Source organism: Euphorbia lathyris, chromosome 4 (genome assembly GCF_963576675.1).
Source record: "Euphorbia lathyris chromosome 4, ddEupLath1.1, whole genome shotgun sequence".
NCBI lineage: Eukaryota > Viridiplantae > Streptophyta > Magnoliopsida > Malpighiales > Euphorbiaceae > Euphorbia > Euphorbia lathyris.
In genome coordinates, this window is record NC_088913.1 from 20,418,711 (window position 1) to 20,490,799 (window position 72,089).

Genomic DNA, 72,089 nt, shown 5'->3' on the forward strand with positions numbered 1-72,089 from the left:
ATTTAAGCAAAAATTAAGCGTGTTTAAGTTTAAAGTAACGATTGCCTCCACCCATGGCATGGTCGGTACCTCTTAAGCAAACACAAAGCAAATAAAAAGCATATAAAGTTACGATCGAGACCACCCTTATCTCGGGCGTAACTAGCAAAAGAAAATTAACCTAAGTACGTATTTAAATTTAATATATCTCATATATTAGTTTAGGTTTGGGAAAAGAAATTTGGTGCTTTGAAATGCCTTGAGACGAAAGACTCAACGCTTATATCGTCCTGAATACTTCAATTCAAAATTGAAAATACAAGACGAATGATGTATCGTATTTATACTAGTTAGTTTGATATTTTGCGTATAAATTTGCCATGCGAAGTTAGTCTTTTCGGCTTAACTAATTTAAAAGGTAATACCAAGATATATGTTTTATTTTGATAAAGAGATTAGTTAAAGAATAAATTCAGTGAAATTTTGCTCGGGACTAGCAAAAGATTAAGTGTGGAGATTTGTTAAGCCCAAAATATACCTAAAATATCATTAATATTTACATCAGTTTTGCTACGAATTCATACTGTTTATATCTGTTTAGCGCACTTTTACTTCCAAATATGGTTCTTTCTTGCAAGGTACCTAAATATTTGGTAAAATGCAAATAGGAGCGAAAAGAGCTTAAAACAGAAGAAAAACCCTACAAAAGGAGTCAAAGACGACGAAAATCAAACGCACCGAAACGAGGACAAGGACGAAGTCAATGTCGGTCCCTAGTAATTAGTTCCAAAGGGGGGGGGATAGGAACTAATGTAACTTTTTCGCTTTTAATTATGCTGACTTAATGTTATTTTAAGAGTTTGTTAACTCAGCGTGTTGGTCAGCACGGCCGATTGATTAGTCAGACAGTTTTAGTTCTATGCTGACTAAGACTGCTTGACTTGAGAGTTGAGAATTGACACTTGAGAGGTCAGCTTCCAACTCAGCACTCAGATTTACTCAGTTTCAGTTTTAACAATTTTTATATGCTGAGTAAATATCACAAACAACACATGCACATATATATATATATATTGAGAGAAAGAGTTTAGAAGTTACTCAGCACGACTTATCCTGGTTCGGCCTCTCTGCCTACGTCCAGTCCCCAGTTCCTCCTGGGATTTTCAATCCAATACTGAGCTCTTTCAAGGTAGAGCACAAACCCTTTACAAGGCAGTGAGTATGCAAGAGTACGTCCTCTATTCGTCTACTCAGCTCCTACTAAGTACTACAACCCAACACTTAGATTTTTCTACCACTGAATGCTTACAACCAAGCACTCAGCATACACTCTCAATATTACAATTGATAAACACTTGTTCTCTTTTCAGTAAAGAAAACTTTAGAAGATTACACAGAATCACTCTAGCATTTACACAAAGAATAGAACATTTGGTGTAAGATCTTTATATTTGAGTGCTTTGAAGATTTCTCTCTTGGATTTTTCTTCTTTGTAATTCGGCAAATGTCCAAGTGAAATCCTTGTCCATTTTATAGATGAATTCTGGAGATTAGACCGTTTGAATTTGGTGTGTTCGTTGATTCCAAAACGGCTCTTTTAGTAGACAGCTTCTGGTCAGCTTCAGTTTTGCAGGCCAATCCTGTCATCTATTTTCTTCAGGTGTCAGGCCTTGTCTTCTTCCTACAGACTTGTCTTTTTGTGGCAGTTGTCTTTTACCAATAATCCATTGACCCATGTTTCTTAGAATTAGTCTTCTGTGTATTTTCGAGGCTTCAATTATTGGTGCAGAAGATTGGCAGACTTTGTCCTTTAGTGAACGGATCCTTCATGCTGTCCTGACTGTCACTCAGCTTCATTCGTTATCTTCGAATGTTCAACTTCTGATAACATCGAGATATTATCACAAGGACCAAAAGAGATAATTGCCTCAAGTGTGCCACGTAGCACAAGAAGCCGCCCGGCGGATCTCCCTGGATTAGCTCTAAGAGATCCGCTGGCGGATCTCTAAGGCGAGTCTCTCCACTTTCCCAGATAACGGTTGGCCGCCGTCTCGGCCATAAATGAATCATTAATATTCTCAAAACCGTCAGGTTAAGAGTAACTTATAACCGCCAATAAATGAGCATTAATAGAGACTTTCTAGTCACCTAGGGGTTACGAATTCTCCAACTATAAATAGCCTACATCTAGGGCTACCAAGAGGTACATTCATTCTTACGTTCTCTCATCCTTGTCAATACAGTTTATTTTCCATATCAGCTACTGACTTAGGCATCGGAGTGTCCCCGGCCGATCCCAACGGCGTCTCACAGGGACGTGATTCGATCAGAAGTTTCTCCAGTGTTATCAATTGGTGCGGTGAAGGTGGAATCCTTGGTCGGATAAAGGATTTTTTCGTTCACACTGAAACATCATGACGGAGGAAAGACTAAATTTCTCCTCTGGGATTAAATCATTGATAATTACACCGCCAAGTGCTGGTCGCACAGATATGACCACTCATGAGAATTATTATAAATATCACAAGGAAGATGGCTACACTGATGCTAGACTCAAAGAGGACTCGACGAAAAGGAAGAGAAAAGACATAATTAACGTCATAGCTGGAGGACCAGGTTATCAGCCAACAGCAAAAAAGGCAAGGGTGACCACCCTTGAAAGAACGTCATTAAACCGCCCTTTTTCAGATGCAGGTCAGAAGATTGCACCCCATGCGGACGCACTGGTCGTCACCATGATGGTTGAAGGTTGGGAAATGAGGCGAATAATGATTGATACGGGAAGTTCATGTAACATTATTACGCGAGGAGCATTCGCCAAACTCAAGATTGATCCTGTCCGGATAGAACCAACTGTGGTCGATATTTTAGGAGTCACTGGTCATACCATTCAGACGAAAGGTCAGGTTACTTTGGATTGCGAGCTTACCGGGGATGATCAAGTTTGGAGAGAAGATTTGGAGTTTTCGGTCTTAGACGGACAATTAGCTTACAATATTATCCTTGGACGACCTTTTATCTCCGGAGTTGCAGCTCTTATCTCCATTCGCCATTTAGCACTCTACATTCCCACGGTCAAGGGATGCATGATGGTCAAAGGTTGTCAGAAGGAGGCCCAAGAGACATATTCCGCATCCTTAACGATTCGCCCTCAATCTAAGGAGGAAGATGAGGAGGAACATGTCACGATGGCTTTGGGGGAAACCGAAATGTACCCTATGGCGGATGGGAAGCAGGTGCGGATAGCTAAAAGCCTACAAGGTGAGATCAGAGATGCAATCACCAAAGTACTTGGCGAAGCTGAAGATGTTTTCGGAATGGAAAGATGAAGTACTCCCCGGAATTAGCCCAGACGTGATCACCCACAAACTCAACATTGACAAAAATGCGGTTCCTGTGGCTCAGAAGCGGAGAAACCATGGTCCGGAAAGGCAAAAAGTGATTGAGGATGAAATCGCCAAGCTCCAAAAGGCGGATGCCATCGAGGAGGTGCTTTATACCCAGTGGTTGGCGAACGTCGTACTAGTCAAGAAAGCTGGCGGATCTTATCATATGTGCATCGATTTCACAGATCTTAATAAAGCTTGCCCCAAAGATAATTATCCTTTACCGTGCATAGACATGCTTGTAGATGGAACTGCCGGTCACGCAATGTATTCCTTTACTGACGTAAAGTCTAGCTATCATCAAATCCCTATGGAGCCCTCGGATAGAATCAAGACCTCGTTCGTGACGCATCAAGCCACTTATTGTTTCAAAGTTATGCCCTTCGGGCTCAAGAACGCGGGAGCTACCTATCAGAGGATGATGAACAAGATATTCGCGGACAATAAAAGCGGTAATTATTCCGTCTACGTAGATGACATGATCATTAAAAGCATGACGGCGGAAAGGCATACGGAGGATATAAGGGAAGTACTAGGCGTACTGCGACACCACAACATCAAATTAAATCCTGAGAAATGCACTTTTGGAGCTACATATGGAAAATTTTTAGGATTCATGATCAGCGAAAAAGGAGTTAGCCCAAATCCTGACAAAGTCAAAGCAGTTCTTGAGATGCAAGCACCCCGGAATATCAAGGAGGTACAACGCCTTAATGGGCGTATTATAGCCTTAGGCAGGTTTATTTCTTGCTCAGCCCGTAGATGTCAGCCTTTTTTCGAAGTTATCAAACAGCAAAAAGCATTCGAGTGGAATGAAGATTGTCAGAATGCCTTCGAAGGAATCAAGCGGTTCCTCACAGAACCACCTATGATGAGTCGACCTTTGAAGGGAGAAGATTTATACATGTATGTATCGGTCACGGATAAAGCCGTATGCACGGTCATGATACGGGAGGAGGATGGCCAACAGTTCCCAATTTATTACGTGAGCAAGGTTTTGAAAGATGCTGAGACCAGATATTCAAAACTAGATAAAATGGCACTGGCTGTTGTGACCACGGCAATTCGCCTTAGTCCATATTTTCAGGCGCATACAGTAATAGTTCGTACCAATATACAAATGAGAAAAGTATTACAGAAGCCGGACACTTCGGGAAGGTTAATGGAGTGGGCGATCCGCCTGGGCGAATTTGATGTAAGATATGAAAGCAGGTCATCATTGAAAAGTCAAGTCTTGGCGGACTTCGTGAATGAATTCACTGATGAGGGGATATCTCATCCCAAACCTCCGTTAGAAGAATGGTCGATGTATACCGACGGGGCTTCATCGACGGAGGGAGCAGGGGTGGGAGTTGTGATCAAGGGTCCCTATTACATAAAATTACGGTACGCAGCAAAACTAAATTTCCATGCCACTAACAATGCTGCGGAGTACGAAGCTCTAATATTGGGTCTACGTCTACTTCAAGAGATCACCCCAGAACGGATCGTGATCTACAACGATTCAAAACTAATGGTCAACCAAGTCATCAAGAATTACGAGGTAAAAGACGAGATCCTGGCCAAATATGTAGCAGAAGTCAAAAAATTGCTAGATAACCTCGAAGCTAAAGAAGCCAGATGGGAATTGGTTCACATACCAAGAGAATCCAATACGGAGGCAGATCAATTGGCCAAAATGGCTTCTTGTGAGGCAAATTGGGCGGATCCGGACTGTCCTTTCGAAGTAAAAATGGCTCCGGCATTTGTATCTGCGGAAGTGTCTCTACTCACAACAGTGGAAGATGATTGGAGAACGGTCATCCGCCAATATCTGCTAAACGGAACATTACCTGAAGATAAAGAGGAGTCACGAAGGATAATCAGAAGGGCAGCTTATTTCTCCTTGATCAACGATGGTCTCTATAGAAAATCCTTTAGCCATCCTTGGCTGAAGTGCATTCTACCTGAAGAGGGACAAAAAATCCTTAAGGAACTACACGAGGGATCTTGTGGGTCACATGAGGCATCCGCCACGATTTTGAAAAAATCCAGGTTAGCAGGTTTCTACTGGCCCACAGCCGAGTTAGACGCCCAGAGTCTGGTAGAATCTTATCACAGTTGCCAGATTCATGCAAATGAGTCACACACTACCAAGCACATTCAAAAACCAATTATTAAGGGATGTCCGTTCGCCCTCTGGGGAATAGACATTGTTGGCCCATTTCTTCCAACTCGCGGACAAAAGAGGTACGTAATAGTAGCAGTGGACCATTTCACCAAATGGGTGGAAGCCGAGGCTGTTTCCTCCATTACAGCGGAGCAGATAATAGAGTTTGTCAAGGACGACATCGTGGGAAGATACGGCATTCCACACACTATTATCACCGACAACGGGACACAGTTTAACTGTGGCAAATTCAAGGCTTTTTGTGAGGGATTGGGCATCCTGAACAGATTTGCTTCCGTTTATTATCCTCAGTCCAATGGAATGACCGAAGTAACCAACCGAACAATCGTAAAAGGGATAAAGAAAAGGCTAGGAGAACACGACAAAAAATGGGCGGATCAACTTACAAGTGTTTTGTGGGCCTATCGTACCACTCCAAGAACTGCTACGGGAGAAACGCCATTCGCCCTTTCTCATGGAGTGGAGGCCGTAATCCCAGTTGAAATACAAGTCCCCAGTGATCGAGTGGCCTTTTATTGCGAGGAGGACAATGGCAAACGGTTAAGGGACCGCCTAGATTAGGTCGAGGACCGCAGGAACCAATCCTATGTACGTATGGCAGCGTATAAACAGCGGATTGCATCTTATCATGATAAAAATGTCAAGCTTGTGGATCTAAAGATGGGAGATCTGGTGCTTCGCAAAGCTGATAAAATCCAATCTCGAGAAGGCAAAGGCAAGTTAGGGATTAATTGGATAGGTCCATACCAGATAGTGGAGAAGGTTGGACCAGCCACATTCAAAATACAAGATATGGAGGGCAATACGCTACCACGCACGTGGAATCTCCAAAACCTCCGCAAATACTTTGTCAGAAAATAGAGCGCGCTCACGGTCTTGAGTACTCTTTTTTCCTTTAGCAAGCTTTTATCCCATATGGTTTTTCTTGTTAAAAGGTTATCAAATGAAGCTCCTTTGTAAAAGACCTATTCACTGTAATAAGGTGTCTTCCCAATCAATAAACATTGTTGATCAACTTTACGTCTTTTACTGTTGCAATTTCAGTATTCCATGAAGAGAACATCCCAAGTTCTCTACATTCACAATAGATCCGCCACTTGGCGGATCATGGTCACCAATAGAGTTAAAACGATCCTTGGACGCAAGTTCTCTACACTCTCATACCCTTCCCAGAGAAGGATTTATAAGTCCTGCAGGCGGATCATTTTACCTCAAAGATAGGTAGCAAATTGAACCCCTGGGCAGCTTTACTTCCTCTGAGAAGGAATAGAACAGCTTCAAAACCTTCACAAGGGTTCATACAATGGAGTATGGCTGGCCACCTACTCCAAATCAAAATCTCTAAGCAAAATCGAGAAAATAGGGTTACCCCCTTTCTTCGTCCTCGCCGCTTGAGGGTCCTCCTCCACAGCCATAGATTCGCCACCAGTAAAGATATCTCTTAAGGAACAAAACCTAATGAAAAGACGAAATCAAAGGCTGGTAGTATCCCTTTAAAAATCATCCGTCACAACTGTGATGTTACTACACGCGTCGGCCATAAAAGAACATTGAACAGAATGCTCACAGAAGCACAAGACGACGCGCAGAGGATCCAAAAGCCCTGAAGGACTTTAAAGGCATTTTGAGGGGGGCTTCTGATAACATCGAGATATTATCACAAGGACCAAAAGAGATAATTGCCTCAAGTGTGCCACGTAGCACAAGAAGCCGCCCGGCGGATCTCCCTGGATTAGCTCTAAGAGATCCGCTGGCGGATCTCTAAGGCGAGTCTCTCCACTTTCCCAGATAACGGCTGGCCGCCGTCTCGGCCATAAATGAATCATTAATATTCTCAAAACCGTCAGGTTAAGAGTAACTTATAACCGCCAATAAATGAGCATTAATAGAGACTTTCTAGTCACATAGGGGTTACGAATTCTCCAACTATAAATAGCCTACATCTAGGGCTACTAAGAGGTACATTCATTCTTACGTTCTCTCACCCTTGTCAATACAGTTTATTTTCCATATCAGCTACTGACTTAGGCATCGGAGTGTCCCCGGCCGATCCCAACGGCGTCTCACAGGGACGTGATTCGATCAGAAGTTTCTCCAGTGTTATCAACTTCCATGCTGAGTTCCTTCTTAGTCAGCTCCGTTCTGTTTATACAGTTCTGAAGGAGTCTTCTAATTTAGTCAGCTTCGTTCTGGGAACTTTGAAGGAGACTTCTGAGACTGAGTTCTACTCCACTCAGCTTCTATTCTTTCATGATGAGTTCCGTTCCACTCAGCTTGGCTTATGCTGACTTTTGTCCTGTCTAACTTTATATATATATTTTTGCACTCAATATTGAACAAACACATCAGTACAATTAAATCAAAGCCTTTAAATTTAATTGCCTCTTAATCATGGATGATTTTGTCAAATCAAAATCTTGTGGAAAGGTGTTTCAACAAACTCCCCCATTTTGATGTTGGCAAAATACATAATTATGAAACTCAGTTATAAGTTACCCCATGATTGATTTATTTTTGAAATAACTCCCCCGTAAGGATTGCACATATTGTCTTAACTTAATTCTAAACCTTCCAAGATTTAATTGAATTAACCTTAAGACATTTGTGTATACTGACTTAGTTTAATGTTAAATTTTTCAAGATCTGAGCTAATTGGATTTAAGTCAGTTTTCAAAAATATTAGAAGTATATTGTTACTCAGTTTATTACATAAGTATTTTAGTGTTAATGTATACCGAGTATGTTTTACTTCTTAATTTGTTTGTTCAATTTTATCAGCCAGGTTGAGAAAATGGTACTTGTCATAGATTAAGCAAAAACATATGAGGAAAGATTCTATGCTAAGTTCTAAACATTGACTAAGCATATCTAGTTCTTCTTCTTTTCCTTCATATTGACCTAAGCTTGATGGTCAGCTCGAGATACTCCTTTGCCTTTATCTTTACTTCCTGAGGCATTATCTCCTTTGCCTTTATCTTTACTTCCTGAGGCATTACCTGCAAGCTGAGTTCCGTCTTGGCTTTTCTCCCCCGTTTTGCCATCATCGGGTATATAAAGGAATGTTTCGTTTCTAGCTGCAGTGGAGAGGAAATGTGAGTAACGCTGGAGCCTCTTTATGCTTTCACTCAAGCCATCAATTACAGGGACACTATCATCTTGGACATAGCGAGGAACCCGGAGAGAGCTGCTAATCATGCTGAGTAGGCATTCATGTGATTTGCTAAGCCAGGTGTGCGCACTGGTGAGCTGAGCAAAAGATTGGTGGTACATCTTTAGTATGGCAGAGTCATAAAACATGCGCTGAGCATTGTTGATGCGCATTGCCTTCATAATTGCTTGGGAAAAGCTCAAGAGTTGACCATTGGAGACTGGGTCAACATCCATCTGAGCCTTGTTGACGTTAAGTAGACTTACCGCTTCACTCAGTTGGTCAATGGTGAACTGAGAGGTAGAAGATACTAATTCACGTGTACTGGTCAGTTCAGCAGTTAGCTTGGCAAAGCAGTCTTGTAACTCAGCAGAGGTAGCATACTCAAGATTGCCAGTTGCGCTTGATTTGGTCAGTTCTGCAGTGAACTTAGCAAAATAGCCTTGAAGCTCAGTGGAAGTTGCATACCCTGGATTAACTTTCGACAGTTGGTGGATTTTGCCTTCAAGCGAGTTCAGATGGTTCACCATTGTGAGTACCAATTCAGTCAGCTTTGCTATTTGATCTTGCCTGGGTTGCTGAGCTTGAACGGTGGTCATAACACTTACAAGATCCTTGAGTCCTCTTAGTTCATTGAGAAGCTGAGTGATACCAGACAGTTGGGAGGACTCAGCATGAGAGGATCTAGTAGCATCAGCTTGAGGAGTGTTCAAATCTTGAAGCAAGGACTGAGCAGAGGCAATGATTCGTCGTCCTGACTCAGTAGCATTCAAGTATGTGAATTGAGCAGCATTTGTCTCAGAGGCTGGAATTGAGCTTGATGGTGGTGGAGTTGGCTGTTTGCCAGATTGATCATCTTGATTGGTGACAGGACTTTGATGCAGATTGGCTTCAGGAGCTGATTTATCAACATGTTGTGTTGGAGGTCGAGTTTGGTTAGTCATGTTGACCTGCTCAACTTGAGTGGGTGAAGTTGAAGCAGGATTTGTTCCATCTTGAGCAGTTGGATTTGGATTTTCAAAGGTTTTGGCTTGTTCCTCATCCTGAGTAACAGAGGCTTGTTTTTGCACAAGATCCGTTGGAGGAGACTCAGGCTCAGCATCATAGGAGAAATATTTGAACTGAATTTTGGAGAGTTCAGCATCAATATCTTGAGGAGGGGAATCATCCAGAAGATCAATGTGCTTTTGTGCCTTCTTCTTGAGTCTCCATCGTCTCGAAGCTCTTGGGGATGAAGGTTTAGCTTGAATACCTTCACTGGAATCAGAAGATGAGTGCTCCCCATGGTCAGCATTAGTGTTCTCAACTTGCTCAGCATCATGAAGCTCAGCATGATCTTCTTCCTCAATGTTAAGCTGAGTAACATCCTGTCCTCGTTCTGCTTCTACATTAGTTTGATCAACCTCTTCTACTTCCTCAGACTCAACCTGAGTTGTATCCTTTCTCTGTGTTTGTTCTTCTTGCATACGGGGTGATTTTTCAAGGTCAATCCCACGGCTTTTGGTGAAGTGAGACTGAGGGGTGACGACCTTGTCAAGGGGATCAGCTTCAACAATTTTTAAGCCAGAACTTCGACTCTTCTTCCTTAGAGGCAGTTCTGGAGATTCCTCATTTTCTTCTTCGGGCTCAGCTTGCCCTTTCCTTTTCTCTGCTGACCTAGCTTTCTCCTTAGCCTGGTCAGCTTTAGCTTTCTTTTCCTGAGACACTAGTCTTACTTTCTTTGGGACAAAATTGATGTCTTTTGAGCATGTTTCAATGGCCTTTCTCTTCTTCTTCTTCTCAGGCTCAGCTGACTTAGGTTCTTCAATTCAGTATCAACATCTTCTTCCTCTTCATCTTCAACCTCTTCAAATCCTTTTAACGGCGGATTGTATAGTAACCCAACCAGTAAGGCGGCTGTAATCTCATTCCCCCAGCTTTCAGTCTCATTGATTGTCTCAATCTTTTGGTCCTCAATGATCTTAGTGATCAGAGAACCCAGCCTGAGCTTCTTTCCACTGCGTTGAAGGGCCCCAACCAGAAAGACGGGCATGTTAAGTGGAGTGTAGGTCAACATGTGCCATATGAAGCACTATTCAAAATTGGAGGCAGAGGAAGCTGAGCTTAGCTTGGGGAAGATAAAGTTGGTCAGCACGTAGTGAGCCATCTTCTGTTCTTGCCCCATACAGGTGCTGGGTATTTCACCTTTATGATTCTTGGGTTTGCAGAACTCCTTGATCTGGTCAAGCTTTTCCTTTGGTACATTTTCTTTTGTTGTCCTGAACTCCATTCCTTCATCTGGTAAGTTTAGCAGAGTAGCTAGATAGGCAGGGGTTATGGTGATTTTTTGTCCTTTGACCGTGGTCTCCAAATAGTCAGCATCTTCTTCATCAACAAGCATGTTGGAATAGAATTCTCTGACCAGCCTAGGGTATGTTTTTCTGGTGAGTGAGAAGAGACCGGTCCATTTGTTCTTCTCGATCCAGTCACAGAACGGTTTCTCAAAAGTGATGAATCCTGGAGAGAACCATCTGCATTTTAGAACCTCCAAGTTGTTGACCTTCTTATGGACCTTGATCATGTTCCTTTCTACTGGCTTTGATGAACCAGTGGGGTCAGCTTGAGTGGGTTTGCCAGAGGTTTGGCCAAGCTGAGCGGTGAAGTTAGGGATTTCGTTTTTGCCGGAAGCCATTGTTACAGATGAAGGTTTTAAGGTTTAGGGAGAGAGAATGATTCGATTTCAGAAGATTTTAAGCGTAAAGAGTAATGAGTGGGGATCCTTCCACTACTTATAGAGTCTTGAATCATTCCTAATTAATGAACTAGCCGTTTTCTTCTTGGGATTTTAATCGACAAGGATTCTGCCATTTATGACAGGTTTGGCGCATGGGTATTCATTATTACTTGCGTTTTTCTAGGTATGATTTGTTACACGTGTCATTGTTCATTGGTACAAGTGGGCTTTTACCTCAGTTTGCCAGAATATGAATCGTTTATGATACTGAGTATTTAATTCTACGTAGATGGATTTTCTATCTCTTAGTAACTCAACATACGTTAATCACCCAGCATGTACATCTACTCAGCATAAGGTGATTACTCAATATGTTTATCTACTCAGCACAGAATATTTACTCAACATTTGTATCTACTCAGTATAGACTATTAAGCTCAATGTGCAGTAGTTACTAGATTGATATCAGTCAGCATGACAATCACTCAACATTTATTCAAATATTTAGAATTATTGAAGAGGATTAGACATACCGATAGCTTCCCTTAGTATGTTAAATTGCTCACGAGCCAAAGGTTTGGTGAAAATATCTGCAAGCTCTTCATTTGTTGGCACATAGGTCAGCTTGATCTCACCCTTTAGTACGTGATCTCTGATGAAGTGATGCCTTATGCTGACATGCTTCATCCTGCTGTGTTGGATAGGATTCTTGGATAGATCAATGGCACTCTTATTGTCACATTTGATCTCTATTGTCTCAGTTCTTACTCCATAATCCTCAAGCTGTTGCTTTATCCATAGGACTTGAGCTACACAGCTTCCAACAGCAACGTACTCAGCTTCAGTTGTAAACAGAGTAACTGATGACTGAGTCTTGCTGAACCAGGATACTAGACAACTTCCAAGGAAATGACATCCTCCTGAAGTACTCTTACGTTCTAGCTTATCCCGTCCATAGTCAGCATCAGTGTATCCTATGAGTGTGAAGTCATTTGAAGTTGGATACCACAAACCTGCATCAACTGAGCTCTGCAAATATCTAAAAATTCTTTTTACAGCAATTAAGTGAGATTCCCTTGGGTCAGCTTGATATCTTGCACAATAACATACTGAGTACTGTATATCAGGTCTACTAGCAGTGAGATAAAGTAAGGAACCTATCATACCTCGATAAAGTTTACTATCTATTGACTTACTTTTCTCATCTTTGCATAGGACAGTATCAGTACCCATAGGGGTTGATATGGGCTTACAATCTTCCATATCGAATTTCTTTAACATCTCCTTGGTGTACTTGGACTGACTAATGAAGATGCCGTTCTTACCTTGCTTGATCTGAAGTCCAAGGAAGAAGCTGAGTTCTCCCATCATAGACATTTCGAACTCAGTCTACATCTGTTTGCTAAACTCTTGACATAAAGATTCGTCAGTAGCACCAAATATTATGTCATCTACATAGATTTGTGCAAGTAGGGTATGTTTACCCTTTTTCTTAATGAACAAGGTTGTGTCAGCTTTTCCTCTGACATAATTCCTGGTCAGCAGGAAGTTGGTCAACCTTTCATACCAAGCTCTTGGAGCTTGCTTCAGGCCATATAAGGCCTTCTTGAGTTTATAAACGTGGTTTGGAAATTTTGGATCTTCAAAACCCGGAGGTTGATTAACATATACCTCTTCGTTTATAAAGCCATTAAGAAATGCACTTTTAACATCCATTTGATACAATTTAAAGTTCATGAAACTAGCATATGCACACAATATACGTATAGCTTCTAACCTAGCAACTGGTGCAAAAGTTTCACCATAATCAATGCCCTCTTGCTGACTATAGCCTTGGGCTACAAGTCGGGCTTTGTTCCTAACTACATTTCCATGCTCATCTAGTTTGTTTCTAAAAACCCACTTAGTTCCTATGGATTTTTGATTCCTAGGTTTAGGTACTAAATCCCATACCTCATTTCTCGTGAATTGGTCAAGCTCTTCTTGCATAGCATTGATCCAATACTCATCATGCTCAGCATCAGCAAAGTTCTTTGGTTCATGAACTGATACGAAAGCAACGTTGCAAAGGAATTTCCTAAGCTGGTCTCTAGTCATTACTTTGTTGTTGGCATCATCAAGGATGGACTTTTCTGAATGTCCTCTTGGAATTTTTATCTCCTTGGGTAATGTTGAGTTGTTTGGAACAGGTGTTTCTACAATCTCTGCAGGGACAGATTGGTCAGCAAAGGTAATTTCAGTTTCGATTTTACCTTTGGTCAGCTCTTGTGCTGATGGCTCAGCACCTCCAATTAGGTCAGTATGAGCTGAGTTCGGCTCATCCTCCATGGGTTGAGTTGTCTTACCTGCAGGGTCAGTTTCATCGAAATCTACATGGACTGACTCTTCTACAACTTGAGTTCTTTTATTATAAATTCTATATGCTTTGCTGTTTGTTGAGTACCCTAAAAAGATTGCTTCGTCAGCTTTGGCATCAAATTTTGCCAAATTGTCTTTTGTATTGAGTATGAAACATTTACACCCAAAGGCACGAAAGTAGCCAATGTTGGGCTTTCGTCCTTTCCAAAGTTCATAGGGAGTTTTCTTTAATATGGGTCTAACTAAAGCCCTATTCAATATATAACATGCTGTGTTGACAGCTTCTCCCCAAAAATACTTTGGAAGCCTATTTTCACTCAGCATTGTCCTGACAATTTCTACTATTGTCCTATTTTTCCTTTCAACAACTCCATTTTGTTGAGGAGTTCTAGGGGCAGAGAAATTGTGGTCAATACCATTGGTTTCACAGAATTCATCAAACATTTGGTTTTTGAATTCTCCACCATTATCACTTCTAATGTGAGCTACTCTTAGGTCTTTGTCATTTTCAAGCTTTTTGACTAATGTAGTAAACATCTCAAATGTTTCATCTTTGCTACTCAGCAAGATGATCCAAGTATACCTAGAGAAATCATCTACAATAACTAAGGAAAATTTCTTACCTCCCATGCTGAGTGGCTGGATAGGTCCGAAAAGATCCAAATTTTGTAATTCCAATGGTCTTTTGGTTGAGACAACATTTTTGCTATGAAAAGACTTTTTGGTTTGTTTACCTTGCTGACAAGCATTACAAAGTTGATCTTTTTCATACTTTAATTTGGGTAATCCCTCAACTAATTGCTTTCTAGCTAGTTTGGCAAGGAGGTCCATGATGACATGCCCAAGTCTCCTATGTCATAGCCAGGAGTTGTCCTCTTTAGATACTAAGCATATATTATTTGAAAATTGTTTTTCTAAACTCAACATATAAACATTTTCTACACGAGGGGCTGTTAAAATCACATCGTTTGTTTTTCCCTCGAGTATTTGACATTGAGTATCATCAAATATAACCTTTCTTCCACTCTTGCAAAGCTGAGCTATACTTAGAAGATTATATTTGAGACCCTTAACTAAGGAGACTGACTCAATTCTGGGGTTACCTCCGATAGTTCCTGAGCCAACTATCTTACCCTTCTTGTTGTCTCCAAAGCTTACACTACCTCCTCGTTTAAGCTCTAGTGTGATGAACTGAGTTTTATCACCTGTCATGTGTCTTGAGCATGCGTTGTCTATGTACCAAAGTTTTGACTTCTCCACGCATGTCAAGCTGACCTGCATTTTAAACTATTCATCTTTAGGTACCCAATTCCTTTTGGGTCCTTTCTTGTTAGTATAAACAGATGCAGAGTCATATTTTAGTTTGTGACGGCATACTTTTGTAGTATGGCCACTTTTACCACAAAAGCCACACTGAGTTACCCTTTGAGGGTGATGTTGAGTGTGGTCAGCATTGTTGTGCTGAGCATGCCAGCATACCTTGGTAGTATGACCTTTCTTACCACAGAAGTCACATTGGACAGTCTGTTTGTTATGCCAGTACACAACTTTTGTGTGTCCTTTCTTCCCACAACAGCTACATTGAGTAAACTGTTTATGCTGACCAGTACCTGAGTACTCAGCATGGGGTTTATTCTTAGTTGAACCTTTGGTTCTATAAGGTGGTGACGTCCTTTTTCAGTTTCTTTGAATCTGATTGGACTTCCAAGACAAACTTGTGCATAACTTCTATGTTGCTATGCAATGTTGAGTTGTCTTGGAGGAGATATCGAAGATCACTCAGTTTGACCTCCTCAATCTCGTCGCAGCGCCTGCTGAGTGCCTTAATCTTTTTGTTACACTTCTTAGTTAGTGTATATAAGTCACTCAGGGCATTTACCATTTCGTTTCTAAGCAAAAGTAAGGATGTTACCTCATTGTTGTTTTCCTCCTGCTCAGAATCTCCAGAGAGGTCAGCTTGCTCAGATTGAGATTGGTCAGCTCCATCATCTGCCATGAAACATATGTTGGCTGTTTCATTTTGCTCAGCTTCAGATGATGTTGACTCATCACTGTCACTCCACGTGGCCACCATTGCCTTTTTGCTTCCATTCTTATCTTTCTTCAGATTAGGACAGCTTGACTTAATATGCCCAGTTTGATGGCACTCATAACATGTGACAGGCTTGGATCTGTCCTTTTTGTATCTGGTGTCACCGGACTCAGCTTTATATCTGTCTCCTCTCTTGTATGGCCGCTTACTATTTCTTTCATTTCTTCTGAACAACTTTTTCATTTTTCTAGTAAACATGTCCATTTCCTCATCATCAGTTGACTCAGCTTCTGTGGAGTCAGCTTTCATCACTAGTGATTTCTGTTTCTTATCCTCAGATTTTTCTTTAGCTTCAAAGTTTTTCATGGAAATTTCATGGGTCAGCAAGGAACCGATCAGCTCATCATATTTGTATGTGGTCAGGTCCTGAGCTTCCTCTACAGCTGTCTTCTTAGCTTACCAGCTTTTGGAAAGACTTCGTAAGATTTTCTTCACTTGTTCTTCTTCAGTGAAGTTCTTCCCGAGTCTTTTGAGCTCATTTATTATGTTGGTAAACCTGACATTCATTGCTGAGATGTCCTCATTATCAGTCATCTCAAACAGTTCATACAATCGCATGTGCTGGTTTACTTTGGACTCCTTGACCTTGCTTGTGCCTTCATAAGTCACTTCCAGCTTCTTCTAGATCTCATGTGCTGACTCACAACCTGAAATCTTATTGTATTCTGCAGCATCTAGAGCACAGTGAAGCATATTGATAGCCGAAGCATTATTTTGCAATTTTCTGAGGTCATATTCTGTCCACTCAGTTTCACTCTTGACAACTTTCTCATTATCAACAGTTTTGTAAGGTATATGTGGACCTTGAACTATTGCAAGCCATGCACTCATGTTTGTGGTTTGAATAAAGTTCTTCATCCTATTCTTCCAGAATGTATAATTAGATCCAAAGAATAGGGGAGGCCGACTAATTGATAATCCCTCAGGGAGTATCTCTGTTGTTTGGTTCCCTGGAAGGAAACGAGTGCTGTTTTTAGCCATTTATCGGGATCAGCTCAAGATTGTTAGATGTTTGAGTAGTGAGCTTTTAGCTCTGATACCACTTGTTGGTCCCTAGTAATTAGTTCCAAAGGGGGGGGGATAGGAACTAATGTAACTTTTTCGCTTTTAATTATGCTGACTTAATGTTATTTTAAGAGTTTGTTAACTCAGCGTGTTGGTCAGCACGGCCGATTGATTAGTCAGACAATTTTAGTTCTATGCTGACTAAGACTGTTTGACTTGAGAGTTGGGAATTGACACTTGAGAGGTCAGCTTCCAACTCGGCACTCAGATTTACTCAGTTTCAGTTTTAACAATTTTTATATGCTGAGTAAATATCACAAGCAACACATGCACATATATATATATATATATATATATATATATATATATATATATATATTGAGAGAAAGAGTTTAGAAATTACCCAACACGACTTATCATGGTTCGGCCTCTCTGCCTACGTCCAGTCCCCAGTTCCTCTTGGGATTTTCAATCTAATACTGAGCTTTTTCAAGGTAGAGCACAAACCCTTTACAAGGTAGTGAGTATGCAAGAGTACGTCCTCTATTCGTCTACTCAGCTCCTACTAAGTACTACAACCCAGCACTTAGATTTTTCTACCACTGAATGCTTACAACCAAGCACTCAGCATACACTCTCAATATTACAATTGATAAACACTTGTTCTCTTTTCAGTAAAGAACACTTTAGAAGATTACACAGAATCACTCTAGCATTTACACAAAGAATAGAAGATTTGGTGTAAGATCTTTGTATTTGAGTGCTTTGAAGATTTCTCTCTTGGATTTTTCTTCTTTGTAATTCGGCAAATGTCCAAGTGAAATCCTTGTCCATTTTATAGATGAATTCTGGAGATTAGACCGTTTGAATTTGGTGTGTCCGTTGATTCCAAAACGGCTCTTTTAGTAGACAGCTTCTGGTCAGCTTCAGTTTTGCAGGCCAATCCTGTCATCTATTTTCTTCAGGTGTCAGGCCTTGTCTTCTTCCTACAGACTTGTCTTTTTGTGGCAGTTGTCTTTTACCAATAATCCATTGACCCATGTTTCTTGGAATTAGTCTTCTGTGTATTTTCGAGGCTTCAATTATTGGTGCAGAAGATTGGCAGACTTTTTCCTTTAGTGAACGGATCCTTCATGCTGTCCTGACTGTCACTCAGCTTCATTCGTTATCTTCGAATGTTCAACTTCCATGCTGAGTTCCTTCTTAGTCAGCTCCGTTCTGTTTATACAGTTCTGAAGGAGTCTTCTAATTTAGTCAGCTTCGTTCTGGGAACTTTGAAGGAGACTTCTGAGACTGAGTTCTACTCCACTCAGCTTCTATTCTTTCATGTTGAGTTCCGTTTCACTCAGCTTGGCTTATGCTGACTTTTGTCCTGTCTAACTTTATATATATATTTTTGCACTCAATATTGAACAAACACATTAGTACAATTAAATCAAAGCCTTTAAATTTAATTGCCTCTTAATCATGGATGATTTTGTCAAATCAAAATCTTGTGGAAAGGTGTTTCAACAGTCAAGACAGAGGAAATTACTCCGTGTCGCGATCGAGAATCCTCCATTCTCGGTCGCGACATGCGTCGCCAGCTTCTCCTCCTTACCATTTGGAAGGCTAAATATTTGCTCCCCCATTCTCGGCCGAGAATTTACATTCTCGGTAAGAGCAGAAATTCTGGAAAGGATATACGTACACGTTCGTTCACAAAGAAACGTGTTCGTTTGATTGGATAAGATCGCCTCTTCGTAGCAGACACGTCCCTTAAACCCGACTCTTCAACATCTATAAATAAAGAGTTGATTTCAGAGTTGGATATATAGGAAATTGAAGAAAAGATTAGTATAGAATTAATGCAGAAATTCTGAGTCAAGCGATTCAGAGTTAGAAGTTCAATTCTATAAAGAGCAATATGATGTACACACATTGTTTATCAAATAATTACAAACACAGTAGCATTTAGATTTGTTCATATTAGTTTACATTTTGGTAGTCGATAGACCAATCGCTATTCCGAAGATTCAACGAGAAGATTTAGTAGAGGATCCGCCCCTGAGCCTGACAAACTCTAACGAAACCCAAGGAAAGGATTGACAACCCGTTCACTTGCAAGTCGTCGAAAGTTTCCATGCTTCTTATTTTCTGTAAACTCGTATCAAATTCACATTTCATCTAATAAAGTTCATTCTATTCGATAGATTTTTATGTAGCACTTTGGTAAATGATCCAAAGTGAGTTCTGGTGTTTTCATTAAAACCTAGTTGAATTCAAAATCTTTACAAGGAAACTTTGTTGAACACTTAGATGAATTAATATCTCGGAAGAGTATTAATTTGGTTAAGGAAGCAATCGAACCCGATAGGGGATTGTTGCGTTCAAAGCCTTTTAATTAGAGGAATTTACGTTATTTCATTTTCATAATTTATACAAAGTTTAAAGTTGTTTTCTTTGCTTAATGCAAACGAATACATTTGTTTACTTTTCTAAAGAACTAAACGTTTCTGTTTTGCAAATTCACCCTTAAATCAGAAGAGGTTTCTAACATTCGTTATATTCTAATCTAATTCTTGTTCTAGCAATTTCAAAGCCAAATCCAATTAAACGATTTTACACATTATAAATCTTAAAAGTAAATCTAACCGATTCAAAATAAGTTTTCGTTAAAAAGCGATCCCTGTGGGTTCGATATCTTTTATTACTACAAGCGTATACCGTGCACTTGCGGAAATCGCTCAATAAATATAAACCTCTTCATTTATAACTCCATTAAGAAATGCACTTTTGACATCCATTTGGAACAATTTAAAATTCATAAAGCTAGCATATGCACACAATATTCTTATTGCTTCTAATCTAGCTACGGGTGCAAAGGTCTCACCATAGTCAATACCTTCCTGCTGACTGTAACCTTGGGCTACAAGTCTGGCTTTGTTCCTGACTACGTTTCCTTGTTCATCTAGCTTATTACGGAATACCCATTTTATTCCTATGGTCTTTTAATTCTTTGGTTTCGGCACTAAATCCCATATATCATTTCTCTTGAATTGATCGAGCTCCTCTTGCATCGCATTAATCCAGAATTCATCGTTCTCAGCTTCTGAGAAGTTTCTTGGTTCGAGGACTGACACGAAGGCTACGTTGCTGAGATATCTCCTGAGTTGATTTCTGGTCATCAGGGTGTTCTCAGCGGCATCAAGAATGCTACTTTCAGAGTGTCCTCTTGGAACCTTGATCTCCTTTGGTAGTGTGGTGTCTTCAGGGATATGTGTTTCAACATTTTCTGCAAGATTATATTGGTCAGCAAAGATAATTTCAGGTTCGTTCTTACCTTTGGCCAGCCCTTGAGGTTGTGACTCAGTGGCTCCATTTTGGTCAGCGGAAGCTGAGCATGTGTCATCTTCGGTAGGCTGACTTGTTTTTCCTGCAGGGTCAGTTTCATCGAACTCAACATGTACAGACTCTTCTAAGACCCGAGTTCGTTTATTAAACACCCTATATGCTTTGCTGTTTGTTGAGTACCCTAGAAAGATAGCTTCATCAGCTTTTGAATCAAACTTGGCAAGGTTTTCTTTAGTATTTAGGATAAAACATTTGCAACCAAAGGCACGAAAATATCCAATATTGGGTTTTCGTCCTTTCCAAAGTTCATAAGAGGTTTTCTTAAGTATAGGTCTAACTAAAGCCCTATTGAGTATATAGCAAGCTGTGTTGACAGCTTCACCCCAGAAATGCTTTGGAAGCCTATTCTCACTCAGCATTGTCCTAGCTATTTCAACTAAGGTTCTGTTCTTCCTTTCAACTACCCCATTTTGTTGAGGAGTTCTAGGAGCAGAAAAATTGTGGTCAATGCCGCTGACTTCACAGAATTCATCAAACTGTTGATTTTTTTAATTCTCCGCCATTATCACTTCGGATGTGAGCTAATTTTAGGTCTTTATCATTTTCAAGTTTTCTAACCAATGTTGAGAACATCTCAAACGCTTCATCTTTGCTACTCAGCAGGATGATCCAAGTGTACCGAGAAAAGTCATCTACAATGACCAAGGAAAATCTCTTACCACCCAAGCTCAGCGGCTGGACTGGTCCGAAAAGATCCAAGTGTAGTAACTCTAATGGATGCTTGGTTGAGACTATATTTTTACTTTGAAAAGATTTTTTAGTTTGTTTTCCTTGCTGACAAGCATTGCATAATTGATCCTTCTCAAATCTGAGTTTGGGCAAACCCTCAACTAATTGCTTTCTTGCTAGTTTGGCTAGGAGGTCCATGCTTACATGACCAAGTCTCCTATGCCATAGCCAGGAATTATCTTCCTTTGACACTAAGCATATATTCTTTGAAAACTTCTTTTTTAGGTTTAGCATGAAAACGTTGTCAACACGAGGGGCAGTTAAAATCAACTCATTTGTTTTTCCCTCGAGTATTTTACACTCAGTGGCGTCAAATACAACCTTTCTACTGCTGTCACACAGCTGAGCTACGCTCAATAGGTTATATTTAAGACCCCTGACTAGGGAGACTGACTCAATAGTAGGATTACCACCAATGGTACCTGACCCTACTATCTTACCCTTTTTGTTTTCTCCAAAACTTACATTTCCTCCTCGTTTATGCACAAGTGTGATGAACTGAGTTTCATCACCAGTCATATGCCTTGAGCATGCGCTGTCAATGTACCATAGCTTTGACTTCTCAGCACACCTCAAGCTCACCTGCAATTGAACTAGTTATCTTTAGGTACCCAAGTCTTTTTGGGTCCTCATTTGTCAGAGTCAGCAAATGATACATCATATTTAATTTTGTGACGACATACATTTATAGTGTGGCCATCTTTCCCACAATAGTCACAGTAAACTACCCTTTGGGGGTATTTCCATTTTTGGTCAGCACGATGGTGCTGAGCATGCCAGCATACCTTTGAGGTATGTCCTTTCTTTCTGCAAAAGTCACATTGGACATTCTGCTGAGTATTCCACCTTCGCTGACTAGTACCTGAGTACTCAGCTTTTGGATGGAACCTCTTCTTAGCCGATGTATTCAGCTGATTCTGTATTGATGTGATGTCCTTCCTCAGTTTCTTGAATCTTATTGGACTTTAGAGACAAACCTATGCATGATTTTTAGATTCTCATATTGCCTAGTGTTGTCCTGAAGGAGATGTCGAAGGTCACTGAGTTTAACCTCCTTGATCTCATCACATCGCCTGCTGAGTGCTCTTATTTTCTTATTACACTTTTTGATCCGTGTATAGAGATCACTCAGGGCATTAATCATTTCATTTCTGAGCAAGGGTAGAGACATTACCTCAGTTGTATGTTCCTCATGATCAGATTCATTAGAGAGGTCAGCTTGCTCAGAGAGACAGTGTTCAGCAGCTTCGTCAGCCATGAAGCAGATATTTGCTAACTCAGTGGCATCAGCTTCTGACGAGGTTGACTCATCACTATCACTCCATGTGGCCACCATTGCCTTTCTACTTCCCTTTTTGTCTTTCTTCAAGGTAGGACAGCTTGATTTGATGTGCCCAGCTTGATGGCATTCAAAACAAGTAATAGGCTTTGAGCTGTCCTTCTTGTGTCTGCTGTCGCTAAACTCAGCTTTGTATTTATCGTTTCTTTTGAATGGCCTTTTGCTGTACTTGTCATTTTTCTTAAACAGCTTCTTCATCTTCCTGGTAAACATGGCCATCTCCTCATCATCTGATGAGTCAGCTTCGGTTGAGTCAGCTTTCATGACAAGAGATTTTTGTTTCTTGTCCTCAGTTTTTTCTTTAGCCTCAAAATTTTTCATGGAGATCTCATGGGTCAGCAGAGATCCGATGAGCTCATCATACTTGTACGTGGTCAGGTCCTGAGCTTCTTTAACAGCTGTCTTCTTTGCTTGCCAGCTTTTAGGGAGACTTCTCAGAATCTTCTTCACTTGTTCTTTTTAGTGAAGTTCTTGCCAAGTCTTTTAAGCTCATTGATTATGTTGGTGAATCTTGCATTCATCTCAGAGATGTCCTCATTATCATTCATCTCGAACAGCTCGTATAGTCATATATGTTGATTCACTTTGGAATCCTTGACCTTACTGGTTCCTTCATAGGTAACCTCCAGCTTCTTCTAGATTTCTAGTGCTGACTCGCTACCTGAAATCTTATTGTATTCTGCAGCATCTAACGCACAGTGAAGCATATTGATAGCCGAAGCATTATTTTGTAATTTTTTAAGGTCATCTTCTGATCACTTAGCCTCGCTTTTGACAGTTTTCACACCGTCAATGGTTTCATAGGGAACAAACGGGCCTTGGACTATAGCTAGCCATGCACTCATGATTGTTGTCTGAATGAAGTTTTTCATCCTGTTCTTCCAAAATGTATAATTAGATCCAAAGAACAGAGGAGGCCGACTAATAGATAATCCCTCAGGGAGTATCTAGGTTGTTTGATTTCCTAGAAGGAAATGAGTGTTGTTCTCAGCCATTACAGGGATCAGCTCAAGATAGTTTTATCTTGAATAGTGAGCTACTGAGCTCTGATACCACTTGTTGGTCCCGCGTAACGTAATAGGATGAGTTCCAAGGGGGGGTTAGGAACTAATATAACGTTTTCGCTTAATAATGCTGACTTAATTAGATGTTTGATAGTTTAACTCAGTTTTAGGTCAGCAAGGCTGAGTGTGATGTGAGACAGCTTTAATCAGATGCCGACTAGAGCTGTTTCAGTTGTGAGTTGGGAAATAACACTTAAGTCAGTTTCCAACTCAGCACTCAGATTACTTAGCTTCAGCTTTTACAGATTATTTACTGAGTAGTTTAAAGCAAGCAACACATACATATATATCAAGAGAAATGGTTAGAGATTACTCAACAGACTTATCCTGGTTCGGCCTCACCGCCTACGTTAAGTCCCCGGAATCCTTCCGAGCTTTTTCAATCCTCTATTGAGCTCTTTAAAGGTAGAGCACAAACCTTTTACAATAGCAACTGAGTATGCAAGAGTACCATCCTCTATTCATCTACTCAATCCTATCTACCACTGAATACTATAACCGAGTATTCAGATTTTCTCTACCACTGAGTACTATAACCGAGTACTCAGCTTCACTCTTCTAACCTTTTACAGATGATACAAGAAATTGTTCTCATTTAAACAAAGAACACTTTAGATGAATACAATTCACTCTAGACTTTTACACAATGAATGGAGTTTGGTGTAAGAGCTTGCTTTTTCTTTTTAGACAGCTTCTATTTTGGATTATCACTTAGTGATTATTTTGCTTGTTTGTATGTATATCTCTTATTTGATCCAAGTGATGCTTTGGCCTATTTATAGCAATCTTGTGGCTTCAATGATTTGAAATCTGACATAGCCGTTATGGAGAAAACGGTCTTCTTCGTCATCACGTGGTCAGCTTCCAGAACCGCAGGCCAATCCTGTCTTCTGATTTGCGCAGGAGCCAGGCTTGCCAGATTCGTCTTCTTGCGTCAGGTTCGTCTTCTAGCGCCAGATTTGTCTTCTTGCTAAAAGTCAGATGGTCCATGCGTCTCGAAAAGGTCCTTAAAACGGATTTTCAAGACTTCTGATTTGTGTCAGACCTTGTCTTCCAAGTTGACGGATCATTGACACTGACTTGATTATTACTCAGCTAGACTTAGCGGCGACTTGATTATTACTCAGCTTGACTTAGCGGCTTCGCCTTCAAGCTTTTCTGAAGAAGACATTTCTTCTGCTACGCTGAGTTGTATTTCACTCAGCTTCTGCTGTGTGACTTGCTTATGCTGACTTTGTTCTATCTTTCTTTTATAGTCTCTCAGTTCCTATTCTCGTTAGTTAACTTACTCAACATTGAACAAACACATTAGTACAATTAAATCAAAGCACTTAAATTTAATTGTTTAATCATTGGGTTTACCTTAAATAATTTTGTCAAATCAAAATCATGTGGAAAGGTGTTTCAACAGAAGTCACATCAACAAAGAGGAAAACAAACCTTACTCGTTGTTAAATCAGAAAGAAAGAAACCAGTGAACCACGACTAAACTTATTAATCAAAAGAGAACGACAGAGAAACTTACTAATTGGAAAGAAACCGACGACGAAGGTGGAGAAATGGACAGAGATCGATGGCGGTAGACAAACTAGAGTCTAGATTGAAACAACCGCAGAGATCGACGACATTGTATGTATTTCTTTTCTCTTATCCTTTCTAGGTTTTGTTCGAAATAGTGGTAAATACTATACCTTTAGTTTAGTTTAGATTAGGAAGAATATTCATTTAGTTTTTAGCTAATATTTTATTTGAAAATAAGTCTATTTAATTTAAGTTAAATATTTTAGATTATAATATTTAAAGTATAAATTTAATTATAATGAGTAATTGAGGGTCCGTCGGAGCTTAACGGGGCCTAGGCCTATTACTTTTTGGATAGATAATGGGTCAAATAATACTTTTTTTTTATATAATTATGGATAGATTTTAAGCACCAGAATTAGGGGTGCACTCGAGCCGAACCGAGATCGAACAGGGTCTGGCTCGGCTCGAGCTCGAAGCTCGCCGAGCCTGAAATTTTGAAGCTCGGCTCGAGCTCAATATAGGTTCGGCTTGAGCTCGAAGCTCGTCGAGCGGCTCGTTTTGATTTTTTTTTTAAAACAGTTTTGAATATATTTAATTATACTTGATTAATATTTTATTATCTAAAAGCAGTCTTCTAATTAAGGAATACCAAATTTAAATTCTAAAAAACAAATATAACATTTAAATGTCTTTTTTTTTTATCCTAATACAAATTGAATGTCTTTATATTTTTTTCTGGATCAATTAAGATAACTATTTTTTTATTATTATTTGTTACATTATAAATTAAATATTAATATTATATATATATATATATATACTACTTAAAAAACCAATCAAGTCCATTCACGAGTTTTCGAGCCGAACCTAAGGAAGTTCGGCTTGGTTCATGAATGTCTCGAGCCGATCCCGAACTCAAACCAAGCTTTATCGAGTCGAGCTTTGACCGAACCGAACTCGGACAGTTTGCGAACCACCCTAGCTCATTTGCACCCCTAACAAGAACATCACTATTAAATATGACGACATAAAGTACTATTTGACTCATCACCTATCCAAAATTTATATATTTAATCTCTGACCTATTATTAGGTCATTTTAGCCCCTTCTATCCAATTAATTAAAATCTCACTCTTATTTATTTGATGGTGAGTTAATGACTTGAATTATGTTATCTACGTGATATTAATCACCAATCAGGAAATAAAAACGTGGCAAATAACTTAAAAATAATTGCTAAATGGATTAACTATTTAAAATAGTAAAATCCAATGTGTTTATATAGATTACATGAGACTCAGATCAAACTATTTAAATTAGTGTAAGCATTTTATATAGAATGTATTAGTGTCATGATAGAACCCAAATCGATTTAAAGTCTCTATTTTTAGGAATATCTGATTTCGGGGATTTATGTTTTTAACTTCGGTTTCTGTGTTATAAAAAGAAGAAAACCTCAAACTACAATTCAAAAACTATAAGTTATGGTCTCACATTTTTTTTTTTATAAATCGGTATTTATGGTGGACAGATTGTTTTTTTTTTTATAAATTTGGTCAATGACGATTTCAAAATGAAAACTTTCAAGAATTAAATGATAATTTTTTTTGGTAAAATAAAAAGCAACAAACAAACATAACAAGACTAGCTAGACAGCAACCTGAAAAAACAGGCTCCCACGTTATCCTCCAGGAGCAAGATAGACACTGACTCCGGAGGTTTTGAGAGAGTTGAAACACCTAGAGCCGCAATATGACCATCTGAAGCCAAACAATCAGCAACTCGATTCTTCTCACAAAACACATGGGAAAACTCGATCTGATCGAACTCCTGCTGAATCCTTAATCAGATTGTGCGAAAAACCTCGAGAACCTTGATTATCGGTAATCATCCGAATAGCCTCAAGATTGTTTGACTCCACTTACAAACATTTTATACTAAGCTCAGAAGCCCTCCTCATCCATGTTAGAATTCCCCAAAGCTCAGCCACAAACTAGGAACCGAACCCCAGGTTCTGCAAACCCCGAAATTCAATTCCCCACATCATCCCTGATAACTCCTCCCGCCGCGATATTGCTCGATAACCCACGAGAGCCATCGGAATTAAGTTTAAACCACCTCATCCTAGGTCTCGACCAGCCAAGTCACACAACCTCCTTAGCTTTGAGGACATTTAGATGTTTTTTTTACGAGAGAAAGTTAATATTTAGAGAGAAAAAACTCAAAAAAAAATTATCTGTTCATAGTAAATATGATACTAAATAACTTTAATTCTTGAAATTTTTTATTTTGATATCATTATCGGCTAAATTTAGAAAAAATAGAAATTTTGCAAACAATAAATACAGATCTGGAAAAAAAAAGTAAAATTATAAGGCATTTATTTGAAATTAACCCAAAACTATAAGCAGAATTACATTAGGAAATTAACAGTCTAAAATAAAAAATACTATGTCCAAGTTCTCAAATTTGAGGTAGAAAATTGATTAAGAAACAGAATTGAAAGGTTTGAAGGTTTTAAGGTCCATAACAATGGCTCTAATGCAAGCAGCAGCAGCAAGAAGAGAGACAAGCAAGCAAGCTAAACTCAGAATCCTCAACCATAACCAAGTGAAGCTAAAACGACCAATTTTAGCCTGAGATATATACATCTCTAATGGGAAATAGATTGTCAATGGCCAAAACGACACCGCGCCGAGCAGACCTAAAACACTGTTGAAGAATGGGAACATCATAGCAGTAACAGTTGTTATAATCACATACCCAGTTCTCCATATTAACTTGAAGAAATTTATATGGAAAAATCCTATAGAATGTCCCTTTGTTATGAATTTGTTGTATGGCCATCTTTTGCTGCACTTGTCTTCTACTAGCTTGAATATTGGTTGACAAAATACCTACACATGATTCAAACAAAAAAAAAAAAATTAGAGCTCCATACACAGCTTTGAATTGCGTTTTTCGGTAACCAGTGGATACTGAAAACCCCACGACTCCTTAGATAAGGTGTAAAAGTACCCTTAATGTTTACAACGTGGAGGAATTTTACTCCTAATGTATAAAATGGTGCAATTTTGATAAGATGAGTCAATTTGAGAAATCATTTACCAAACTGTCTTATCGGTCATGAATCTTGTCATGTATATTTTCTATGTTCGACATTCTTCACTAATTAGTAACAGATCACAAACATATGATTGGACATGAAAAAAAAAATATACTGTATTTTATACGAGTTGGAAAAAAAGAATTCAAATATGTCATCGAATTTAAAAATATTAATCTCCAATTCTATTATTAGATCATAAAAACTATGAAATCTTTTTTTTTTAAGAAACAATGGTTATGCAATTGATGCAAATAAGGAACAAAATATTTATGCTTTATAATTGACACAACTTGCCAATATTAGAGGTAAAATTGTTCTCAATTAGATATCAACATTAGGGGTCAAATTGCACCATTTTAAATGTTAAGGGTAAAATTGCTCATTGCTGTAAACGTTAGGAGTATTGGCAAGACTTGACAATTAGGAGATGATTATCCAAATAGGAGTTGAGGTTTTCGTTTATGATTAAGAGATGATTATGATCTTTCGTTTTACTAAAAACAAAGACTTGACAATTAAAATGAGCGTTGACGACCTCAAATTTGAAAAATTCAAAAACTTTATGACATTCTAAGCGACTTTAATTCTTGAACTTTTTAATTTTGAAGTTGTTTGGTAATGAGAGAGAAAGTGAATATGATTTTGGAAAATAAAAAATTTGCTCTCGTAGTAAATTAGTACCAAACAACTTTAATTCTTGAAATTTTCTATTTTGAGGTTGTTAATGGTCATTTTTATTGTGTCAAATTAAACAATCATTGTTTTTAGCAAAACGAAAAATCTTAATGAACGCCTTTTTTAGGACTCTACCCTCTTTTATCACATTAAACTCCTATTTGACAAATTAGTTAACTGTGAACATCTAATTCATTTAAGTATATTTTTTTGAAAAGGGAAAACGATGAAGAAGACCTGATAAGCTCCGATGAGATGAACGATGATACAAACATTAGCGAAGTCAACAAGCCAATAAGGTTCATAAAAACCAAAGCCAGTGAGCAAATTTCCAGGAGCCTTATCTCCAAAAGCTGCATAGCCAAGTGTACCACATAGTACATAGAATATAGTGGTCACTGAGATTGCAAGTAATGAAGCCTTTTTCATCACTCGGTTCTCTGGTGGATCTCCCTTCAATGTGTCCTGATGCATATTCAATATATTTTACTAATTAAAATGACGCAATAATCAATTTAGTATCATAAATCACGAGAGACAGTGAATTCTGAATCTGTCACTGTAATAATCCATATCCAAACAAGAGTATAGAAGAAGAAATGTGAACCTGAATCTCAATAAGGACAATAGAGTAAGCAAAAGCAAAAGCAATGTCTCCAATAGCTTGGAAAGTTGTCCATATTTTCTCTGTTTTATCCACTTCCATTCCGCTTGCTGCACCCACTACGCTCGTTCTTACGTAGCCCTCGCCTTATAGAAAGCCATAGAAAGTAAGAGAAAGTGATTGAAAGTAACTCAAAACAATCGAAAGTGATAGAAATTGATTGAAAGTAATTGAAAGTGATTAAAAGTACAGTAAAATCTTTATAAATTAATAATGTTGGGACCATGAAATTTTATTAATTTATAGAGGTTATTAATTTATCGAGTATAAAATTAGTGATCTAACCCAAGTCGGGACCAAAAGAAATTATTATTTTAAATAAGTTATTAATTTATCGAGTATTAATTTATAAGAGTTTGACTGTACCTGCAATTTTGACAATGCAGAGAGCAAGGCCGATGGTAGAATAAGCAAAAGACATGACGGCAGCTAAGATGGAGAGGCCAGAAAGCTCATGAAAATTAGGAGTTTGGCTAAGAATAACTTCAGTTATTCCAAATATTATCATGAACTTGTTATTTGATTTGTGACATCCTGCTTCATGCCCCCTCTCATGTAAACATTTTGCTCTTGTAATTGCCCTAAATAAAAACAAAATAAAAATAAATTAAGTAATGCAAGTCAAAGCTATTTATCCATATGTTTTGGGGTGTTTGTTTATTCATTTTTTCTAGGTATTTGCATTTTTCATTTAAAAATAGAGAGTTTTAAGAGTTTGATTAGAGACCTCTGTTTATGTTTTATATATGAAAAATAGATTTTTTTATAAAAAGTAGGGAATCCATATTTTTTAGAAAAACAATTTTTTCTAACAATAAAAGTAAAGTAAATTAAATAATGCAGGTCAAAACTATTTATGTAATTGTTAAAATTTAAAAATATATATTATAATATAAATAAATTCATATATAAATTAACATTACATAATGTGAATTTTTTTTAACTTTATCTATATTTTATTAAATAATATAAATGGTATGTGAAAAATAGTATAATAATAATTGAAACAATCTCAAAGCCTGATTCTGCATGATTATTTAGTAGGCTGGGCTTCAACAAACACTTTTAGAAATTGGACCCTTTAGGCCCATCCCAGAGGGCTACAGAGATTTGAATTAATCATTTTTTTATAGAATATTTGAATTAAAATCATAATGAGAAAAAAAAGAGAAGATTGTGAAAGTCTCTAATTTTCTCAATTTTATGTATTGAATTTTTAAGATTTTAATAAAAAATGAATTTTTTATTATTTATTTTATGTTCACCCCCTAATCTCTAACGATTTAGTAATCTAACATGTTTTGAAATTGCACCGTTTGATAAATTCTTAAATATTAGACTTAAAAATGAGCTTTTAGAGATAGATTTTTGAAATTATAATTCATTTTAATTGTCAATAGAAAATAACTTGATGCTTGAGCATATAAAAAGTGCCGGCTCATGATCATTTGAGGCTCTGGACGAGATATAAATTGTAGACTCTTTATATATAAATAAAATTTTAAAACTACATATATTTATATAATTTTAATCTGACAAAAAATATATATTTTTATGATTTTTTGTTTGTTATTTATAGTCTTTTTATTCTTTTTGTTGATTTTGTATTGACTTTAGTCTATACTTATGTGATGTTTTATATCTTACCATTTTTTAACTGGAGTTGTACTTTTTTCATCTAATGGAATTATATAAACATTTTCATTAAAAAATGATGAAATAGTACCTTATAACTTTAGTATTTGTAAAAAAAATATATATATTTATATAAACATAAAAATATTATTATCTAAAAACTGCTTTAGCCTTTTTATTTGTAAAATCACTAATTAAAATTTATATTCTATCTCATTTTATTTTTTTATAATTTTTTTATAAATATTAATGGTATATTAAGAAAAAACTATTATATGACTATTGTTTTTGGGTCTTAGGCGGCCGCTTCTATTATCTAAGGGCAGCGCCGGCCACGTTTCTAGATAACTAGCTACATATGGTATTAATGAGTCCTAAATTCCCAAATCAATTAGCACATGTGCATAAAATAAGGAATTAAGTTCATCCTTTTAACATTGCCAAGGGACAACTAACTCCCATCTCCAATTATTACTAGAAAAAAAGAATTATTGATAGTAATGGACTTAAAGCATAACTGGCTATAGGTACCTAACAATTAATTTTGCTTTATTTAGGAAGAATGTCCATTTGCCTACAATTTTTAATTATTGGGTACAAAATAAAAAGAATGCTTCATTTCAAAATATTTAAACCAATTAACTCAATAAAATAAAAAATAAATAAATAAATAAACTTACGCCATGCTAATAGATGCCGTAATAGTATATCCGATAGAAACTCCAACCATGTTTATATACTGAGATAGCCCACACAGCTTGTACTTAATTCCTCCTACATTAAAACCAAATAAATTAATAACTAAGGGAATGTTCGGTTGCTTCTTTTCATGTTCCTTTTTGTCTTTCCATTTCAAAACGGAGAGTTTTAGGTGTTTGGTTAGTGACCTACCGTTTGCCTTTTATATCTGAAAAGCATCATTAGGTGTTTGGTTAGTGTCCTGTTTGCCTTTTACACCCGAAAAACAGTCTTTTACAGAAACGGAGAATCTCTGTTTTTTGGAAAAACAGTTTTTTCCAACAGCAAACAGCAAACCGTAACAGCAACAGTAAACCGTAATAGCAAACAGGAATAGCAACAGTAAACAGTAGATAAAACAAACATGCCCTAAAAATGTTTTATCTCCGGAAAGGATCTGATTCCCGACTTTGGTACGTACCTAAATGAGATTTAACGGCCTGAATGTAAGTGGAGTTTCGGGATCCGACAAGAGGACCATGAAACCTGTAACAATCAGCGAGCAGAAAAGACGCGAACCCGGAAATAACAGCAAATGTAACAAGGCAGACAATTCCAGGAATCCATCCTAATTGAGCAGTCGCCCAAGCCAAAGACAGGACTCCTGAGCCTATAACTGCTGTAATTATGTGTGCACTTGCTGTCCAAATTGTTCCTATTTTAACATTAATTCATCAAACATCAGACAAACAAAAACAAAAACAAAAACAAAATCGAAATTAAGGTAAGAAAACGAACCAGTTCTCTTTGAGCGACCATCATCATCTGTCTCAATCATGTTTTGTTTTGTTTTGGTTGTGTAAGTTTAAGATATGCAATGCAATTCAATTTGTGTCTGCATTATATACAAGACTACAAGATTCACCCAGATACGTTGTCAAATCTATTCTTTAAATGCCAGATTCTCTTTCTTTTTTTTCTTTTTTATAAAGTTTTCTACACATGTTTAATAATTACAAACGGCTGGTTTATAAACAACGTGTCAAAACCAGGGTAATTAGTACAGATAGTCATAAAAGTTTGGATAATGTCCCCAAAATAACACAAAAGTTTAATTTGTCTCAATAAAATCACTTATATTTGTTTTTATCTCAATAAAATCACTTTGAACGTTTTTCATTAATTTTTTGTTGAAATTGCTAACATGACATCTCAACCTTACGTCAGTACCACCTGTTATATAAAAAAAATGTAATTACACATTTTAATTGACATTTTGATATGTCACGTGGATTAGTTTATAATTAAATTTAAATTGACAATCCTTATTTACTTGAATTAATTTGTGGTTAAATTTTTTTTATTATTATGCTACATGATATTGAAACATATGATTAGATGTCACGTAATCAACTCCAGCGAGAAAATGATCAGAAAACGTCTAAATTGACTATATTGGGACAAAAACAAACTTAAGTGATTTTATTATGACAAATTAAACTTGTATGGCATTTTGGAGACATTGTCTAAAGTTTTGTGACCGTCGTCACTAATTACCCGTCAAAATTAAGTTTGTTGATATATATGTTTTTAAAAAAATGCCAAAACATATAAAATAATTACTCTTTTTACTAATGTAGTTACAAACAAAAATAAAATATATGAGCGTAATAACTAAAAATATTTTTTTTAAAATATATGAGCGTAATAACTAAAAATATTTTTTTTATTATTTCATATGTTAGAGGTAAATATACACTAGCATAAAAACGATTAAACATATTTGAATTTCAATATATGAGTGTAATAACCAAAAGTTTTTTTTTTTATTTCCTAGGGTAACCATTACCCAGTACCCACCATATATTTGAATTTCGCCGTTGATTTTACTACTAAACCAATTTATTTTTATTGATAAAGGTTGATTTAGAATTTTTGAATTTAGAATATTTGTTAAATTTATAGATGAATTATTTATGGATGATTTATTAAATTTGTAATATTTTTATTTTATGTATTGATCTATAACGAGTAAGGGTACCCGCGATTTAAATGGGAATGATATGAGATTCATGAAGTATACTCGTTAGGGTAATTGAACGGGTATAAGATTCATGAAGTATACTCGTTAGGATAATGTGACATGTATGGATAATGAAAAAATAAACAGGTAAGGGTTTAAAATGGACACTACCTATGGATATCCTATCGTTACCAATCGTTACCACCTGACACATATTTTCTCTGCACATTTGATTTGCTTTTTTTTTTTTTTTAATTCAAACCAAACTATTCCTCTTTGTAAAAAAATATATTCAGGATATTTTTGTTATTATTTTTTTTAATGTAATTAAGGATAGACTTTTTTTTTTTTTTTTGAGAGCGACAAGAACAAGATGAAAGAAAGAAAATAGCGGAAATATAGTTTTGATTTGACACCACAACAAGTTTAAAGAAAATCATTGAAATTATAGAGATACACGCTCTCCCTTATGTAGAAAAATCACAATTTTACGAGTAACTTGTATCTATAATTTAATTAAGGTTAATTAACTTAGTGGAAAAAAAGTAAATTTTCGATAGATACTTATAATTTATATGGAAGAATGACATATAAAATTTTAAGCTTACGTGTTAAAATATAATTTTTTTAATTATATTTATCATTCTTAAATATGTTTTTCATCTCTTAAACAATAACCATTAGGGATCAAGTGTTTATAGAAAATAAAAGTGATAATATAGTAGTTTAAGAGTAGAGAAATGTGAAGAGATTATCTAAAAAAAAAAAAAAAAAAAAAGGAAAGAAACGTTTCCAGAGACAGAGCTCAAACAACAAATTTAATGAAGAAATGAAAACCATTTAGAGACTAATCAAGAATATTTTTTATATATTTTTTCAACCTAAAAGAAAAAAAAATCATATTTTCTTAATGAAAATAATAATAAATCATTTTGAATGTATAAATTCTTGACACATTCGACTTATTTTTTTTTTTTTAACTCAAATCAGACTATTCCTCTTTCAAAAACAAAATCAGCCTATTTTTAAATGTAATTGAGGATAGTTTTTTTTAGCACGAGAAGAATAGGGATGGTAACGGGTAGGGTATCTCCCTTCATTTTTACCATCCCTATTTTTTTAGCACGAGAAGAATAGGGATGGTAACGGGTAGGGTATCTCCCCTCATTTTTAGTGAATATAATAATACATAATAAAAAAATAGAAATAATACATAATAATTTTAATGATAAAAAAATAAATTAGTGAGAATAATATTTTCTACAATATAATATTTTCCGACAAATAAACCATAATGTACATTCAACTAAAATGGACACACACACGCGTACATATATATATATATATATATATATATATATATATATATATATATATATATATATATAGGTGATATCCAGTGAGACAAGAGGTTTTAGTGTGACAATTATCTTATTGTGTGACATAACAAAACTACGTAGTTTTGATGATAATTAAAAAGGGCAATGTGGTAAATTTGTAAATAAAAGTAAAGAGAGGATAGAGAAAATTATTTTATTTCCTTTCTTTAAAATACATTTTCCCGACCTTTCTAACCTCGTTTTTCAAAAAATTTTATACTATTAGACCCGTCTAAATTAGACGGTCATTTTGAGATCCCTGATGCTCAGGTAAAAAAATTTCCGGTGAACGAAATCCGGGTGGGCATTTTCTGGCGAGAAAAAAAAGTGCCAAGATAATTCTCAAAACATTTCAAAAAATGTAAAACATTATTCTGATAAACTTTAATTCTTGGGTCGAAACTGGATTTCTTACGGTTTAGTCCCAATAAAACTTTTTCCTTAATTTTATCTATTTTACATGCTTCAACAATTTGTTGGGTCAAAACCGTAAGGAATCTCGCTTTGAGCCAAGAATTAAAGTTTCTTAAAATGATGTTTTACATGTTTTGGAATTTTTTGATAATTTTTTGAACACATTTTTTGTCCTACTTACATTGTTCCGACAGTGTACAAAATTGTTCCAAATCAGTGTACCATTTGTTCCAACAGAATAAATCAGCGTACCAATTTTTTCAACAAAATAGTTATATTATTCCAGCATAATACTTATATTGTTCCAACATAATAAATCAGTTTACCAATTGTTCCAAATCAATTTTATTATCTATGTCTTCAGTTCCATTTTTGTTTTTTAGTATTTAATATAGTATGTTCAAATTTATATTAGTTATATTATTTAGAAAATAATTGTAATTCTTATATTCTTCCAACAGAATAAATCTGTGTACCAATTGTTTCAAATCAGTGTACTAATTTTTCCAACAGAATAGTTATATTGTTGTAACAGAATACTTATATTGTTCCAACAGAATTGTTATATTGTTCGAACAAAATATTCTAACACATAGTGCTGAAAGGTATGATCAAAAAGTACCTAGAAAATTATCAAAAAATTCCTAAATATGTAAAATATCATTTTAAAAAACTTTAATTCTTGGCTCAAAATGAGATTACTTACGGTTTTGACCCAATAAATTGTTGAAGCATGTAAAATAGATAAAATTAAGGAAAAGTTTTTATTGAGACTAAACCGTACGAAATCCTGCTTCGATCCAAGAATTAAAGTTTCTCAAAATAATGTTTTACATTTTTTGGAATTATTTGAGAATTTTTTGGGCACTTTCTGTTTTTTCGCCGGAAAACGCCCACCTAATCGCCAGATTCCGTTGATTTGGGACTAAACCGTAAGGAATCTCACTTTGAGTCAAGAATTAAAGTTTCTCAGAATGATGTTTTACATTTTGTGGAATTTTTAAAAAAAATTCTGGGCATTTTTTTCTCACAGAAAAACAGATCGACGGATTATGTTCACCATAATTTTTTTTACCTGAGCTTCTAAGATCTTAAAATGACCATATAATTAAGACGAGTCCAACGGTATAAAAGTTTTTGAAAAACGAGGTTGAGAAAGTCGAGAAAATGCATTTTAAAGAAAAGAAATAAAATAATTTTTTCTTTCATTTTATTTACAAATTTTTCGTCTTTCCCTGGTTAATTACAAAATTGGTCTTTGTCATACAATAAGGCTTGTCACACCAAAATAAATCTGTCGCACTGGTCATATACTAATGTTCCTCCAACCCCCTTAACTTGTCCTAATTGGTCATTTTATCCCTCCAACTAATCGAATGTCCTATTTACCTCATTAACTCCATAAAAATGGTATTTCTCATCACTTAACTTGTCCAAATTGGCCATTTTACCCCTCCCCCAACTTATCGAATATCCTATTTACCCCCCTTAACTCTATAAAAGTGGTATTCCTTACTTCTTATGATCATATTTACTCCTTACCTCTTATGATCATATTTACCCTATTAACTCCGTAAAAGTAATATTTCTTACCCTTTTATAGTGCAAAATTAATAGGACTTATTCAAATGAGTTTGAATTTTTTTAATATCAACTTTTTTTATTTTGTTTTAATTTGATAATTATATTGATCCTTCATGTGTTTAGTACAATAATATTGTATTACAATAATTGGATGATCCAAATTTAACTAGCAAACAAATTGAAAAGAGAATGAATGAATAAAAAATACAAATAACAAGAACATTAGTATAAACAAGTTAAAGACATTATATGTAAGGATAAGGTACCAAAATAGGTCTATGGTTTTTGGGAAAGTATCAATTAAGGTTCCACGTATAAAATAGCACCAATATAGGTTTAACGTTTAAAAAAAGGTATCAATTTAGGCCTCGATAACGGATTGCAAGGGGTGAGAAATACCACTTTTGTGGAGTTAAGGGGTAAATAGGACATTCTATGAGTTTGGATGATGAATGGAAAAGTTGAGGGGGTGAGAAATACCACTTTTATGGAGTTAAGATGATAATAAGACATTCGATGAGTTGGAGGGGTAAAATGACCAATTTGGACAAGTTAAGGGGGCTGGAGGAGCATTAGACCATTAATCTTTTGGGAAAATTACACAAAAATTCATCTTTTAACAACTATTTACAACTATGTCAAGTCATAATTTTGGATTATGTCAAACTAGTAAAAGCAGTACTTTTAATATATTTTAAGGATTAGAATTTATAAATTAGAAGTTCTATGAATTGGAGTCTAAATTTTTTAAATTATGGTGTAAAATCATAATATATAGAGAATAATGGCATATTAAAAATTAACTTTAATGATATGACTTAGTTATAATTTGTACTTAATTATGATATTCATGTATTTGACCCTAATCTTTTTCAAACTTGCCTTCAAAGCCTTATAACGGGTAATCAAAGAAGATATCAATTTATAGGCTCTGGAAGGTGTCATTACAATTAGAATCTATACTTTTTTTCAAAAGTGTTTAATTTTTGCAAATTGTTAAAGAAGCTTCTTCCAGTCTATTTTCCAAAACACACCAAATTTCCAAACAAACAAACAGTACCTAACTTTTTAATACAGTGAATTTGATTAATCGATCTTTCATTATATTTTATAGTTAAACAAAAAAAAAATGACAAACTTTTCAATTCCTCTTAGTTTTCCTGTTTAACAATATCTTTTTCTGCTACTTGTTTTCCATATCATTACTAACATTAGAGCATCTCCAACAGCCTTTTAAATTGGCTTTTAAGTTAAAATTTAAGGAGGAAAAATAAAAAATCAGCTCCAACAGCCTCTTAGTGGCTCCTCAAATCACTAAGAGCCTCCTCATCCTCTCTATTAATAGAGAGCCTCTCTCCACCTCTTAGTGTCTCCTAACTTTATATTTTATTAATAATTTATTATTAATAAGTCTCTCTCCTCACACTATTGGTAATATAACAATAAATAATAATCTTAATAATAAAATAATAAATAAGGAGTGAATATAAAGAGCATTGTTGGAGATGATATATCTTAGTCACTCTTAAAACACTAAGAGTCAATTATTTATATTATTTATAGAGAGTTCATTAAGAGTCTCTTGGAGGTGCTCTAATATCATTACAAATATAAATATGACTATATTAAATTAATTGTATCATCCTTAGAGCATTTCCAATAAGGTGACATGACTCTCTAAATTGTCAAATTTAGCTAGCCATTTAGAGAGTGATCACTCCAACAAGGTGACATGGCTCTCTAAAATAAATAGCTAGTCATTTTCACTAGCTAAATTTGGCTAGTCTCTTTGGCTAGCTATTTCTATTTTTTAATCATTCTTTCTCTTTTCTCTTTCTATCCTTATTCTACTTTTTCTTTTTTTCTTTAAATTTAATCACTTTTAATGATAAAATAATCAAATAGAGAGTCAAATAGCTAGCATGGTTGGAGCAAAACATAAATTTGGCTAGCTAAATTTGACTAAACTAATATTTTATATTATTTTAGAGAGCCAAATAGCTAGTTAGTGTTGGAGATGCTCTTACGTTCTTTCTTCTACATCATTTTCCCTAAGAGTAACTTATTAGTTATAGTCTATGAAGCACCGACTCGGATACGGACACGGGTGCCGGCATTTTTAGAAAATATGAGACACGGATGCGGCGGGACACGGCAAATTCTATTCAGTTAATTATATATATTAGATATAAAAAAAACTTGATAAATCACAAATAAGTTATTCTCTAAGAGAAAGAAGCCCTAAATGTTTATAATCGCGATACAGGTGAGAATTAGATGTAGTTTAATTTTTTTTTTTTTTTTTGTCAAACTTTATAACTGAACCTTACGTTTTAAAAGATTTAAAAAACAACCCTAAACTTTTACATATTTTCACCATTAGCCGAGTCCCCGTCGAGTCCCTACCGAGTCCCATCCGTGTCCCGTGTCACCACCGTGTCCCCATCGAGTCCCCGAGTCCGGCGAGTCCGACACGGCAGGGCGACCCCGGGGAAGAGTCTGTGCTTCATAGTATAGGGAAAATTGCATGTATGTACTTATAAACCAAATTCTCCTTGGTTTTCTCTGTTATTTTCTATTAGAAAAGAATGATAAAACACAATTTCAAATTACTCAGCTTTACATGCATGTACTCTTAGTTCTCTCTTATTTCAACTTTATTTTACCAAGTCCTTAACTTCATCCATTTGTCAATTTTATTTTTATTACTAAAAATGCCTCAATTTTATAGCTGAAACCTATTGAGTACACTCTTTTTTTTCCATTTTATTTGTTTTACAGCCCTATTAAAATTGTATACATACTTTGTTTGTATTAATAATAACATTTTATTGGTTTTATCTAATGTTTCTCTATGATGCACATATAGTTGAATTTGAAAAGTCCAATAGCACAAAACAAACACAAAAAGCTTAAACTTTTATATCCCCTAAGTAAATGTGTTGAATAAAATAAAGGGTAAATTTCAAATAAAACCCCGTGGTTTCACTATTTTCAGATAAAGGACTGTGGTTTACTTTTTGTCAAAACGAGGATTGAGGTTTCACATTTGGATTAATGCTATTAAAACCATCTTTAACGACCTGAAAATGAAATTTTTCAAGAATTAAAGTTGTTCAATGTCATATTTTTTATGGAACTACATTTTCGATTTTCGAAAATCATCTTTTTTAGAACTTTCTCTCTCTAAATGTTAACTATCTCTCTCTTTACCAAACATCATCTAAACAATCTCAAAATAAAAAAATTGAAGAATTAAAGTTGTTTAGAATATTAGTAATTCTTAAAATACGACATTTTTAAAGTCGTCAAGGGTGATTTTAATAGTATCAATCGAAAAAGTCCTTATTTTGCTAAAATTGAAAACATCAATCCTCGTTTTGACAAAAAGTAAACCACAGTCCTTTATTTGAAAATTAGTGAAACCACATGAGTTTTATTTGAAGTTTACCCTAAAATAAATAAACAAATACAATTTTCAACATGTTTAAGATAAGAGTTATAATCCAATTTTCTAACACTTGAACAATATGTAAACAACAGATGATACTGCTGATGTGCATAGTATATAGGAGTGACAATTTCTATCATGATACCATTGACATAGTTATCATTTTTTTCTTTTACATTTATATCATCTATAATCATATGAAACATATAAATAACATAACAAGATTACCCGATTTGTCAAGCCTAGAAAATAGATTGCCCGTTATCCAAATTTAATCATTTGAAAGTAGAAGTAAAGCCAGCAATATCTTTCATCCCTATTAAGAAAACTAGAAAGCAGATGCTGACTATATAAACTGTTAACAAGTTTTTGCAGATAGGTATAACAGTAGTTTATATTTACAAGGAAAAGAATTAACAAGTATACAAGTTACAGAAAATCCGTCCAAGATGTAAGAATCTGACACTTACATTTTGATCTTCATTTTAAACTAGGAGCTATTTGTGATATTCTTTCGTCTTCCAGAAGTTCGTACGGATCAACATATTGTGGCAATGATTTGGCTACGTCAGTTCCGTCGTGGACAAAATCGGATCCAAAATACTGCCAAATGTAAAAGAGAATAGATTGCTGATTAACTTCAATCAAACACTTGGCAAAACATTTGTATGCATTTGCACTATAATTGTGAAAGAACAGAAGCATATTTAAAAGGAAACAAAAACGAAGTCAAAATGGCGTCAATGAGGGACCAACGAGCAATAGAAGTATGGTTCAAGTAATAATCAATAGAATCACATGAATGCTAAATTCTAATAGCTTCAACTTATTCAAAACAACATCAAGCTTCCAAAAAATATAGATTTTCCATCTTTATATGCGATACACCCCATAATAGCAGCATACTAAAATGTAGGCTTCTCTACTGATATTTTCTGCATTAACTATCATACAACTGGGCCAGTGAGCAGCACAAAAACTAAGATTAAGTATCTTTAGCCAAGACATGATGAATGTTTTAACATTACCAACCCAATGCTGGATTTTTCTTAAATAGCTAATAAACTATTGTCAAAACACTATTAATGCCAGCAGTCAGTCAACTAATTCCAAATCCTTATCAGCAAACACCATAGTATGTGCTTCAGCACAATAAATGTAGATCTGAACCAGAAGAGGAAAATACCAATTGGAGCCAATCTAGCCCATCATTTCAGTCTACTTGCAAACACTTATTAGAATTATTGTTGGAATAAATTGCATAATTGCATTACTCTGCACTGCCCAAAGGAAGTTTTTGACTCGCCAAGATTAATGAATTTTCTTTAGTTCCCTTCCATACTTTTCTTCTGATTGGTCAACATAAACTCGGTTGGCCTCATGTACAAGTTATTCCTACTCCCAATGACTGAACTACAATACTTGTACTACTGGCTTATATCCTGATTTAAATCCATCTAACAATGGGTTGCATGATTCTAACCCCCAAATCTCAAATCTCATTGTCGATTTTTTTATCAGACTTTTTCAATAACATGCTCCAACTGCTAAATAACATGTTGAAATACAATAAACAAAGCATGAATCTAGAAAATTGAAATTTTCACATAATACAATTAAATGTGTTGGAAAAAAAACACAGCTCTGTAATTTAATGTTGTTCCATAATCGAAAACTCAAAATGTCCATTTTGACATCCCTATTCCCTAATGCACATTATAAACTTAAATATGTAAGACATAAAAAAAAAGGTTAGAGCTCACTAGGTAGACTGCAGAAAAAAATCCCACAGTACTGAGAATCAAAGGCCAGAATGCCAAGAAAAAAGTTCCTCCAAGTGTAAGCAAAAGTTTGGCACGAGGAATTAAACCCTGAAACAGAGGGGGAAATTTTGTAACTATGCTGCAGTGCACAATTCAAAAGCAATAAAAGCTTAGTTCCAACAGAAAATATGGACAAAGTCAGATTACAGAATCATTTCTGAATATACAAATGTCTTTAATTCATTAGAAAGAGCGAAATTCTAGTAATAATTGATACCCTTCTAAAATATACATGGATAGAGCTTATCCTCACCAGTGAAATTTGAAAGAGTATTATTCTCATAATATGCAGAGCTATGTTAAGCATGGTGATTCAAAAGATAATCTACAGATACTAGGCAGAAACTAAAGAGAAGCATCATCTCATTTTCTCACATAACATTTTTTCCCCTCTATGTTTTAAAGAATTAGGTCTCTGTAAATTAATAAGAAATCAAATTTCTGGAGCCAGTTTTATTGCAGATTCATCAAAATCACTACACAAATTTCATCCTAAATGTTAACATGACAGAGAAATCAGGAAGAGAGAATCACTTCAAAACACTTTCTTCTCCATGACAAAACTATTTCAGGATCCACTAAATCTAAGCATAACTAAACACAAACAGTTGATTAAGAAGACAGTTTATGATCTTTTTGTGTTTAATTCACTTCAATTTGGACTAAATTAACTCTTAATACTGAAACATAGAACTTAAATCAACGTTTGAGATATGAAAAGAAAACAACCTCAAGGCCTTCACTGTTCAATGCCATGGATCGCTCCCTTTGATTAGAAAGGCTCTGATCAAATCCAGTTGATACTGTGTTTCTTTTGAAGAAATCTCTAGCCTCTTCTCCAATCTTCATCTCATCTCCTGCACCATAACTGCTCTTCGTAGACTCTTCAAGCAATTGAGTAGGATTCATTCCTCTCCTCTTCAATTCTTTCATAAACAACGACTCCGGCGGTTCATCGCCTTAAACAAAAACCAGAATAATAACCTTCAATAGAAAATCTAAAATAAAAAACACACAACTGAAAAAACTAAAACAAGAAATCAATGAAAAAGTACCGTTGGTTTGATTATCTTCTTCTCGCACAGAGCAACTAATCCTCAAATTCGGCCTCCGGACGCATCTTCTCCAGCTAAAACTACTATAACTTTTCAATCTAATGACTGTTTTCCGGCAATTTGATTTAGCGGGAAAATCAGATTGGGAAACGGAAATCGGAGACGAAGTGGATTTCAGTAAGTACAAAGAAGCCATGTTTCTGTTAGGTCGTGTTTGGCATGAGAGCTAGAAATGATTGGAAGCTTTAAATCATGGATGGTGTACGAATTTTCCTTTTTAGTAGAGTTCGGAGGAAGAAAGGAAGGAGAGAATGACGAGAGCTGATGTCTTTGAGATTTTTGTCTCTCGTATCGCCTGTTCGGTATATTTTAGTGTGAGATAATGATAACTGATAAAATGCGCGGGGGAGGATTTGTGTACCAGATGGTTTTGTGGCATATAAGTTGAGCCACGTCACTGTGGGAATTGCCCACACAATTCCAGTCTTTACAAGATTGAAGCAAAAGGCTTCCGAACCTGGAAATTTATTTATAAAACTTCCCCCCTCCATATTAAAATGCTTTTCTAAAATATCACAAATTTTATTATTATTATTATTATTATTATTATTATTATTATAACCAAAATATTAATTTTCTTCATGGTTCAGAAGAAAAAAATAATAATATGGATGCATGTAACAGGTATACCATATTCATTATGATCCAAAGAATTAAATATGGTAAAATTTGACATCCAACTGATTTTCTTTGGGATAAATATGAACAAGTTTAACATTCCAACTCTTATGAAAGAAATCACGACACTTACTAGCAATCCAATATAACGATGTCTGATTACGACTAGCCTTAATGATCAACCAAATAACGATATGTGAATCCAACTCCATAATCACCTTATTATAGCTCCTATTTTAAGCAAACTTCAAATCTAAATATAAACCCCAATGATCTACTAGCACTGCATTAAATGTCAATGTTAATAGTGAACCCTCCAAACCAACGTTCATTCTAGTCTAGCATAATTCCACTAGCAGTGACATAACCCAGGTGATGCGAGGAACTCCAAGATGAGTTTGAGGAATCTCTTGAATGCCTGAGATAAGATAGAAAATAGGTCAAAGAGGGATCGACGACCCCGCTCCTATTTCTAAGTTAGTGATGGTTTGTGGGCTATTGAGTAGCGTATAAAGCTTAGGGTGAGCAAATGGGATTAAATAGAGCGCCTCTTTTAGAACTGTCTACCATATATTTATAAGGGAATCATGTTGTGTTCTCTAAATCTGAGTAGGAACCCACGTGGCAGTTTGTCTATGATTCTGTGAATCACCATGCCAGATGCGAGTAAGAACATGTGTGCCCTTAACGTCCCATTTGGCTGGTCCATATAGATCCAGCGATTATTATTAAGGACGTCTGATTAATCCACGTGTATTACGATAAATTGGGTGATATCAAATATCCCTCTCATCCGAAGTCTCTATACCAAAGTGCTTTAGGGCTTCGTTATAAGGGATGACTAAAGGTTGAATCCTTTTTAAGCATTGGCTTGTGTAAGAGTTGAAGGCAGCATTTGGTTGACAATGAACTTTGATTTTTGTTTGACAAGATTGTCCTTCGGTTGGATTGCTAAAGATTTCTATTTGTTCAGAGGGTGGTAAGATTATGAAGCTATTCAACTAAGTCGTAACGTAAATTTGCTCGCTCCATGCTCACCGCACCAATTTGATGTGAGGAAATCTGCGCTGAGCTTGAGGAATCCCTTGAATGCCTGAAATAAGACAAAAAATATCAAATGGTTTGTCCTCACTTAATATCTTAAAAAGGGTAAGACCAGAACATGACCTTTGAATGTTCGTGTGATAGTTTGTGGGTTATCATATGGAATGTACATGTGATACATATTAATAATAATAATAAAAATACCAATAATAAATACATATCACATATATTAAAGAAATAAATCAAATAAAACAAACAAGCAAATTAACACAAATCACATCTTAAATTAGCTTGACAGTCCCCAGTAGAGTCGCCAACTGTCGCTACCAGATTATCCACACATGTACGTTATATTAGTTAATAGTTTTTCTATTTTTAAATTATTTTTTAGAGTCCCCACCAATCAAAATTAGGGCGTGATTGGACATCGAAATTATGTGAATTTTAACGGATAAAGAGGTTTGTGAAATAGAGATTTTTGATTCATTTGTCGGTTACGTGTAAGGAAGAAAATATTGATTAATCACCATACCCCATCCAAGATTGGTATTAAAAGATGTGATGTTATGCTTAGCTTTAAATTTTTGATATAAGATAGGTGCGCGTATGTTTTTAGGATTTTTTTGGTCTAGGTTTATTTTAATTTGAAATTACGTAAATAACATACATGTAATTGTATTTATCGAATTAAATTCCAATTCAATCTTACATGTACCAAAGATATGTGAATTAAAACATGAAGTTGAATAAGGAGTATTTTAAATATATTATAAACTCAAATAATATTTTATATTAATTTGAGCTAACTTGGTTAATTTATTGATTTGAGACAAAATCTCAGATTGATTTATTTTGGTTTGGATCTTCATGTATAATATACACATACTCTTATTTTAAAAATCTATTTTTTCTATTTTATGTATATCACATATACGATGTACAGAATGTGAATTATAATAAGGAATATTTTAAATGTATTATTAACTTCAAATGATATTTTTTTTATCAATTTAAATTAATTTTATTGATTCGAGATAACATCCTAAATTGATTATTGTTTTTTTTAATTTTTGAATCATGTATATAACATACACGTAATCGTACTTATTGAATTAAAATACAATTTAATTATATATATATATATATATATCAAATAAAATGTGAATTTTAATAAGGAATGTCTTAAATATTTTATAAATAATAAATCAATTTGGCACTACATATATATAAGGTAAATTAAATTGAGAAAATTCTTAATATATATGAAATATTACCCTAAATAAAAGTCAAGCTTAAATTAGGAAGAAAAATTTAATTGTATTTTTTTACAAATTATTTGATTATAGAAAGTTATCTATTCAAGGTAGAAAATTTACCAAATATTACTTGGAATGAAAATTCAAACATTAATATATGAAAATAAAAATTGAAATTTTAGGAAGTATACGGAAAGAGATGTAATAAAGCTAAATGAAAAGAAGAATAAATAAATTTAACTTACCATTTTCTTTTTGAAAGTCAAAGATGTATTTTAAGAGTATTCTACCTTAATTTCCTTTTTTTTATTAAATCAAAGTTTATACTAATCTTTTCTAAAATTACCCTTTTAAAACATTCTCGGTCAAAACTAGTGCGTTTAAAAATCTCCCAATTAGACTATAAAAGTAGCTAGTACTAAGTTCATTTCTACTTCTCTCACTCTTAGACTATATTACTTTTTTTTATCGTTTCTATTGAAAGAAATAGGCACTTTGAACATAGCAACTTGTTATCTATGGAGGTAACTGATCCAAGCATGAGGCAACTCACAGATTTCTTCATGAGGAGATGTTTGACGGGCAATCATTTTACTAAGGAGCAACCTTGGATTGTTCCAAATCAAAGATTTGGATTTTATCCATTTTCTAAAACAATGTTTCTGTTGTATTTAGGTTTTTTCTCCTTCCTTTTTTTTCTTTGTTTCTTCCCTTCTGCTTAAATTTTATGTTTTTAATTCTTTTATATTATTGATGGTTTTTTTTCTTTTGTGAATATTTAACTTTTACAAATATTTTGCAAACTAAATTTATGTCTCAATGTCTCAATTTGATGCACACTCACTCTCAAATTGATTTATTAATAAGAAATAGGATTTAATCCTATCTATCGCCACTCACTCACAATAACAGTAGTTAATATCATTAGAAATAGGATTTGTATGAAAATGATATGTATTTAAATTTAAAATAGCAAATAATTATAAGAATTTGAAATTATGAGACAAATAGATAAATCAAACATCAGTAAACAATAATATAGAATCTCATATTCATGAGTATAAATATCCCTAACGTGTCACGTTTCTTAAGATCCTTCATCAGCCTCACAATTATATCAATCGTTTACACCAAATCTGCAAGATCATTGAGAAGAAATATAATGAATATAGAAGAAGAATAAAGATCTCAGTTTAATATGAAACAACAACTGAATTTACACGAATAAATATTGGAAAATGTTCACGAGATGGAATTAAGATTTGATCAGTGGCCAAGAATCTTTCATAAAAAAAATATAAAAAGAAGATGGAAGTTATGACATTCAACCAAATTGATAATAAAAAGTTTAAAAAGTAGTTAAATAATGAGCAATGTCAACTAAATGCTCCCTTCTTATATCTAGATTCAGTCCCATACCCTGCACTCCTGATAATAATTGAGCTCATTTTCTGAAACATATGAATAACAATTCTAACAGCAGTGTACAAAATGTCAAAATATGAACTATAGTTGCCTTAGTTTTTAACTTCTAACTGTTCTATGTCCTTTCCTATTAAAAGTTTGATGTGCACTAACCTTAGAGAAACAAAAAGTATAAAGAAAATACCACACCATTTCAATTTATAAGATCATGAAATGCACATCTTCAAATTCAAACATTGGAACAACCAAAAACTATGGGTGGAACAATTCTTAATTATTTGCTATTTAAATTTCATACATATCATTTAGAACTCTAGTGTGTATTAATGTGTATATATTAATTTCAGAGACTGCAGCAGCTGTGATAGATCTGGATTCTAGTAGCTCTTCTTCGCCAACTGCTACTGTGGCACCACTTGATGATGATTTTGTGGTAGATGGCTGTGATTCAGTCTCAGAGAGTGCAGCTGTGACAGATGATTTTGTAAATCTGGATCCAAGTTTGATGGCTTCACCAACTGCTGCTTTGGCACCACTTCCTTATGATCCTTTAATGGCTTCTGGTAGCTCTTCTTCGCCAACTGCAGCTGTTATGGTTCCTGTATCTGAATTTGAGGCTGAGCTGCCAGAGGTTGTACAAACTGAGCCTGAGTATGTAGCACCTGTGTTCACCACAGAGAATTTAGCAGAAGCCATGCCCAAAGAAAAGGGAGAAGTAGATGCTCTACTGCTTGAAGGGGAAACTGGCCATGAAGTCTCCAGCTTAGTTGAAACTAAGATTGAGGACTTGAGCTCTCAACTACAAACTCAGGGGGCAGAGCACCATCTCAGCCATGTGATCTCCAAACCTGCTACGGCTCGAGAAAAGGATGTCCAATTGGTGATGACTCAAGCTGCACTTACCGGGTCTAAGAAAAACAAGAAGAAGAAGAAGAACTACCGATCCAATTGGTGATGAGATAATTACCAATTGATAGTATCTGCAACATGAGTTTATGGGTCCATGAATGAATTCTGTACACTTTGGTGTGATCATTTGTACCTGTAGTATTTATAGGTCCCAAATCAGTTCTATTTTAGCGATTTAGCACCGAATTATGATTATCTATTTTTATTTTTAGTGCCAATAAATTATGATTATCAAATTAGTTAACTCATGTGAATATCCTAAACCATAGTTATTAAACTGTGAACATCCTAAATAATCGTTATAGCATCTGAAACATGGTAAACTATTGTTATTTATCCTTTTCAGTAACTTTTTCGTGTTTCTTTATCCATTTCTGAAACAAAAACTCCTGAATACCAGTGCCACACATTTTCGTGGGCATTCTGTAATACAGAAAATAGGAATGCCTTTCTAATTTTCATAAATGTTAATGATAGTTTCTATTCTTTAATTTCTAATTATCCTTAAATTCTCCTCACCTTTGTAAGTACTGTAGAATATAAGTACTAATTTTATATTGATTTAATTTAGATACACTAATTAACTTATTTTGTAGAAACATTAAGTCCATTGGGTAAGAATTTGAAGAAACATTAAAAGACAAGCTTACTTGAATGAAGTATCTCAAAGGAATGATTCAGTTGTCTTTACAACTATTGGAGCTTTTGTAATCCTTCCACCTTTCATTATCTCAGGGTCTTAACTGTTCAGTTTTCACCATTATTTCATGTTTAGTGTCTAAATGTGAGAACAAAAGATTAACCATTGTAAAGGAAATGAAAAAAATAGTCCAACTCATTGACGAATCCATAATTCAGTGATAACATGTGCTTGTGGTAGTCTCTCATGATTTATAGATACTATAATTTGATATTTTTTGGGTATTTTTACATAAAAAATTAAAACTTCATACACAATTTTCATAAAATTTTCGGTGTTTTTCAGCGACCATTGGATGCTCAAACCCCCCAAGTGTTGGGCTTATGGAGACTAAAATATATAGGCCCAACTGAAGCGATCAGGGTTTCAGACGGTTAGGGTTTCAGTAGTATAAATGTAACCTCTTTCTCTGTAATCCGCATCTCATTCATTATAGTGAAATATCCTGGCTTGGTAGTGCCCCCAGACGTAGTCATTCTAATCGAGTGGCGAACTGGGTTAACAATTCTTGTGTGTTTGCTTATTTTTCGTTTATCGTAATTTCAATTATTCCTAACACCAAGATCCGACCCAATTCACACTCTATAGTCTACACTGCTTCCTCCATTATGTTCATTTCTCATCCACATTAGTTGATATTTCACCGACTTTGATAGGTCAGAAAAAAAGATATTAACAAATAATAAGTTAAGGGACAGAGAATAATACTTTGGATAGACCATGAGACAAATGTTCCTAATTAATACTTAAATTGAAAATATCAATATTTTAGATAATCAGGTAACTAATAGTGTCGTAAGCCTACTTGAAATGACTACCTTGTTGGCAAGTGATTATCAAGAGCAATTTTACCCCAAATGTTTTGTAAATTGGTCCAATTTTACACTACAAGAAAACTGTTAGTTAGCTACCGCAATTTTGGTAGCTGATGCGGTAGCTAAAGCAGTTCACTGACTGAATTTAGCGGTTTACCGACCAAAAGAATTCAGTCGATAAATCCCTAGTCGTTGAAGAAACACCGACTATTTTCTGACGATAGTCGCTGACTTTACCGACTGTTCAATCGTTGAGTAGTCGCAACGTTTACCAATCATATTTGCGACTAAAAATAGTCGCTAATGGGCGAGATCTACCCATTATCTGATCGCTTTACCGACAGAAAATTTGTCCTTAATTTAGAAAAAATTTCTTACTGATCTTATAGGTTGGATGACAAATCCCATCATAATGTACTGGATAATTTTTTTTATTTAATTGTAGTTAATAATTGTAATTACAATTAGGATTATTACATACAATTAAAACCATATTTTAACCTTCACAATAAATTAACCACAACATACAGTAAACAATATTTATGAAAACAAGAAATATATTTAGAAAGAAATAATATTTGATGCTTACATGTATCAACATATATAATGTAATTCACAAGATTTCATAATCTAGATTAACCTAATATGTGAGGTCAAAATTCTATACCATAAAAAGGTTAACCTATAAAATTATGTCAAAATATATAAGAGTTAGATTAACTTGTCTCTAGAGTCGCCTAAAGACTCGGTATTTTGAAGTTTGCTAATAGATGACACTATTTGTATCTTCAACTCTGTCGATCGCTCCTGAAGTTGAATCACATCACCTTTTGTCAATCGCTCTTGTATCCCCAACTTCTGTAAATCGCTCATCTTTTACTTTCTAGGATACCTGTCTCATAATTTGCAAAGCAGCTAATAAATTTGTTCTGTCTGCATTGAACTGATTGCAAGAAGAGAAACAAGCAGCATCAATGACAGCAACCCTAATAAATAAGGAACCATATACTTAAGAGCTTATAAAGCTTTATAAAGTCACAATTTTCCTAAAGCATGGACAATCTGTTATCTGATCTCCCGGTAAAAACAATATGCAACCAAAAGAGGAGCATGATAAATGACTATAAATCCCAGTATCAACATAACAGAAAAAGCGTCATCTATTAGCAAACTTAAAATTCAAAGAAACAGAGCATTGCTTAAATATATAGCAACCTCAACTATATTTGACAACTCCGATCATGTTTGGACTTAGATGTAAAGGTAAACTAACCAAATAAATAATTCCCCTACTCACTAGTCAGTCAACTACATTACCCATTACCCAATATAAAGTCTGGAATAAATATAACTTGTCCTATAAATAAACCCAACATAGCTTTCCATTTTATTGGATCGCAGACATAATAAATTATAGGACAAAGATACAATTACCTTAATATGGCATCTAATTCGAAACAGAAACATTAAGAGACGGTCAATCGACCAACTTCATCATCGTAATCCAGTTAGTTCATGCCCCCCTCCATGGAGTCGCAACATAATACGTCAATCTAAACCAAGTTTATGCAAATTTGATGGAAATATGAATTAGCAAATAAAAATCACAAGCCTTTTTTTGACATTCACTTCCCCAAAACAAAAATGCATATTAAAGTTTCAACATGAATTATTCCCTCATTTCATAGAAATAGGACATGCAAACACCCAGACCCAATATTGAAACATGCAAACACCATCAACGAATATGAATAGTAACTAATAACCATAGAAATAGGAAAAAAAAAATTACTCACAATGTGTCTTGTTGGCCTATCGTAAGTTCACAACTTGAAAACATTAGAGGTGTAATTGTACCACTTACAACATTAGAGCTAAATTTTACTATTGGCCGCTAAAGTTGGAGGCATTTTTATACTTTATATCTTAAGAAATATTATATCTCAAAACAACATAATTATAGGTAATAATTAAGGTAATGAATCTGATAAATTAATTCGGGATACGGTACAAAACTAGTCGTATAGTTATTAGGAATAATAAATTTAGACGTCACTTAAAACATGTTATTGATGAAGTAATTTTATATGTCCATTGAAACAATGTGATAATTTAACGTCGTTACTCATTCAGACCGTGTTTGTTAACGGAAAGTAACACAAGGTACATCTATGTAAACTTTTAAATCACATAGTTTATATTTGAAAATGATCCAAACCACACGATTTATTCGTAAACTCTTCCCTTAACTCTATAACACAAGGTTTATCTCAGCCCAAAGAAGAAAAAACCTAAAATTGCATTCTTGTATCAAAAAATCCAAAAAGATAATAAGAAAGAAAACGAAAATTGGGATGGGAACTATTTAAACTCCCTAGATTGAGAGGAAGAGCAAGACAAAATTCAATGAGGTAAGAGAAAGAGATGAAGATAGAAGGGAGAGGTAAAATATGGAGAGAAAAGTCAATCCATTGAAGAGAGACTCAAATGTTAAAAAGTTGAGTCAAAGGTTAATAGTAACCATATATGTAACAAAGTGTAAAATTTAGTGATTTTTATATTACGTTTTGAAGTCAAATACTTATATCATAAAAGTCAGTAAAGCTTAGTGGTCGTTGCTATAATTTACCTTGTTAAATGGCAAGCAAATAGAGTGACAGATAGTTCAGATTGCTTATTTACCTCTCTCTTTTTCCTTGTTTGTCTTTTCATTTTTTAAAGATAGTGTTTTGGGTGTTTTAGTTTTGGATTTATCCTCTAATCTCATTCATCAACCCCTTAGACCATCTTCAATCATACTTCATAATGTATTTTTAGAGTAAAATTGCACTTTAATGGTACTCTAAAACCTTACTCTATTTTTAGAGTAAGGCTTTTGATACTCTATATTTAAAGTATCAAAATGTCTTATTCTATTTTTATAGTAAGGTTTAATGATTGTTTAAAAATAAAAATATCATTTAATATAATTTTTTTTGCTAAATCAAAAAAAATATTATTTAATATAATAAATGTATGTAAAATTAATATGATAATAATAAAATATTATTTGTTAATAGAAATTGATAACATCGAGATATTATCCAAGGGATCAAAGAGGATACTTGCCAAAACGACCGCGTATTGGGCCGGTCTGAGAAGCGATGGCGTATCAAGGAAGTCACCCGAATGGCGTATCACCTGGACTCCGCCACGTGAGGTCCGTAGTCAAACCTATGGGAGACCCGCCATCATGCCACGATCCGCCCGCTGAACGATTGAGTTGATTCCCAATAAAGGCAGTTAATGGTCCTTTAATGAGCTAACGGCCAAGCTTAAAGGAGATCCATAACCGCCATTAATGAGGCATTAATGGAGACTTTTTGGTTACTGGAAGTTACGATCACAAGACTATAAATAGCTTGCATCCCAAGCTATTGAGGTACACAGACTCTCTCTCTCAAACCCTACCTTGTCAATATAGTTTATTCTCCATTTCCATATTGACTTTGGTATCGGAGCTTCCCCCCGTCGAACCCAACGACGCCCCCACATGGAAGGAAGCTAATCGGAAATTCACCACTGGTTATCAGAAATAATCATTTTAGAGTTGTAAATAAAGTAGATGGTTGGAGAAGTGTTACTGTATAGTAACTCTATAATTGAAGATAGAGTAGGAAAAACTAGGATTGAAATAGAAAAAAAATATAGTATATGGTTGGAAAAGTTGAAATATGGATAAGGATAAAAGATAAAAATAAAATAAAAAAAATAAGCAGCAGATAATTGAGAATTATTATTCCATTTTTGTTTTGTGAGATAGGGATAAAGATAAAATGATATTGATTTGAGGGATAAAATACTTTTTCATCTCATTAAAATTGCAGGAGTTTATTTCACCCCTTATACCACTCTCTCCTGGGTATAAGATTTGGGGGATAAAAAGTTTATCACTTCCTTATCTCATTGTTCTATCCTTAAAACAAACATGAGATAATTGACCCTTGAATTTTTTTATCCCTATCACTAGGGCTGTAAATGAGCCGAGTCGCTCGATAAAAGCTCGGTTCGATTTTTTAATGAGCCGCTCGTGAGCACGATTTTCAGGCTCGGTTTGTAAACGAGTCGAGCTTGAGCAGATCAAAGCTCGGCTCGAAAGCTCGTGAGCAAGCTCGATTAGAGGCTCGTGAACAAGTTCACGAACAAGCTCGATAAAATCTCGTGAACTAACTCAATTATAATATTTAGATATTTAAAAAAATAAAGTTTAGTAACGGAGGGTAATATGTAATATGGAAGGGTTTAATTGAACTTTATTTAAAACACTATGGCTTATTAGAATCAGAGGGGTTAATTGGACGAAATAAAATAAAAGAGGTTAGTTTTAAAAACAATGATAAAATTTGGGGTCAAACTGAAAATGCAGGATATAAATTTGGATTTTAGGGGTTTTGACCTCATTTTGTATCGAGAACAGCCACCCACCTCCTTCTCTTCCATGTCTCCATCCATGACTTCCGATGATTCCTGCCTCTCTATCTCCGGCTATCTCTCTCTCTCCGTCCACCTCTCTCTCTATCTCCGGCTACCTCTCTCTCTCCGTCCGCCTCTCTCTCTCTCTCTCTCTTCGTCCGCCTCTCTCTCTCTCCTGTTTGTGAGCAAGCTCGTGAGATCGATAAATGAGTTCGGCTCGTGAGCAGCTCGTGAACAATCGAGCTGCTAAACGAGCCGAGCTCGAATAGCAAATTGAGCTCGAATCGCGTTCGAAGCTCGGCTCGAGCTCGATAAGAAACTATCGAGCCGAGTTCAAGCAGGCCAAAATTCGGCTCGACTCGTTTACAGCCTACCTATCACACCTCATTTATCCTTCATACCACATGGTCTCATAAGGTTTTCTATTTCCTTTCCACTTTCTTACTGACTTGAACTTTTACCGTTTTTATAAAATTCTATTTTAATCTTCATTTTACTTTTTAATTTTTATCTGGTGAATATATTTATTTATTTTTCTTATTTTTAATCTTTGGATTAATTTCAATTTTTTTTACTTATATATTTTTAATTTTTTTTTCAAAAAATATAATTAACTAAATTTTACTTTTTGATTTTTTATCCCTAAACTAATTTTACTTTTAATCCTTGTACGTATTTATTTTTACTTTTTTATCCTGAAAAATAAAATAATTTTGACCAAATTTTTTTTTTACTTTTATCATATTATTCAATTTTAATATTTACTTTTAATTATTTTAAAATAATTATTTTTTAAATATAATATTTATGTATTTTTCTATTAATTTTATTTAAGGTTTCTCTGATTTATCATCTTTTGATTTTATGGTTGAAGTAATTAATTTTAATTTTTATATTTACATATGATTAATTTATTAATACAGACACATGTATGTATAAAAATTGTTGTTAAAAATATAAACTCTTGTTTATTATCTCATTTGAACCAAACAACCAGAAAAAGAATCAGATGTGGGTATCATTCCCTTTGTGGAACTAAAACAAAACAGACAGAAGAATGAATCATTCATTTCTACATGTTTCCCTTTCTTAATTATATTCTGTTACCCTTGCGATAACCAAACATCCATTTAGGTGTTTGGTTATGAATTTCATGTTTTCATTTTTTACGTGAAAAGTAGTATTTTACAAATGTATGGAATCTTGCTTTTTAGAAAAACAGATTTTTCTAACAGTATAAACAGCAAATCGTAACAGCAAACATAAGGTAAATCAAACGTGCTCAAATTTTCCCTTTCGAATTCTATTGGAATTCAGCTCTTGTATTTGTGAAGTCAATATATCTTTAACTTATTTCTCTTAAGTCAATATATTTTCTTCTTCCTACATATATAATACAAATAAAAAAACTGTTGACAATTTATTGGGATGTATAGTTATTATTATTATTATTATTATTATTATTATTATTATATTTTAATCAAAAAGAGTTGAAAAAAAATAGAAGGTACGTAAATTCTAAAAGTTATAAAAATTTTATTTTTTTATACGTGATAAAAAAAAGCGATCCGATCGCATTATGCATCCTCGCTGAACGAGGATTCGAAGAGGATCCCACCACAAAAATGCACTGGGACAAGCCTTATGAATATCACCAGGAAGTTTACTTAATATATTATCACTAGATATCATATATAGCAGTAATCGACAAAGTGCAATTAAAACAAAATCATAAATGGAAAACTTCAAAGAAATTTCAAATTAATTTAAAAAATAATAAATTATAATTTATAGAAAACATCCAATCAATGAAATTCCTTTTAGCATGTGAAGATGAAAATAACATTTTTGTCCACTTCATTCACCAACAACGTGTTTCATGAAGTTGTAGTTTTGGCTAGACCTACTTCTTATTTTATTTTTATTTTTATTTTTATTTTTATTTTTATTTTTTTAAAGCAATGAATTAATTCACCCACATTCCAAAATTTTCATTAATTTATATACATACATTAATTTCAATATATTAATTTATTAAGTGATTAACACACAATTAATCATACCTAAGATTATGAAACATGAATCGAACATCATAATCACATCATTCTAATCACAAAGAAAAAATATGAGAGATGAGAGAAAGAGTTTTTATTACTATAACTAACCTTAAAAAAAAGTTTTTTATTTTCTTTATATACAAAATGAAAAATCTATTCAATCGGATTGGGTCCCATCAAGGCTTATCCACCTGAAATATCCAACACAATATTTTAAATAAGGATTTTCTACCATCTCTCTTAAAAGAGAAATTCTACATATTTGTAAGGACTTGTTGATATTTAAACTTTTATTAGAAGATATATATAAGAGTTCAATAACTTTCTTTTGTATTATATCCGTGTATTTTTTAGTTAAACTATTCATCTCTTTTCCTCTTTCCTTTTTCTCATCTTCTTTGTTTTCTGATCACCGTAAAAGACTTTCCGAAAATCTTTGAAGAATAAAAACACCGTATTCTTAACATATTCGTGCAAAAACATTTCAGGTAATATCAATTTGTTTCAAGATTGTTTTGAATTCGATTGAAGAACATATGCATTAAGGTTTCGACATTTCATGATTTCACTTTTAAATTTTTGTTTTGATGATGTAAAAATGTATTTTAATCGAGTATTTATGTTCCTAGAAATGTTTTATACCATTAATTTTATTTTTATTTCATTTTGGTCGAATTTGGTGGCTATTAGAGTTGAAATAGAGCTGAATTCGATTATCTTTCCTGTTCGTAATTGTTTTACAGATCTACCAACCATTCGTACTTATGTTATATTGGGATTTGTGAATTAATTTATGACGGTTGCCTTAGATTTTGTGTATATTTTATGCGACCCGAGAAATGGATTACATTTAATGGTATGAGAGCACTGATTTTACGATTCCTATGGAGCATAGAAAATATTGTGACATTTCAATGATCTAGAACATGACATAAGCATTCATGCATAAACATAACATTTGCTTTTACATTTGCATTTAGGAATCATGTCATTCTATGGAAATGATGGTGCTGGCTAAACATCTAGTCTAGAGCTAGTAAGGTGATTTTGATAAGAAATTTCAGGAACATAATTGTTTTAAAAAGGGGAGAGTTGTAACATCCCGAAATTTTCATATATATATATATATATATATATATATATATATCAATGTTTTAAATAAAGGGTTTTTGGTAATTTCTCTTAAAAGAAAGAACCCTATATTTTTTAAGGACTTTTTGGTATTTAGAATCGTGTAGTGAGAGGTTGAAGTTTGAGAAAAAAGTTAAAACTATGCTACCAATATTTAAACTTTAGAAATCTAGTGTCCAACAAGCTTACTCTGACTGTAACTAGAAGACCTTTTTTTACCATGGATGGAGAGAATGATTCTGACTGCTTCAAGATGGAAATGAAAGTATCCTCCTTGCTTCCATTTAGAAATGAAAGAAGTATGAATCTCTAAAGTAATATAATATCCTCTGCTGGTGCCTTTAAGAGAGAATTGATCCATTTTAGTGCCTTTAAGTACATTCTTTGGTATGAGGTGTTCTAGTGGAGACCAATAATTTAATACTTTTGGTGATAGAAGAATCACATATGTATATATTTCTAAGGATTGATAAGAGGTGAGCTATAGTGAAATATATATGAGCATCTTCTGGCATATAAGAGCATTCCACGAGATTTTCAAATTTGAAAGACTTGGTTTTTCTAAATAAAGATTGAATAGAAAGAGAGGAAGAAAGGTGGATATGGTTAGAACTTGAAGGTATGCCCATGATTAGGTGATCCTTCCTATGTATTCCTTAATTTAACTAACTATACTTTAGTTTGGCTGGCTCTGATAAAGGGGATGGGAGCTCCAACTATTCACACCGAAATGAAGGCTTTATTCACAATGGTCATGACATGGACGAGCATGAATTGGAAAGACTCAATTTATTATAAGTTAACTAATATAATATGTTTGTATATGGCACGAGATAATATAACCAATCGTATTAGTATAATTTTTATTAATTCTTTTTATGTGTTAGTTTGGAAATATAATTTTAAATTCAATTCATTAAAATAGTATTGTTTAAAGTTATAGGCACAAACACAAAGTTATCTTCATGATCTTTTATTTTTCATTTCGATTTTATAATTGTTAGATATATCTATATAATATACTAAATCTGTAGATAAATTGTACAGGTGGCAGAAATAGAGTACATCTTGTTGACATGTAATTTTCTTAGTTTTTAGATTATTTTTATCTTAATTTCCTGCTTCTCTTCTAAATTAAAACTATTTAGCTATTTTTTTTTATCATATTTATCATCTAAGAAAACTGATGCACAGTTGCTCAACCACCCCTCACATCTTCTCCCATGTTGTGATCTTAACTGCAAGCAAGTACTTCTCCTTTCTCAATTCTCAATTCTTAATTCTCAATTCTCATTGCCAATTCTCAATTCTTAACTTTTGGTTTGGGGTTCTTTTGTTCCACAAGCACTTGAGTTTTCTTCACTTTTAATAATCTTATTTTATGTTCTTTCTATTATATTTTTCCATGAAAATTCTAATCTATCTCACCATCTCTCCTTTTTGCTCAATGTTTACAGATTGATCTATAAGTGTTCTTCATTTGTTTGTCAGGCGAGTTTAATTTTGTTCTCCCCTTACATCTCTCTCTCTTCTCAATGTAGTGATATATCTATTATCATTCATTTTGGTTTGATTCTGATTGCAGGTTTGTCTTGAGTTTTGATTTTGCTTGGAAGGCGTGGAAGCTTTCGTTTCTGATTGTTTGCAAAAAGGTGCATTGGAGTTTGGGTGGTTTATTCTTTAAAAAAAAAGTGGATGGTTTAAGTGTGATTAATTTCATTATTGGTGCTTAATTTAAATACTTGCCTATGATTTGTATTATTAGTGGCTCTAATTTTAAGTGCAAGTGCTTACATAAAATATTATTATTATAGCTCCAATGCTGGTTTCTCAGGACATTTGTGGGATGAATTTATCCTTTTTGTTGTGTTTTTAATTTATACCAAAAATGTGCAAATGGATGCTTTTTTTGGTACAAGCAAATGGATATTAATTTGTTCACATACAAGTGCTTTTTTTAGATGACTTGATGTACAAATTTCCTATATTCAAATTTGAAGCAATTCAGTTCTATTTCTTTTCTTCTTAATTTGGATATCTCAGTTAAGTATAGTATTCCTTTCATTAAATTAAAAAATGGCTTCTTAGAGATCTGTGAATGAGTTATTCTGGTTCCTCTTCCTCTTTCGTTGTTTTATCTATGTTGTTTCTAGGATTTAGTTTGCCTATATAGTTCGGTTATTTCTTTCTCTGTTTCACTTCTTTGCTATTTAACTGATAAGATATGTTTCTTTTCTTCTTTGATCAGTACATATTTCTGCTAAGCATTTTTATGCCTCATGGATTCCAAAACATATATGTCCATGTTTCAGTGGTGGAGCACGTCAATGGATTGCATAGGTAGATGCCTGAATGTTGCTATTCTGTGGGTGTCTTTTCTTTTCTCTGTCTCCATCTCCGTCTATTTGTTTGGAAGTTATATGTGTTTTCTAAGATTACATGAATGCATCTGCTACTTTTTACCGTTTTATTTGCTTTTTAATTTCATTATATTCAAATCCAATGGTCAATTGGCTTATACTAACAGTTATTCTTCCATTTGAGAATTCAAATGATGCCAAAATTTAGCGGTTATTAGAATTCAGTTTGAAAATATAATAGGTGCAATGCTAATTTTGGCACAACTTATTCAACTATTATAAAAGGCATATATTTAATTATAACATAACGCATTTGTTCTGCACATAAAGATTGTGGAATTTTTCTTTTGCAATTGCCTTGATAAAATTAATGCTTGAGTTTGAGATTTGATTTCAGCTTTGTACCTTAAAGGTTTTTATTATATGTTGCAGTTTGAGATACCTGCTCTTTTATGAGAAAAGAGAATTAACCAAACATTTAATTTATCTATTTTTAGATTTGAAATTAGCATACAAAAGGTCTGAAAAAAAGAAACAAACATTGGTTAGTCTATGACACTCTTATCTTCCATTCAAAAGTTATATATGTAGACGAAAAGACCAAAATAATTTTTTATCATAACAAAAAAATTATATATTTCTTTATCTTACTTTCACACACACACACCTATATATATATATAATATGAAAATATATTTTAAATTTTAAATTAACGCATGGTGTATTATTTATTCGGCAAATTAAATCTATGACCCTCAACTTTAATTTTACTTGCTTTATAATTTTGAACTTGAAAACCGGACTGAAAGTCTATAAGTTTTTCTCGAGATCTGAATATAGTTGGAGAGCCCTCCCCCTCGGGTTGGATGAAAATTGACACAAATGGTTCAGCAAAGAGAACCATCAAAATAAAACTACTTTATTTTATTAAATTTACTAATTGAGATATAATGCAACATACATTTCAATTATTTTATTTGTATAAACAGGGAAAAAATATTACAATTTACATATATATTTTAGATGATTATGATGAGTATATAGCAAAATATTAGATGATTATAATGAGTATATTGTAGATGAATAATTTATTATGATGAGTATATTGCAAAATATTGTGGACGAATAATTGTTCCAATGATAATCATATTTTAATGTAATTCACAGCTAATAAATTTGATACCATTTATTTGAAAAAAAATGTATCTAGTATGTGTTCATAATTTAGAAGAAGAAAAAACTAAAAAAAAACTATTTAATTATTATTATCTTTTAAAAATAAAAATAGTAAGATAATTAAGCAACAAAAATCAAAATATATTACTACCTCTGTTTCATATTACATGTCTTTTTAGAAATTCTTTTTTATTTCATATTACATGTCAGTTTATATGATCAGTACACATTAAGTCATCTTTTTTCCTGCTATAAAATGTGGGTTTATAAAAATTAATTAGAATAATGGACTTATTATAGAATAAGTAAATAGTGGAATCAATAAATAAGGGTCAATAATGTTTTTTCTCTAATATCCTTAATTTCTGTGCAACTCTCTAAAACGACATGTAATATGAAACGGATGGAGTATTAAGTTTTTGAACTTTTAAGCTTTTAAGAATTAAAACCTTTAGTTTTTAGTTTTCGCACACATTCCATCCTTGACTAACGGTTTAACTAATAGAATCCGTTAACAAAAAAAAAAGCTTAATATGAAATTAAAATTCAAGAGTTTAATTTAAACTAGAAAAAATAAATAATTCAATCCTTAAAACTTTTAAAATGTAAAGGGATAAGATGCAAAAAATACTCCTGACATTTACTCTTATGAGCAATTTTACCTGTAACGACTAAAATGGTGCAATTTTACCCTTAACATTGGCCGCCAAGAGCAATTTTAACCTTAACGTTAACATGTTGGGTCAATTGGAAGAATTATTCATCAAATTATCTTCCCGGATATGAATCTTGTCATCTACACTTCATAAGTGCGTCATTTTATCACTCATTAGTAACAGATCACAAATGTATTATTAAACGTGAAAAAAAATTTAAAATTTTGTATTTTGTACGAGTTGGACAAAAAAAATCAAATATTTCACCGAATTTAAAAATATTAATCTACAATTCTATTATTAAATCACAAAAAAGTATGAAATCTTTTTTTAATCAACTGGTGTAGAGTAAAGAACAAAATATTTGTGTTCTATAATAATGTCTGAAATTGACGCAACTTGTCAACGTTAGAGATAAAATTGCTCTTGACTACCAACGTTAAATGTAAAATTACATCATTTAAATGTTAACGGTAAAATTACTTTTATCGGTAGACGTTTAGGATATTTTTACACCTTATTTCAAATATAAGGGTGTAATTATGTGTTTAATTAAAATCAATGAGGAAAACTTCTGAATTGAGAAGACAGGAAAGCCACTCTAGGAGTGAAGGAGAGACTCGGCGTATAGTATTGTTAGCAAAATACTATTTTCGGCCAGCTGCTTACTTGTTTCTTCAACAACTCAATGAGCCAAGCTACTTCTTAATTATTTACTCTTTTTTTTAATGGTCCCAAAAATCATTAAAAAAATGATAATAATTGAGTAGAGATATTAATTAGTTTAGAAAAAAATTATAAAATTGGTTAAATGAAAAACTCATTTACATATCTAGATAAATTATTTAAACCATTACCGATCTAGACTAATCACAAATATATAGTCTAGATAGGTAACATCTTTCATATACATATAACCACTTGGAAATTTTTTACTCTTTCTTCTTTCTCTCTTCGTTTATCTCTTTGATTCTTTCTTAGTTTGCGAACTTGGCATTCCATTTTAATTATCGACTCATATATACGTAAAATCATTCTTTTTGCAAACTTGGCACTCCGTTTTTTATTATTTTGTACGTTTTTCCCAGGATGATACCTCCAGAGTACATGCTTTTATTTCGTATTTTTCGCAAACTGTAAAGCCCGCAAAGGTAAATACTACTTCGCAGACTGAATTTTACTTCGCAGTTCGAAAACTGCGAAGAAAAATCATATACTGAAGTAGTATTTACCTTCGCAGCAGTTTGCGAAAAATGTGAAGTGGTATATAACATTAAACCATAACATTATCAAAATCATAACATCAAATATTGCAACAATAATTATAACATTAAAATCATAACATTATCAAAATTTACAACATGATTGCAATAATAATTCAAACCCTAACCCCTAAACAATAATCCTAACGTTTTAGTGCTTCTGGGCTTTACAGAAACAAGAAAAATTGGCAGTGTCATACAGAATTAATGGTCTTTGGGAGTAAGTTCAGAAGCAAAAGGAACTAGAACATCACAATCACCCCTCACTGATCGATGCCTTTGTATTTAAGATAAATGGATCACTGTAATTGATGTTTTTGTATTAAACCTTCACAAAAATTAAATCATGTTGGGGAAATAATGAAAGAAACGCTTCGCAGAAAGCGAATCTGCGAAGAAAAAGACACAAAAAAGGATGATTTTTACTTCGCAGAGAGCGAATCTACAAAGTCTGTGAAGATAAATTCACCTGAAAAATGATTTTGCTTCGCAGAAAGCAAATCTGCAAAGCCTGTGAAAGAAAAAAAACAAGCTGAGAAATGATGATTTTGCTTCGCAGGCTTCGCAGATTCTCTTTCTGTGAAGCAAAATCATCCTTTTTCAGGGGAATTTGTTTTTGCAGACTTCGCAAAATGTGAGGCAACATTTTCTAGAGAGAAAAAAAACGAAGATGAAACAGTAGATACTTACTTTATTTCCACCTTTTGCCATTAAAATCGACAATAAACATATGATAAACGCAGAAGAACATAGAATAACGATGCCTCGATTCGCACAAGTAGAAATGGACGAAGAAGAAACATGAAGATGAAGAACCATGCTTTCACAAAAACAGAGAGACCAAGAGAGGAAGAAGACAGGATGATGAAAAAATGGAGGTGATTCACAAAATATAAAGGAAGGGGAAGATGAAACGATAGACATGAAGGGGGAGATGCAGAGATGAAACTGATAGACATGAAGAGGGAAGATGAAAGGTTTGAGGTATTTTATGAAAATCATAAATATATGGTCTAGATATGTAATGGCTTAGATAATTGGTCTAAATATATAAATGGACCTCCTATTTAACCCAATTTTATAATTTTCCCATTAGTTTATCTCAAATTATTACAGTTTTTTTTTTATGGAAATAGTTGTATCTTCAATAGATGAACAAACAACAATTACAGCAAACAAACATAAGGAATAAAAACCTTATAAAGTTCATAAAGGCATTAAAACAACTACAAAGAGCAGAAATAACCATAAAAGGTATTAAAAATATAAAAGAAGAAGAAAAATTCTTTAATTTTTTAATTTTCCTCTAAACGGAAAGAGAGAAAAATTCCAATCATCAATTCATATAAATAATGTTGAAGCATCTACAAACCATGGCCTCATCTACCAACTAACACAATTTTTAATTTTAGAAGATGCACATTTTATAATCATGCAAGACTTATCACCAAATAACTAATCCATTTGCTAATTTATTACATATTTTATACATTAAAATATAGTAGTAGATAGGGGTGGATCTAGCTCAGAGTCTGGGATTCAATGGTTGATTGACCATTTAAACTTATAGAGTGTCTCATTAGCTCTGTAAACTTATTTAAAGTGATATTATTAAGAGATAATGTACTAAAATAGGCCTAAGGTTTTTGGAAAAGTACTAATTTAGGCTCAACGTTCAAAATAGCATCAATATAGGCTTAACGTTTACAACATAATATCAATTTAGGAGTAACGTTTATAATATAGCATCAATTTAGGCCTCACGTACAAAATAGCACCAATATAGGCTTAATGTTTACAAAAATAATACGAACTTAAGCTTAACATTTACAAAATATATACAATTTAAGCTAAACGTCATAATTAAATTAATTATATTATATTCTTTCCCTATTAACTTTATATGTTATCTTTTTATTTAGTTCTATATTCTTATTTATTATAATAAAATTAATTAGTATTCTTCCCCATTAAGATTTTATATTTATTTTTCATCAATGATTTCATGACTACTAAATTTCATTGCTCATGTAATATATGCAAATTAAAAGTAATTGAATATACACAATATTTCGAACACTAGTTAAAATAATATTGATATATGTCAGTATTCGAAATATTGTAGATATTCAATTACTTTTAGTTTGCATACATTACCTGACTCATGGAATTTAGGAGTCATAAAATGGTTGATGAAAAACAAATATAAAGTTTTAATGGACAAGAATACTAATTAATTTTATTATAATAAATAAGAATATAGAACTAAATAAAAAGGTAACATATAAAGTTGATAGGGAAAGAATATAATATAATTAATTTAATTATGACGTTTAGCTTAAATTGTATATATTTTGTAAACGTTAAGCTTAAATTCGTATTATTTTGTAAACGTTAAGCCTATATTGGTGCTATTTTGTACGTGATGCCTAAATTGATATTATGTTGTAAACGTTAAGCCTAAATTGATATTATGTTGTAAACGTTAAGCCTATATTTGTGCTATTTTGAACGTTAAACCTAAATTGATATTATGTTGTAAATCTTAGGACTATTTTGGTATCTTATCCCTATTATTAACACCTTAAGTCTACATGGCAGAACAATAAATGACTTAGATAAATTGAAATGTATATCATTTTAACGAGAGAATAGATTATTGCGAGCAAGTTCATCAGGCCAATCACTTTAAATAAATTCAAGTGACCAAGAGGCCACTTTAAACAAGTTCAAAGACAAATAGATCATTCTAGGCAACTTCAAAGAGTTAATAAGTAGTTTTAAATAAATTCTCACTTTAATTAAATTTAGACAACAAATGAAATACTTGTAAGCTTAAGAAGTTAATCGTTTTTTTTGGATTAAATTCAGGAAACTTTGATGTATTAATCCAATTCATAAAGTATTACAAATTAATCTTCTGGTACTTTTATTATGTGATCCAAACTTGTCAAATTGTTTCAGGTTGGTCAATATATATACTACTATAGTTTATAAAATAAAATATATGTAACACCAAATGAATCACAAACTAAAACTTCAAAATCAATTAACATTTTAAATTATTAAAATCATCAACTAAATAAAAATCATCAATTGAGTTCTTATACGATGAGTTCTTATAAAAGTTCATTCACTTCATTTTGAACCAACACATTGATCATTACAATTCATGTCAAATAGTCACGGTTTCTAATTTTAGGATACGATGAAGACTAAATTGATAACTTTTGTTTTGCTCTAATTGATGGTTTTAATATTTTAAGATCCTAATTGACTTTCAAATTTTAGTTTAGTGGTCAAATGAATGTTATGCAAATTTAAAGAAAATTATAACATATATAATAGTTATATTTATTCTGAAGTATAAATTTTTATTTTTATTATTAAACATATTTTTTCAGGAGTGCGTATGCCGATTGGGTTTGGGATTTGATTTCAAACTCGAACATGCCTAAATTAATAGCAGGGCGGGGCAGCTAAATTTGAACTGAAATTTGTTTTAAGCATAAGCCCATTAAATCCGGTCCAGCCCTTCCCAAAAACAGGTATAGTTGCAACACCTGATTTCAACAATCAAATGCTTTGCTATTACTTCCCCTAACACAGTTCAAAAATTGACTTGAAAAAACACATTTATTTATATATTATGAACATTCAAGGTTTCCTTAAACAATTATCTTCACCTGGATTGCTTGAAATGCTTTTGAACTTTTGCTTGTTGGAGTTAAATCTGAGACAACTAAAACAACATCTTGCTCTTTTATCACTCCTTTACTTCTCATTAGACCGACGGTTTTCGACAAGTTCTCTTCCATGTTATCTGATAAATCAACAAGTACTGGAGTCACTCCCCAGTGCAAATTCATAGCCATTCGAGCATTCGTGTCATCCGTGAACGCAAATATAGGAGGGTACGGGCGGTTACGAGACACTAGTTTTGCCATTTTCCCTTGCCTTGTGTACACGAAAATAGCATCCACGCCAAGGTTGTTAGCTGCAGAAAGAGTAAACAAAATAAAGTATATGTTTGGTAACCAATCGAAAGGCGGAGACGGATAAGTATATGTTTAGAAAATGATGGGATACCCATTTCAACAGCAGAATTGCATATTTCTTCAGCAATGTGATCGTGCAACGACTCTCCAAGTTGGCATTCGTAGAGATTGCTTTGTCGGTTCTCCTCGTGACTCCATAGTTCCATACGGGTGCTGACCATTCGCAGAACAGATAGAGCCTTCCGCCCGTATTGTCCCATGGCTGACTCACCAGATAACATCAATGCATCAGCATACTGTCGAACTGCTTCAGAAACATCTCCTACCTTATTGCATCACAAGCCAGAAACTCAAATACTGAGTTACCAACCGAATGTTAATCCTAAGACGATCAATGTGGTATAATACCTCAGCGCGAGTAGGGGTGGGATATTCGACCATTGACTGCAGAAGATGGGAAGCTACAATCACAGGTTTGTTTAGTTGTCGGCAAATACGAGTTATTTGTTCTTGAACTGATGGAATCTGTTCAAGAGGGATTTCTACTCCAAGGTCACCACGAGCCACCATGATTCCATCCGAAGCCTCTACGATTTCTTCTAATTTCTGAAGAGAATCCAAACTCTCAATCTTTGCTAATACTCCTATCGATCTGTACAGCAATGTATGTATACATGAAACTCACATGCAAGAAATCATCAACGAAAGTCTATTCAAAGTTCTTCGAGAAGAAACTACATACTTTATCGAATTAACAGACATATAGTTCTTCAAATGCTTGACAGATTCAGCATTGTTTACGAACGAGACAGCCATCAAATCAACACCTTCAGTAATTCCAAACTTGATATCATCCCAATCCTATGCAACGAAAACTAAGAAGACGTGAACATAAAACCATAGGATTCAACCGGAAACACTAGAGAAGACATTGAAGAAAACATATATCTTAAGCATTGTGCAGAAACAAAAGAACAAGATTAGAAGCAGAAAATGCAAGAACAGAACCATATGAAAATTAACCTTAGCTGATAAAGTAGGCAGTCCATAATTCCTCTCAACGAGCTTCCCTTCTCTCCAGAAGCTCAATTTAGCTCGGAGCAGGAACAGACCGGAATCTATGCATTTACAGCGCAATTCGTTCCCAATCTTTTCAATAACTTCAAAGCTTGCCATTCCACCATCAATAACCAGTACATCACCAACTATAATACCTGCCAATTGACTCAAGGTCAAATAATACCGTTTTCATGACCGAATAAGAAGTTGTTCCATGATCCATTACCTTCTGAAAAGCCTTCATAGTTTGCCTGAACAGTAAATGGTATGGAGGACTGGTACTTATCTGCTGTAAACAACCAAATTGATCCTTCCTGGTGCCCAGGGAGAAGAAAATGTTCACTTTTCGGTTTCTTCCAACGAATTAGTTACTATGAACAAACAAATCATAGATTGTTTTCTTGACATAAAGTAAACTATCCCAATTAAATATCAACAAGGAAAGCATCCTAAAACATCCTAATTAGAAGTAATTGATGCCGCCAAGAATTTATTCCGAGTCAAACCAATGTGTTAGAGACACAAAAGAGTTTGAGTTTGGATACTAAAACACATCAATGAAGTTCGGGAAACATACGGACGAAAAGAAACTCAACAGGAACGAAAACGGATGAAGAAGTGACAATTCAACCACAACTGATAGGCCAGCAAGCAGAGCTAGCAGAAAGTGCTAGCAAAGCAGTAGCTTTCGCCCACCAGCACACCGAGCAGCTCGGGAGGTGGGATTTACGTGCAAATTCAGATTTTATTCAATTGCCGATCTGATCCAATTCCAAAAAGCCTTGAATTTTATATTTTTACACATGGAACTCTTGATTTTTTTTCACGTACTGAACCTTGATCGTTTAAAAATGTATAGTGTATATAGGTTCATAAATGATGAAGAGCTCAATGTATGAGTTTATAAACAACCTGTCTCAAGTTGCAAGTTGCTTAACTTACAGATTTCGAATTCGAGTCCTATGCAACATACTTTAATTAGGAAAATTGTCTGAAGTTGCTTAAATATAGATCTTTAGTTCGAGTCCTGATCTTTTGAATTGAATTACCAAAAAACAAGGGGGCTGATGATGCTTTAATACTATAGCAATCTCCAAAGCTTCAAAGTTCAAAAGGGATTAAAAAAAATTGAAAAAAAAAACCAATCACATCAAGCAAATAAGCAAAACCAAACCAACAAATGAATTCAGTTTCGAACCTCAAATGTAATCAAACAAGTACCTGAGCTTTGATGGAAGAAGAAGCACCATGATCAACCACATGAATCTGACTACCTTCAGTATCAATCATCACAGAAACACAAAACCCCTTTTCCTCATTCAATTTCTTAATCCTTCTAATCACATTACGATGCCACTCCCTTGTCCCATGGCACATGTTAAGTCTAGCCACATTCATCCCTCCCAAAGCCAATTCTTCCAATTCCTCCGTCGAACAACACGCCGGCCCTATTGTGCAAACCAGCTTCGTCTTCCTCATCCCCAAAAACCCTTTCTCTCTTAACTCACCCTCCGCCACAACATCAATGCCCAAAACCCCCAAACTTTCTGATGACTCTTCCTTACTCTTCACTTCTGCAATTGCCCGCACCCGATTTCTCTTGACCTGCTTTAAATTGGAAGAAACTCCACGATGAATCAATGGAAATCCGAAAACCCTTTTACTTCTCAAATGGTAGCTATGTCTGTTCAAAGGGGTTGAACTATGAAATATGAAAGCTGAGGTGGAATCTCTCACTGCTGCCATTGATGGAGCTCGAAATGAAATGGGGTTTGGTTGAATTGGGGTTTTGGTAGTAGTGGTACATTGACATTGGGATTATCGATTTTGGAGGAAAATGGTGGAGTTTACGAAGTGAGAAGGGTGGATTAGATTAGCAATAAGCATGTAATTAGTGTATAGGTTTGTTGAGACTTTATGGAGATTCTTTTTTTTTTAAAAAGGCGGCTAATCTTGGTACCTATATTTTAACGGTAAACTGCCCTTTCTGAGTGACGGTTATTGGCTTGGAGAAATTTCTTTCAGATCATCTCCAAAGTTCAACTACGTGAATGGTATTTTAGATTGGTGATGTGGGTAAATGTTGAGTGAGGCTTCTTCGTTGTTTGGTTGGTTTTGGAGATAAATAAATCGGTCGTTAAGACAAGAAAAAAAAAGTGATCAAATAAGTCAAAATTTGATGCCCTCAACGAAGTTACGACTAGACTGTTTGTCATATGGTAGAGCTCGCAAGTCTTTCGGCATAATTTCTTCTATTTTGATTTTAATTCAGTAACTTATCAATGGAGATGTATAAAACTGATTTGTTAAAACATTTATTATCTTATTTTAACCAAATAGTCACAAAAAGAATCAGAAGTATATTATTCTCTTTTTGAAACCAAAAAAAAAGAACAGATAATAGAATTAAGAATCATTCCATTCTTTTCGCATTATTTCCCTTTCTTGACTTCATGCCGTTACCCTTGCACGAACCAAACGTCAAGAATTCATTCCTATTTCTTTCTGATATGGCTTAAAATATAGATATTAGCGTACAGCCAATTTAAAGTAGGTCACTTTGTGTATGAATATCTGTAACTCAAAAGCATATATATTAAATAATTGACAAAATTTCCTTCTTTTTTGGAAGGGGAAAACAGAACAAAAATAGAGGACAACAAAACCGAAGCACTACACTTGCTCTCACATTCTCTCTCCAAAATATACAATCTCGATAATCCATTTCCATTTATGTTTGTTTCCCTCTCATGCACTTTTGAAGCTTCCCGACCAAACCTTGTAATACTGTATTTGCTGTTAATCAAGAACAAATTAAATTATGTCAGCAGAAATTCCTTTTCTGAACACTCTTAATCCCGAAATATATGTAATACCCACGGCCATGTAAAGTGCGGAAAATTGTTGGAACATACCTTGATTGAAACAGACGGGGAAATTTTGTTCAGTGCTTCCTCAAAGTGAGTCAACTTGATTGTGCCCATACACTCTTCTGATAAATTCCTCCTTGCCTCAACTAATGCAGCCATTGCAGCTTCATCGACCTGTTTGAATCACGCCCTTAATTATAATCATAATCCGAATTGAAGAACCACAGCTCTTAGCCAGTAAAGCAAGTTTTCTGTGGGAATAATGCAATAACTTGGAAACAAAGAAGAGAATACAGACCAGCTTCTTAAGATCAGCCCCACTCAAATTATTGCAAGCCTCCATGCAACCAATGGCACTCAAATCTACACTGGGATCAATAGGTTTTCCCTTTGCAAGAGCTTTTAAGATCATTCCGCGATCATCTGAACTTGGAAGAGGGACATAAAGAAGTTTGCCAAACCTGCCAGGTCGTAACACGGCAGGGTCCATCACCTCAGGCCTGCAACCAAAAATACCAGCTTAATTGTGTGTGATACAATGGAGACACAGATGCATGAAGACTGGAATAACCAGTACCTGTTGGTGGCACCAATAATGAAAACACCTGGCCGTTGATCCGCACCATCTAACTCTATCAGTAACTACAACAATTTCAATCCTTTAATGCTGGGAAACTATTGCATAGATAGGATAAGTACGAAAAAAATACTGTGTATAGTGTTACTGTACGTAACTCACCTGGTTTAACAGCCGCTCAACAACCCATCCCCCTTCTTTCCCACGCTTTGTTGTCAGAGCATCCACCTACATAAAAAAATAAAATAAAGAAATGAAACTTCTTTGCAAAAGG

General features: G+C 34.2%; 4 protein-coding genes across 4 annotated transcripts in view; all 4 read right to left on the reverse strand.

Annotated features, from left to right (window-relative positions):
- Positions 1-27,258: 27,258 nt before the first annotated feature.
- LOC136225531 (amino acid permease 6-like) lies at positions 27,259-32,599 on the reverse strand. Its single transcript, XM_066013594.1, has 7 exons — positions 32,460-32,599; positions 32,143-32,376; positions 31,664-31,757; positions 29,715-29,929; positions 29,292-29,434; positions 28,922-29,149; positions 27,259-27,797 (listed from the first exon to the last, which is right to left on the reverse strand). The coding sequence occupies exons 1-7, from the start codon at positions 32,497-32,499 to the stop codon at positions 27,387-27,389; spliced, it is 1,365 nt and encodes a 454-aa protein (XP_065869666.1). The 5' UTR covers positions 32,500-32,599; the 3' UTR covers positions 27,259-27,386.
- An 8,232-nt stretch (positions 32,600-40,831) lies between these two features.
- LOC136227662 (uncharacterized) lies at positions 40,832-43,767 on the reverse strand. Its single transcript, XM_066016387.1, has 4 exons — positions 43,391-43,767; positions 43,065-43,294; positions 42,276-42,383; positions 40,832-41,115 (listed from the first exon to the last, which is right to left on the reverse strand). Exons 1-4 carry the CDS (start codon positions 43,584-43,586, stop codon positions 40,993-40,995), a joined length of 657 nt encoding a protein of 218 aa, XP_065872459.1. The 5' UTR covers positions 43,587-43,767; the 3' UTR covers positions 40,832-40,992.
- A 23,024-nt stretch (positions 43,768-66,791) lies between these two features.
- Positions 66,792-70,376, reverse strand: LOC136227554 (pyruvate kinase isozyme A, chloroplastic-like). The gene is made up of 7 exons (XM_066016254.1): positions 69,590-70,376; positions 68,595-68,682; positions 68,333-68,523; positions 68,052-68,170; positions 67,718-67,961; positions 67,401-67,635; positions 66,792-67,308 (listed from the first exon to the last, which is right to left on the reverse strand). Exons 1-7 carry the CDS (start codon positions 70,112-70,114, stop codon positions 66,980-66,982), a joined length of 1,731 nt encoding a protein of 576 aa, XP_065872326.1. The 5' UTR covers positions 70,115-70,376; the 3' UTR covers positions 66,792-66,979.
- A 563-nt stretch (positions 70,377-70,939) lies between these two features.
- LOC136226290 (cell division control protein 48 homolog C) overlaps positions 70,940-72,089 on the reverse strand; it is a 9,147-nt gene continuing 7,997 nt past the window's right edge. The window contains exons 6-10 of the mRNA XM_066014678.1: positions 71,978-72,043; positions 71,816-71,880; positions 71,537-71,738; positions 71,284-71,412; positions 70,940-71,164 (exon numbers count right to left, since the gene is read on the reverse strand). Of these exons, the coding sequence (XP_065870750.1) occupies positions 71,117-71,164; positions 71,284-71,412; positions 71,537-71,738; positions 71,816-71,880; positions 71,978-72,043 (510 nt within the window). The 3' untranslated portion in view covers positions 70,940-71,116. The remainder of the gene's footprint in view (positions 71,165-71,283; positions 71,413-71,536; positions 71,739-71,815; positions 71,881-71,977; positions 72,044-72,089) is intronic.

What these genes read in the sequence shown, in the direction of transcription:
- LOC136225531 (XM_066013594.1), bottom strand. Translation starts at nt 32,499, where the DNA reads ATGATTGAGACAGATGATGATGGTCGCTCAAAGAGAACTG. An exon ending in TGGTCGCTCAAAGAGAACTG is followed by an intron (nt 32,377 to 32,459) that starts GTTCGTTTTCTT and finishes ATGTTAAAATAG; the next exon opens with GAACAATTTGGACAGCAAGT. An exon ending in ACGGCATCTATTAGCATGGC is followed by an intron (nt 29,930 to 31,663) that starts GTAAGTTTATTT and finishes GTTTTTATTTAG; the next exon opens with GGCAATTACAAGAGCAAAAT.
- LOC136227662 (XM_066016387.1), bottom strand. Translation starts at nt 43,586, where the DNA reads ATGGCTTCTTTGTACTTACTGAAATCCACTTCGTCTCCGATTTCCGTT. An exon ending in TGAACAGTGAAGGCCTTGAG is followed by an intron (nt 42,384 to 43,064) that starts GTTGTTTTCTTT and finishes CCTCTGTTTCAG; the next exon opens with GGTTTAATTCCTCGTGCCAA. An exon ending in TTTTTTCTGCAGTCTACCTA is followed by an intron (nt 41,116 to 42,275) that starts GTGAGCTCTAAC and finishes TACATTTGGCAG; the next exon opens with TATTTTGGATCCGATTTTGT.
- LOC136227554 (XM_066016254.1), bottom strand. Translation starts at nt 70,114, where the DNA reads ATGGCAGCAGTGAGAGATTCCACCTCAGCTTTCATATTTCATAGTTCA. An exon ending in CTATGAAGGCTTTTCAGAAG is followed by an intron (nt 68,524 to 68,594) that starts GTAATGGATCAT and finishes GTCAATTGGCAG; the next exon opens with GTATTATAGTTGGTGATGTA. An exon ending in CCACCCCTACTCGCGCTGAG is followed by an intron (nt 67,636 to 67,717) that starts GTATTATACCAC and finishes TGATGCAATAAG; the next exon opens with GTAGGAGATGTTTCTGAAGC.